Raw genomic sequence first — 67,319 nt, forward strand, 5'->3', positions numbered from 1 at the left:
AAGAGACGTCCCGACGTTGAGACCAACAGACATCCCAACGTAGAGCAGAAAGCGAGCTCAAGCCAGACGTAGAGACCAAGTGACATCCCGACGTAGAGCCCAACACACGTCCCGACGTAGAGCCGAAGACGCGTCCCGACGTAGAGTCGAAATTAACCTCAAGCCAGACATAGAAACCAACGTACGTCCTGACGTAGAGCCCAACAGACGTCCCGACGCAGAGCCCAACAGACGTCCCGACGCAGAGCCGAAAGCGAGCTCAAGCCAGATGTACAGCCCAAGAGACGTCCCAACTTAGAGCTCTAAAGACGTCCTGACTTAGAGCCGAACAGACGTCCTGACGTAGAGCCCAACAGACGTCCCGACGTAAAGCCGAAAGCGAGCTCAAGCCAGACATATCGAAATAGAGACCAACAGACGTCCCGACGTAGAGACCAACAGATGTTTCGACGCAGAGCAGAAAGTGAGCTACAGCCAGACGTAGAGCCCAACACACGTCCCGACGTATAGCCCGAGTGATGTCCTGAAGTAGAGCCCAACAGAAGTTCCGATGTAGTGCCGAAATTAACCTCAAGCCAGACGTAGACACCAACGTACGTTCCGACGTAGAGACAAACAGACGTCCCGACGTAGAGCTCAGAAGACATCCCGACGTATAGTCACAAATGATCTAAAGCCAGACGTAGAGCCCAAGAGACATCCCGACGTAGAGCCCAACACATGTCCCGTTGTAGAGCCCAACATACGTCCCAAAGTAGAGCCCAACAGACGTTCCAACGTAGAGACGAAAGTGAGCTACAGCCAGACGTAGAGCCCAAGCGACGTCTCGACGTAGAGCCCAAGCGACGTCCCGACGTAGAGCACACATCCCGACGTAGACCAAAATTAACCTCAAGCCAGACGTAGAAACCAACGTACGTCCCGACGTAGAGCCCAATAGACGTCCCGACGTAGAGCGCAATAGACGTCCTGACATAGAGCCGAAAGCGAGCTCAAGCCAGATGTACAGCCCAACAGACGTCCCAACTTAGAGCTCTAAAGACGTCCTGACTTAGAGCCGAACAGACGTCCCGACATAGAGCCCAACAGACGTCCCGACGTAGAGCCGAAAGCGAGCTCAAGCCAGACATATCGAAATAGAGACCAACAGACGTCCCGACGTAGAGACCAACAGATGTTTCGACGTAGAGCAGAAAGTGAGCTACAGCGAGACATAGAGCCCAACACACGTCCCATCGTATAGCCCGAGAGACGTTCCGACGTAGAGCTGAAATTAACCTCAAGCCAGACATAGAAACCAACGTACATTCCGACGTAGAGACCAACAGACGTCCCGACGTAGAGCTCAGTACGTCGGAACGTCTTTTGAGCTCTAAGTGGAGATGTCCTTTGTGTTCTACGTCTGGCTTGAGCTCACTTTCGGCTCTACGTCATGACGCCTGTTGCTCTTTACGTCGGGACGTCTCTTGGGCTCTGTGTTGGGAAGTCTGTTGTTCTCTACTTCGATACGTCTGGCTTTAGCTCGCTTTCCGCTCTACGTCGGGACGTCTGTTCGGCTCTAAGTCAGGACGTCTTTAGAGCTCTAAGTTGGGACGTCTCTTGGGCTCTACGTCTGGCAGTAGCTCACTTTCGGCTCTACGTCGGAACGTGTGTTGGGCTCTACGTCGGGACGTACGTTGAGTTCTACATCTGGCTTGAGCTCGCTTTCGGCTCTGTGTCGGGACGTCTGTTGGGCTCTATGTCGGGACGTCTGTTGGGGTCTACGTCGGGATGTCTCTTGTGCTGTACGTCAGGAAGTCTGTTGGGCTCTACTTCGATACATCTGGCTTGAGCTCGCTTTCCGCTCCACGTCGGGACGTCTGTTCGGCTCTAAGTCAGGACGTCTTTAGAGCTCAAAGTCGGGACGTCTCTTGGGCTATACGTATGACTTGAGCTCGCTTTCGGCTCTACGTTGGGACGTGTGTTGGGCTCTACGTCGGGACGTCTGTTGGGCTCTATGTTGGAGCGTACGTTGCTTTCTACGTCTGGCTTGAGGTTAATTTCGGGTCTACGTCGGGACGTCTTTTGGGCTCTACGTTTGGCTGTAGCTCACTTTCGGCTCTATGCCGGAACGTCTGTTGGGTTCTGCGTCGGGACGTCTGTTGGGCTCTAGGTCCGGACGTCTCTTCGGTTCTACGTTTGGCTTTTGCTCACTTTCAACTCTACGTCGGAACATCTGTTGGGTTCTGCTTCGGGATGGCTTCTGAGCTGTACGTCGGGACGTCTGTTGGTCTCTAGGTCCGAACGTACGTTGCTTTCTACGTCCGGCTTGAAGTTAATTTCGGCTTTTTCGGGACGTCTTTTGAGCTCTACAATGGGACGTGTGTTTTGCGCTCCGTCGGAACGTACATTGGTTTCTACGTTTGGCTTGAGATTAATTTCGGCTCTACGTCGGAACGTCTGTTGTGCTCTACGTCGGGACGTCTCTTGGGCTCTACGTTTGTCTTGAGCTCGCTTTCGGATCTACGTCTGGACGTCTGTTGGGCTTGAAGTGGGGACGTATGTTGGGCTCTACAATGGGACATGTGTTGGGCTCTACGTCGGGACGTCTGTTGGGCTCTAAGTCGGGACGTCTCTTGGGCTCTACGTCTGGCTTGAGCTCGCCTTCTGCTCTACGTTGGGATGTCTGTTGGTCTCAACGTCGGAACGTCTGTTGGGCTCTACGTTGGGACGTGTCTTGGGTTCTACTTTAAGAAGTCTGGCTTGAGCTCGCTTTCGGCTCTACGTCGAGACTTCTGTTGGGCTCTACTTCGGGACGTCTGTTGGGCTCTAAGTCGGGACGTGTCTTTGGCTCTAGTTTGGGAAGTGTGTCTTGAGCTCGCTTTTGGATCTACGTTGGGATGACTGTTGGGCTCTAAGTGGGAACGTCTGTTGGGCTATACGTCTGGCTTGAGCTCGCTTTCTGCTCTATGTTGGGACGTCTGTTGGTCTCAACGTCCGGACGTCTGTTGGGCTCTACTTCGATACGTCTGGCTTGAGCTCGCTTTCCACTCTACGTCGGGACGTCTGTTTGGCTCTACGTCGGGACGTGTGTTGGGCTCTACGCCCGGATGTCTCTTGGGCTCTACGTTTGGCTTTTGCTCACTTTCGGCTCTACGTCGGAACGTCTTTTGGGCTCTAAGTCGGGATGTAGTTTCGGTTCTACGTCTGTGTTGAGCTCGATTTCGGGTCTGCGTTTGGACATCTGATGGGCTCTACGTCAGGACATCTGTTGGGCTCTACGTCAGGACGTGTGTTGGGCTCTACGTCGGGAAGTCTGTTGGGCTCTACTTCGATACGTCTGGCTTGAGCTCGCTTTCCGCTCTACGTCAGGACGTATGTTCGGCTCTAAGTCAGGACGTCTTTAGAGCTCTAAGTCGCGACATCTCTTCGGCTATACGTATGGCTTGAGCTCCCTTTCAGCTCTACGTCGGGAAGTCTGTTGGGCTTTACCTCGTCACGTCTGATGGGCTCTACGTCAGAACATCTGTTGGGCTCTAATTTTGTTGTTAGCTCACTTTCAGCTCTACGTCGGAACATCTGTTGGGCTCTGCGTCAGGACGTCTGTTGGGCTTTACGTCGGGACATCTGTTGGGCTCTACTTCGAAACGTGTGTTGAGCTCTACATCTGTAGTTAGCTAACTTTCAGCTCTACATCGGAACATCTGTTAGGCTCTACGTTGGGACGTCTGTTGATCTCCACGTCGGGACATCTATTGGGCTCTAAGTCGCAATGTCTGGCTTGAGCTCGCTTTTGGCTCCACGTCGGGACGTTTGTTGGGCTTTATGTCAGGACATCTGTTGGGCTTTACGTCGGGACGTCTGTTGGACTCTGCGTTGGGATGTCTTTTGGGCTCTGTGTCGGGATGTCTGGCTTGAGCTTGCTTTCAGCTCTACGTCGAGACGTCTGTTGGGCTCTACGTCGGGACTTCTGTTCGGCTCTACGTCGGGAAGTCTGGCTTGAACTCGCTTTTGGCTCTACATCGGGACGTCTGTTCGGCTTTATGTCGGGACATCTGTTGGGCTCTTCGTCGGGACGTCTGTTGGGCTCTTCGTCGGGACGTCTGTTGGGCTCTACGTCGGAACGTCTGTTGGGCTCTACGTCGGCATGTATGTTGGGCTCAACGTCAGGACATCTGCTGGGCTCTACATTGGGACGTCAGTTGTTCTCTTAGTCAGGAAGTCTCTTGGGCTCTCAGTCGGGACGTCTGTTGGGCTCCAGGTCTGGACGTCTGTTGGGCTCTACTTCTGGCTTTCGCTCACTTTCGGCTCTACGTCGGAAAGTGTGTTGGGCTCTACGACAGAACGTCTTTTGGGCTCTACGTCGGGATGTCTGTTAGCTTCTCAGTTGGGACGCCTGTTGTGATCTAAATCGGGACGTATGCCTTAAGCTCAATTTCGGCGCTATGTTGGGACGCCTGTTGTTCTCTAAGTCAGGAAGTCTCTTGGGTTCTCTGTCGGGATGTCTTTTGGGCTCTACGTCGGGACGTCTGCCTTGAGCTCGCTTTTGGATCTATTTAGGAACGTCTGTTGGGCTCTACGTCGGAAAGTCTGTTGGGCTCTACGTCAGGACGTCTGTTGGGCTCTAGGTTGGGACGTGTGTTTTGCTCTGAGTCACAACGACTGTTGGGCTCTACTTCTGGCTTGAGCTCAATTTCGGCTCTACGTTGGGATGTCTGTTGGGCTCTACTTCTGGGTTTAGCTCACTTTCGGCTCTACGTCGGGAAGTGTGTTGGGTTCTACGTCGGAAATTCTGTTGGGCTCTACGTCAGGATGTGTGTTTTGCTCTACGTCTGGCTTTAAATCACTTTCAGCTCTACATCGGAACGTCTGTTAAGCTCAACGTCGGGACATCTGCTGGGCTCTACGTTGGGACGTCTGTTGTTCTCTAAGTTAGGACGTCTGTTGGGCTCTCAGTCGGGACGTCTGTTGGGCTCTACGTCGGGACGTTTGCCTTGAGCTCGCTTTCGGCTCTATGTCAGGACGTCTTTTGGGCTCTAAGTCGGGACGTCTGTTGGGCTCTACTTCTGGCTTTAGCTCACTTTCGACTCTACGTCAGAAAGTGTGTTGGGCTCTACGTTGGGACGTCTGTTGAGCTCTAAGTCACGACGTCTGTTGGGCTCTACGTCTGGCTTGAGCTCAATTTCGGCTCTATGTCGGAAAGTGCGTTGGTCTCTACGTCGGAAAATCTGTTGGGCTCTACGTCAGGATGTCTGTTGGGCTCTACGTTGGGACGTGTGTTTTGCTCTACGTCTGGCTTTAAATCACTTTCGGCTCTATGTCGGAACGTCTGTTGGGCTCAACATCGGGACATCTGCTGGCCTCTACGTTGGGACATCAGTTGTTCTCTAAGTCAGGAAGTCTCTTGGGCTCTCAGTCGGGACGTCTGTTGGGCTCTACGTTGGGCCGTCTGTTGGGCTCTACTTCTGGCTTTAGCTCACTTTCGGCTCTGCGTCGGAAAGTGTGTTGGGCTCTACTCTGGGACGTCTGTTGGGCTCTACGAGAGAACGTCTTTTGGGCTCTACGTCGGGACGTCTGTTGAGCTCTAAGTCACGACGACTGTTGGGCTCTACGTCTGGCTTGAGCTCACTTTTGGCGCTATGTCGGAAAGTCTGTTGGGCTCTACGTCAGGACGTCTGTTGGGCTCTACGTCGGGACGTGTGTTGTTCTCTAAGTCAGGAAGTCTCTTGGGCTCAGTCGGGATGTCTGTTGGGCTCTCAGTCGGGACGTCTGCCTTGAGCTTGCTTTCGGCTCTACATCAGGACGTCTTTTGGGCTCTAAGACGGGACGTGTGTTGGGCTCCACGTCTGGACGTCTGTTGGGCTCTACTTCTGGCTTTATCTCACTTTCGGCTCTACATCGGAAAGTGTGTTGGGCTCTAAGTTGGGACGTATGTTGGGCTCTACGACAGAACGTGTTTTGGGCTCTACGTCGGGACGTCTGTTGAGCTCTAAGTCGCGACGTCTCTTGCGCTCTACGTCTGGCTTGAGCTCAATTTCGGCTCTATGTCGGAAAGTGCGTTGGGCTCTACGTTGGGATGTCTGTTGGGCTCTAAGTTACGACGACTGTTAGGCTCTACGTCTGGCTTGAGCTCACTTTCGGCTCAACGTCGGGACATTTGCTGGGGTCTATGTCGGGACGTCTGTTGGGCTCTCATTCGGGACGTCTGATTTTCTGTACGTCAGGACATCTGCCTTGAGCTCGCTTTCGGCTCTACGTCGGGACATCTGTTGGGCTCCCATTCGGGATGTCTGTTGGTCTCTCAGTCGGGACGTCTGCCTTGAGCTTACTTTCGGCTCTACGTCAGAACGTCTGTTGGGCTCTACGTCGAGACGTATTTTGGGCTCTAAGTCAGGACATCTGTTGGGCTCCACTTAGGGACGTCAGTTGGGCTCTACTTCTGGCTTGAGCTCACTTTCGGCTCTACGTCGGAACATGTGTTGGGCTCAACGTTGGGACATCTGCTGAGCTCTAACTCGGGACATCTGTTGGGCTCTACGTCAGGATGTCTGTTGGGCTCTATGTCTGCCTTTAATTCACTTTCGGCTCTTCGTCAGAATGTCTGTTGGGCTCAACATCGGGACATCTGCTGGTCTTTACGTTGGGACGTCTGTTGTTCCATAAGTCAGGAAGTGTCTTGGGCTCTCAGTCGGGACGTCTGTTGGGCTCTACGTCGGGACGTCTGTTGGGCTCTACGTCGGGACGTCTTTTGGGCTCTACTTCTGGCTTTATCTCACTTTTGGCTCTACGTCGGAAAGTGTGTTGGGCTCTACGTCGGGACGTCTGTTGAGCTCTAAGTCACGACGACTGTTGGGCTCTACGTCTGGCTTGATCTCAATTTCAGCTCTACGTCAGGACATCTGTTGGGCTCTACTTCGGGACGTCTTTTGGGCTCTAAGTTGGGCCGTCTGTTGGGCTCCAGGTCGAAACGTCTGTTGGGTTAGAGTTGAAAGCGAGCTCAAGGCAAACGTCCCGATGTAGAGCCCAACAGACGTCCCAATGTAGAGCCCAGCAAATGTCCCGACGTTGAGCCCAATAGACATACCGAGGTAGAGCCGAAAGTGAGCTAATGGCAGACGTAGAGCCCAACACATGTCCCAACTTAGAGCCCAACACACTTTCCGACGTAGAGCCGAAAGTGAGCTCAAGCTAGACGTAGAGCCCAACAGTCGTCGTGACGTAGAGCACAACAGACGTTCCGACATAGAGCCGAACTGAGCTCAAGCCAGACGTAGAGCACAACAGACGTTCCGACATAGAGCCGAACTGAGCTCAAGCCAGACGTAGAGCACAACAGACGTTCCGACATAGAGCCGAACTGAGCTCAAGCCAGACGTAGAGCACAACAGTCGTCGTTACTTAGAGAAGAACAGACATCCCGAGGTAGGGCCCAACACACTTTCCGACGTAGAGCCGAAAGTGAGCTAAAGCCAGAAGTAGAGCCCAACAGACGTCTCGACTTAGAGCTCAACAGACGTCCCGAAGTAGAGCCCAAAAGACGTTCTGTCGTAGAGCCCAACAAATGTCCCAACGTAGAGCCCAACACACTTTGAGAGGTAGAGCCGGAAGTGATCTAAAGCCAGAAGTAGAGCCCAACAGACGTCCCTAACATGGAGCCCAACACACTTTCCGACGTAGAGCCGAAAGTGAGGTAAAGCCTGAAGTACAGCCCAGCAGACGTCCTGACCTTGAGCCCAACAGACGTCCCGACTTAGAGCCCAACAGACGTCCCGACTGAGAGCCCAAGAGACTTCCTGACTTAGAGAACAGCAGACGTCCCAACGTAGAGCCCAGCAAATGTCCCGACGTTGAGCCCAACAGATGATCCAACGTAGAGAACAGCAGACGTCCCATCGTAGAGCCCAGCAGATGTCCAGACATTGAGCACAACACACGTTCCGACGTAAAGATGAAAGTGAACTAAAGCCAGAAGTAGAGCCCAACAGACATCTCGACATGGATCCCAACAGACGTCCCGACTTAGAGCCCAAAATACGTCCCGACGTAGAGCCCAACAGATGTCCTGACATAGAGCCCAACAGACATTCCGACGTAGAGCGGAAAGTGAGCTAAAGGCAGACGTCCCGACTTAGAGCCCAACAGACGTCCCGACTTAGAGACCAACAGACATACCAACGTAGATCCCAACAGATGTCCCGACGTTGAGCCCAACAGATGTTCCGACGTAGAGCCAAAAATGATTTAAAGCCAGACATAGAGCCCAACACACGTCCTGATGTAGAGTCCAAAAGACGTTCCGACGTAGAGCCGAAAGTGAGCTCAAGCAAGACGTAGAGCCCAGCAGACGTCCCGACGTAGAGCCCAACGCACTTTCTGACGTAGAGTCGAAAATGAGCTAAAGCCCGAAGCAGAGCCAAACAGACGTCCCGACATGGAGCCCAACAGACATCCCGAGTTATATACCAACAGACTTCCAAACGTACAGCCCAGCAAATGTCCCGATGTTGAGCCCAACAGATGATCCAACGTGGAGCTCAACAATCGTCCCGAATTAGGGCCCAAAATACATCCCGATGTAGAGCCCAACAGATGTACCAAGGTAGAGCCTAACGCAATTTTCAACGTAGAGCCGAAATTGAGCTCAAGCCAGACGTAGAGCCCTACACTCGTCGTGACTTAGAGCTCAACAGACGTCCCGACATAGAGCCCAAAAGATGTTGTGTCGTAGAGCCCAACAGACATTCCGATGTAGAGCGGAAAGTGAGATAAAGGCAGACGTCCCGATGTAGAGCTGAACAGATATCCCGACGCGGAGCCCAACAGACGTCCCGACTTAGAGCCCAAAAGATGTCCCAAGGTAGAGCCCAACAAACTTTTTAACTTAGAGCCGAAATTGAGATCAAGCCAGACGTAGAGCCCAACAGTCTTCGTGACTTAGAGCTCAACAGACGTCCCGACGTAGAGCCCAAAAAACGTTCTGTCGTAGAGCCCAACAGACGTCCCAATGTAGAGCCCAACACATTTTCCGACATAGAGCCGAAAGTGAGATAAAGCCAGAAGTAGAGCCCAACAGAAGTCCCGATGTGGAGCCCTACAGACGTCCCGACTTAGACCCCAACAGACGTCCCAACGTAGAGCCCAGTAGATTTCCTGATGTTGAGCCCAACAGATGTTCCGAAGTAGAGCCGAAAGTGATTTAAGCCAGACGTAAAGCCCAACACACGTCCCGAAGCAGAGCCCAACGAACTTCCCGACGTGGAGCCCAACAGACGTCCTGACTTAGAGCCCAAAAGACGTCCCGACGTAGAGCCCAAAAGATGTCCCAACATAGAGCCCAAGAGACGTTCCGACGTAGAGCCGAAAGCGAGCTCAAGGCAGACGTCCCGACTGAGAGCCCAAAAGACATCCCGACCTGGAGCCCAACAGACGTTCCGGCTTAGAGACCAACAGACATCCCAACGTAGAGCCCAGCAGATGTCCTGACGTTGAGCCCAACAGATGTTCCGACGTAGAGCTGAAAGTAATTTAAAGCCAGACATAGAGCCCAACACACGTCCTGATGTAGAGCCCAAAACACGTTCCGACGTAGAGCCGAAAGTGAGCTCAAGCAAGACGTAGAGCCCAACACACGTCCCGACGTACAGCCCAACAGACGTTCCGACGTAGAGTCGAAAGTGAGATCAAGCCAGATGTAGAGCCCAACACATGTCCCGACGTAGAGCCCAACAGATGTCCCGAAATAGAGCCCACCAGACATTCCGACGTAGAGCCGAATGTGAGCTAAAGGCAGAAGTCCCGACTTAAAGCCCAACAGACGTCTCGACTGAGAGACCAACAGACGTCTCAACATAGAGCCCAGCAGATGTCCCGACGTTGAGCCCAGCAGATGTCCCGACGTTGAGCCCAGCACATGTCCCGACGTTGAGCCCAGCACATGTCCCGACGTTGAGCCCAGCACATGTCCCGATTTTGAGCCCAGCAGATGTCCCGACGTTGAGCCCAGCACATGTCCCGATTTTGAGCCCAGCAGATGTCCCGACGTTGAGCCCAGCACATGTCCCGACGTTGAGCCCAGCACATGTCCCGATTTTGAGCCCAGCACATGTCCCGATTTTGAGCCCAGCAGATGTCCCGACGTTGAGCCCAGCAGATGTCCCGACTTTGAGCCCAACAAACGTTCCTAAGTAGAGCCGAAAGTGAACTCAAGCCAGACGTAGAGCCCAACAGTCGTCGTGACTTAAAGCTCAACAGACATCCCGACGTAGAGCCCAACAGTCGTCGTGACTTAGAGCTCAACAGACGTCCCGACGTAGAGCCCAAAAGATGTTCTGTCGTAGAGCCCAACAGATGTCCCGACGTAGAGCCCAACAGACGTTCCAAATTAGAGCCGAAAGCGAGCTCAAGCCAGACGTCCCGCCGTAGAACCCAACAGACATTCTGACATATAGCCGAAAGCGAGCTCAAGCCAGATGTCCTGATGTAGAGCCCAACAGTCTTCCCGACAGAGAGCCCAACAGACATCCCGACATAGAGCCGAAAGCGAGCTCAAGCCAGACGTCCCGATGTACAGTCCAACCAGATGACCCGATGTAGAGCCCAAGAGACATCCTGACGTAGAGAGATGTTTGGCTTTACCTCTAGATGTTGGGCTTTACCTCTAGATGTTGGGCTTTACCTCTATATGTTGGGCCTTACCTCTAGATGTTGGGCTTTACATCTAGATTTTGGGTTTATCTCTAGGTATTGGGCTTTACCTCTAGATGTTGGGCTTTACATCTAGATTTTGGGTTTATCTCTAGGTATTGGGCTTTACCTCTAGATGTTGGGCTTTACCTCTAGATTTTCAGCTTTACCTTTACATGTTGGGCTTTAGCTCTAGATATTGAGCCTTACTTTTAGATGTTTGGATTTAACTCTAGATGTTGGGTTTTGTCCCTAGATGTTGGACTTTACATCTAGATGTTGGATTTTACATCTAGATATTGGCTTTACCTCTAATTGTTGGGTTTTACATCGCTTGGGCTTTACCTCTGTATGTTGGGCTTTATCAATACATGTCGCGATTTACCTCTAGATGTTGGGGCTTTACCTCTGGATGCTGGGCTTTATCTCTACATTTTAGGCTTTACATCGCTTGGGCTTTACCTCTATATTTTGCGATTTACGTCTCGATGTTGGGTTTTACATCTAGACGTTTTGGCTTTACCTCTAGATGATGGGTTTACCTCTAGATGTTGAGATTTACCTCTAGATGTTGGGCTTTACATCTAGATGTTTGGATTTACATTTAAATGTTGGGATTTACGTCTCGATGTATGGTTTTACATCTAGATGTTTTGGTTTTTCCTGTAGATGTTGGGCTTTACCTTGAGATGTTGAGATTTACCTCCCGATGTTGGGCTTCACATAACTTGCGCTTTACTTCTAGATGTCAAGCTTTACTTCTAGGTGTTGGTTTTTACATCTAGGCATTTGACTTTAACTCTAAATGTTGGGCTTTACCTCTAGATGTTGGGCTTCGGCTCTAGATTTTGAGCCTTACTTTTCGATGTTTGGATTTACTTCTAGATGTTGGGCTTTGCCTCTAGATGTTGGGATTTACCTCTATATGTTGGGTTTCACATCTAGATGTTGGACTTTACCTCTAGATTTTGGAGTTTACCTCCAGATGTTGGTTTTTACATCTAGATGTTTGGCTTTACTTCTAGATGTTGGGCTTTACCTCCAGATTTTGGGGTTTACCTCCAGATGTTGGTTTTTACATCTAGATGTTTGGCTTTATTCTAGATGTTGGGCTTTACCTATATATTTTGGGCTTTACCTCTATATGTTGTGCTTTACCTCTAGATGTTGGGCTTTAAATCTAGATATTGGTCTTTACCTCTTCATATTGCGCTTCACATATAGATGTTGAGTTTTACCTCTAGATGTTTGGCTTTATTTCTAGATGTTGGGCTTTACCTCTACATATTGGCTTTACCTCTAGACGTTGGCATGTACACCGCTTGGGATTCACCTGTATATGTTGGGCTTTATCTCTACATATCGGGCGTTACCTCTGGATGTTGGGCTTTACCTCTAGATATTGGGCTTTACCTCTAGATGTTGGGTTTTACAGCTACATGTTTGGCTTTAATCTAGATGTTGGGTTTACCTCTAGATGTTGGGCTTTACCTCCAGATGATGGGCTTTACATCTAGATCTTTGGCTTTACCTCTAGATGTTTGGCTTTACCTCTAGATGTTGCGGTTTACCTCTAGATGTCGGGCTTTACCTCTAGGTGTTGGATTTTACATCTAGATGTTTAGTTTAACTCTATATGTTAGGCTTTACCTCTAGATATCGAGCTTTACCTCTAGATGTTGGGCTTTTCATCTAGATGTTGCGCTTTATCTACAGATTTTGGGCTTTAACTCTATATGTTGGGCTTCACCTCTAGATGTTGGGTTTTACAGCTAGATGATTTGGTTTACCTTTAGATGTTGGGCTTTACCTCCAGATATAGGGCGTTACATCTGGATGTTTGGCTTTACATCTAGATATTGGGCTTTACATCTGGATGTTTGGCTTTACATCTAGATATTGGGCTTTACATCTAGATGTTGGACATCTCGTCTAGATGTTGGGTTTTACAGCTAGATGATTTGGTTTACCTTTAGATGTTGGGCTTTACCTCCAGATATAGGGCGTTACATCTGGATGTTTGGCTTTACATCTAGATATTGGGCTTTACATCTAGATGTTGGACATCTCGTCTAGATGTTGGGTTTTACAGCTAGATGATTGCCTTTAGTCTATATGTTGGGCTGTAACTCAAGATATTTGCTTTACTTCTACAAGTTGGGCTTTACATCACTTGGGCATTACCTCTATATGTTGGGCTTTATCAATACATGTCGGGCTTTACCTCTAGATGTTGCACTTTACCTCTGGATGTTGGGCCTTCCCACTATATGATGGATTTCACTTCTAGATTTTGGGCTTTACATCGCTTGGGCTTTACCTCTATGTGTCGGACTTTACCTCTCGATGGTGGGCTTTACCTCTAGATTTTGGGCTTTACCTTTAGATATTGGGCTTTACCTCTGGATTTTAGGTTGTACATCTAGACCTTTGGCTTTTCCTCTAGATGTTGATCTTTACATCTAGATGTTGGACTTCACCTCTAGATGTTGGGTTTTACAGCTACATGTTTGGCTTTAATCTAGAAGTTGGGTTTACCTCTAGATGTTGGGCTTTACCTCCGGATGATGGGCTTTACATCTAGATCTTTGGCTTTACCTCTAGATGTTTGGCTTTACCTCTAGATGTTGTGGTTTTCCTCTAGATGTCGGGCTTTACCTCTAGGTGTCGGGCTTTACATCTAGATGTTTAGCTTTAACTCTATATGTTAGGCTTTACCTCTAGATATTGAGCTTTACCTCTAGATGTTGGGTTTTACCTCTAGATGTTGGGGTTTACCTCTAGATGTTGGGGTTTACCTCTAGATGTTGGGGTTTACCTCTAGATGTTTATCTTTACCTCTAGATGTTGGGCTTTACCTCTAGATGTTGGGCTTTACATCTCGATGATGAACTTTACCTCTAGATGTTGGTCTTTGCCTCTAGATTTTGGGTTTTACATCTAGATGTTTGGCTTTACCTCTAGATATTGGGCTTTAACCCTAGGTGATGGGCTTTACCTCTACATGTTGGGATTTACATCTAGATGTTTGGCTTTACCTCTAGATGTTGGGCTTTAGATCTAGATTTTGGGCTTTACCTCCGGATGTTGGGCTTTACATCTAGATTTTTTGCTTTACCTCTAGATGTTGGGCTTTACCTCTAGTTTTTGGGTTTTATCTCTTTACGTTGTCATTTACGTCAAGATGTTGGGTTTTACCTCTATATGTTGGGCTTTTCCTCTCGATGTTGGGCTTTACCTCTAGATTTTGCGTTTTACATCGCTTCGGCTGTACCTCTAGATGTTCGTTTTTACCTCCAGATTTTGGTTTTTATATCTAGATGTTTGACTTTACCTTTAGATGTTGGACTTTAAATCTAGATTTTGGGCTTTACCTCTAGATGTTGGGCTTTACCTCTAGATATTTACTATACCACTAGCTGTTGGGCTTTACATCGCTTGGGCTTTACCTCTATATGTTGGGCTTTACCTCTCAATATTGGGCTTTACCTCTAAATGTTGGGCTTTTCCTCTAGATTTTGGGCTTTAACTCTAGATGTTGGGCTTTACATCTAGATTTTGGACTTTACATCTAGATGTTGGGCTTTACATTGCTTGGGCTTTACCTCTAGATGGTGGCCTTTATTTCTAGATTGTGGGCATTTCATCTCTTGGGCTTTACCTCTAGATGTTGGGCTTTACCTCTAGATCTTAGGCTTTACCTCTAGATATTAGTCTTTACATCTAGATGTTTGCCTTTACCTTCTGATGTTGGGCTTTACATGTAGACGTTGGGCTTTACCTCTAGATGTTGGGCTTTGCCTCTAGATATTGGGCTTTACCTCCAGATGTTGGGCTTTACATCACTTGGTCTTTACCAGTAGATATTGGACTTTACCTCTAGATGTTGGGCTTTACATTGATTGGGCTTTACCTCTAGATGGTGGGCTTTATTTCTAGATGTAGGGCTTTAGCTCTAGATGTTTGGCTTTACATCACTTGGAATTTACTTCTAGATGTTGGGCTTTACATAGCTTGGGCTTTACATCTATATTTTGGGCTTTACCTCTAGATGTTTGCTTTTTCATCGCTTGGGCTTTAACTCTAGATGTTGTACTTTACCGCTAGATGTTGGGCTTTACCTCTAGATGTTCACCTTTACATCGCTACGGCTTTACCTCTACATGTTGGGCTTTTCCTCTACGTTTTGGACTTTACCTCTAGATGTTGAGTTTTACATCGCTTGGGCTTTACCTCTATATGTTGGGCTTTACCTCTCGATGTAGGGTTTTACATCTAGATGTTTGGCTTTACCTCTAGATTTTGGGCTTTACATCTAGACATTGGGCTTTACCTCTAAATGTTGGGCTTTACAATAAGATGTTGTACTTTACCTCTAGGTGTTGGGTTGTACAGCTAGATTTTTGGCTTTACCTCTAGATGTTGGGCTTTACCTCTACATTTTCGACTTTACATGTTGGGTTTTATATCTAGATGTTCGGCTTTACCTATACATTTTGGACTTTACCTCTAGATGTTGGGTTTTACCTCTAGATGTTGGGCTTTACATCTAGATTTTGTTTTTTATATCTAGATGTTTGGCTTTACCTCTAGATGTTGGGCTTTACCTCTACATGTTGAGCTTTACCTCTGTATGTTGGGCTTTATGTCTAGATTTTGGAATTTACATTTCTTGGGCTTTACCTCTATATATTGGCCTTTACCTCTCGATGTTGGGCTTTAACCTTTAAATGTTGGGCTTTAGCTCTAGATTTTGTGCTTTACATCACTTGGACTTTACCTCTAGATGTTGGGCTTTAACCCTAGGTGTTGGGTTTTACATCCAGATGTCTGGCTTTACCTCTAGATGTTGGGATTCACATCGCTTCGGCTTTAAGTGTGTATGTTGGGCTTTACCTTTAGATGTTGGGCTTTACCTCTAGATGTCGAGCTTTACCTCCAGATGTTGGGCTTTACATCTAGATGTTTGGCTTTACCTCTACATGTTGGGCTTTACATCTAGATATTGGGCTTTACCTGTTGATGTTGGGCTGTACTTCTAGATATTTGGTTTTACATCTAGATGTTTGGCTTTACCTCTAGATGCTGGGCTTTACCTCTAGATTTTGGGTTTTACATCTAGATGTTTGACATTACCTCTAGATGTAGGGCTTTACCTCTGTATGTTGGGCTTTAAATCTAGATGTTGGGATTTACCTCTAGATTTGGGCTTTACCTCTAGATATTGGGTCTTATATCTAGGTGCTTGACTTTACAACTAGGTGTTGGTCTTTACTTCTAGATGTTGGGCTTTACCTCTAGATGTCGTGTGTGAGGATATTTATGAAATAAGGGACATGTGAACAATCCAGCCTTTCCAGAGAATCTCAGCTGTGACTTACTGGAACTGCTGAAAACATAAACAACTTACGGTGCAGGGGGCATGAACATCTTACAGATGCAGGAGTAGATATAGCTGCCATTAATGACGCAGTTTTAATTTCTTGAAGAAGATGGGTGTGAACATTTGTGAACGTGACTTGAACATGACTCACAATGTGGCCTGTCAGCTTGGACTATGTGCTGTTATTTGCGATGAAGCCAATCAGTATTTATTGCGTGTGTTCGAGGGTTATAAATTGCACTGGAAACACAGAAATTAAGGTTCACTTGTTAGATCACATTGATCGTGTAAGTGTCCTCACGCAGCTCCCACAAGTGGCGCCCGAACAGGGACCCTCAGATTCCTCAGAACAAAGTTGCAAGACTTGGAGAGGAAGAGGCTGGATGGCCGACCAAAAGAGATCCGCTGCCCTGGCACAGTAATAAAAAAAAAAAAAAAGAAAAAATAGAGTAGCAGCTATCCGCCAAGTTGATAAGCGGTGACTCACATAGTTACCAGGAAAGAGGAGAGAAAAGGAAGGTGCGCACCTCGTTGTGAAACGACTACAGAATCTCACCCTGATCAGGTGAGCATTCGGGGAGACAGATGGGTTTGGACAAGCAACAGGAGGCTGTCCTAAATCTGCTCCAACACATACTCTCATTGAGAGGACTTAAGTATGAATCCTCGGCTCTTAAAGGGCTGTTATTATGGGCATGGAATAGAAGTTTAATCCCTTCTGTGGGAATTGCTTTTGAACTTGCTACGTGGGAGGCCATAGGTAAAGAGTTATGGGAAGATATAAGCTTGGGGGGAGCGAGCGCAAAAGAAGCAGGGAAGTACGCCATGTTATGGAAATTGCTTATGGAGATGTTGCATAGTATGAAAGCTGAAAGAGCTGCTGCAGCTTCTGCCTTTGCTGCCTTTACCCCCTCCTCAGGCGATTCTTCGCCAACAACTACTACTTCTATTTTTTCTACACGAATTTCTGTTCCTGTTCCACCTCCCTTGACCCCTGCTAATCAGACACAGACCGCGAGTTCGGGGGCTAGAGGGGCCTCCGCGGGGACTGCACCCTCGGAGGAGGAGGTGGCCATAATGGCGCCGGCCTGATCGCAGTAAGCAGGGACTCAGAAGAGAACACGGAAAAACTACAAGGGGGCGTGGGCAAAGAAAAGGGGGAAGTACGTGAACCAGCAGACCCACCCAAATCCCACCCCTATCCTGACAACACAGCGACCCGCCCAGAATCCCACCCTTATCACACCGTCACAACAGCCCGCCTACAGGAAGACTCTCTTTCTCTGGGGATCATGCCGAAACAAAAGCAGAAAAAGGAACTGCTTGATGAAGTCCTACAGCAACTCATAAACAAACTATCGGAACTCACTACCCCAGCAGACAGCAACAAGAAAAATCCAGAAAACGCTGCGACTCATAATTCTTTTGCTGTACCATCATCACTACCAGTGCCTTTGTCGCAAATGCCTGTGCCAACTACTTCATTGTCAAATACGCTATTAAGTGAACAAGAAGCAGGATGAAGATGGAAAGGAGTTATTCGTGATGTCCTAATTGAAGGAAATTTTCTTCCTTCTGCCTTCCCTATCGTTACAGATCCAGCAGGAGATAGAAAATGGGAACCGTTTGATTGGAAAATCCTTGAAAAAGCACGTTCAGCAGTATCACAATATGGGCTTCAATCTAGTTATACTCAGCAATTATTACAATCTATTTTTACAGCAGATGTTCTGTTATCATATGATTCACAACAGGTTGCTAACTTTCTTTTGCCCCCTTCTCAACGGCTTATGTTTACCAAGGCATGGCAGCAACTCTGCGACCGCGAAGCTGCACGACCTCGGCAGCAGGGAGATCCATTGTATGGTATACAAGCCCAAATGTTAATGGGCCAAGGTCCTTTCGCAAATACGGGATTACAACACGGTTTTATAGGAGAGGTATTACAATCGTCACAGCAGTTATCTTACCAAGCAATAATTTCAATCAGGGAACCAGGAAAGGTATATTCCTTTGCCAATATTAAGCAGGGTCCACAAGAAAGTTTTCCTTCTTTTATTGATTGTTTAGATCAGGTTATTAAAAGTCATCCAGACTTGGATGAGGGAATGAAGGAAAAGGTTTTCAAAATGTTTGCCTTTGAGAATGCTAATGATACAACAAAAAGAGCTTTAAGTACCCTACCCAGAGATGCACAAGTAGCTGATATGCTTGAAGTTATAGAATGCACCAATGGTACCGCTTCCTTACTTGCTGCTGCTGCATACAGTGCTGTTCGACCCCTCATAGATAGAAAGGAGGGAGGCAAGCAAAAGAGATGCTTCAATTGCGGGACAATGGGTCACCTTATGAGCCAATGTAAACTCATTTCAGTCCCTCTGTAAATCAAACTTTTGCAGTTACACGGTGTACCAAATTCTAATCACACTGTAGGTTTGTGCTTGCCAGGCAGGTTTAAAAAGTGCTTAATTTTTCAGTCATTGCAATAGAGTCAAAGCAGGTCCTTGTTTTAAAACTATTTTTTTTTTTTTTTTAAAAATAACTGTCTTATGATCTGTATGTGTCTGGTCAAATATAAAGCTTCAAAATGCTATTTTTATTCATGATGTTAACTGGCTGTAAAATATGACACATTTTATCTAAAGCAGGCAAAGAAATTCAGGATTCATTTAGAAGTTGCCTATAAAGTTGTGTAATTTGAAAAGCAGTGTTCATTATGAAAGAGCTGAAGTTGCTTGTAAAGATAATCTAATTTAAAAAGATGATGGAAAAGGGGGAATCTGCATAAAAGATATAAAAGCCTTTGACAGATTTCTTGAAGTGCAATGGAGAATGGAAAATACCTGCTTGATAACATGTAGTTGTTATTGAGTTTTCTCAGATTCAGTTGACAACCCAGATGCGACAATCTCTGTCCGGCTGCAGGAGCCAATGAAGACAGGGACTCCCTAGGCGCGCCCTGGGACCCTTTCTCGGAGGGGCTCCCTGACTCATCTGGCTCTCTGCAGGGGCAGACATGGTCCATCTATGGAAAAAGGTATTCTTTCTGGTCTGTTTCTGTAATTTGCTAAATGTTCACACTGTGCACCGATCGGCATTGATGTCAACGTGTATTTTCACCACTCGCACTGATATTTAACTACGTGAATGGGGTTAGTCTGCTTAATGCTATAGTTGCTATTGTAGTAATCATATTTGCAAACGTCTTCTTATGTCTTTTGTGTGAATGATGTAAAGGAGCTCCTTGTGTGATAGTGTAAAAACTGGTTATCAATATTTGAATGCGTGAGTGAGTGAGACGGAGTGTTATTGTTATCATTATATAGAAGATATTTTGTTAACCGCACTTTGCTGCTTTTCAAAGAAAGAAGAAAAAAAAAAAAAAAAAGACAGGTGGGACAGCTACCGCACAGACTGACGAAACTACCGACATGTTGAGCGACATCTTTATGCATGCTTTGCTGTTTTAGGCATTCCACTTGAAATGAAAACAAACAACACACCTGCTTATGCTTTGCTTCCCTTTGCATGTTTTGCAATTTTTGGAGTATTAACCATCGTACAGGTATACCTCACTCTCTTACCGGTCAGGCAATTGTTCAGCGCTCTCACCAGACACTAAAAGCAATGTTGTTAAAACAAAAAGGGTGAACCCAGGGTTGGTTGTCTAATGATCAATTGATGAATACATTGTATGTTTTGAATTTTTTAAGTCTAGCAGGTAACAGTGAGGGGCCACCTGTGTTAACACAGAGAAAAGAAATGGGTTCATTCTGGGAAGGGCTTCTAGAATTGCTTTATCATTATTTTTGCCAGGAGCTGCTGGATGCAATGCCTTGCGAGAACTATCGCATTTAGCATGCTGGACTGCTAAGCAAATTAATCTGACCTCAAGCATACTAACAGAATTGCTGGAAGATGTAGATAGTGTTAGACATGCAGTATTACAGAATAGAGCTGCTATAGATTTTTTGTTATTGGCATTAGGTCATGGGTGTGAAGATTTTGAGGGATTGTGTTGCATTAATCTTTCTGATCATTTCACAAGCATATACAAAATCTGCAAAAGAATATTAAAAAGATTGGCTGTGGGAGCGTACCTCACTGAAAACAGGCATGGAATGCTAGAGGGCCTGCACAGGGAAAACTCTGTTGAACAGTTTGTCTAAACTAATACAGCAGGCCTCAAGGACGCTTCAACCTTGAGGGTCAGAATAGAAGAATTAGAAGCTAACATCCGTATGAGGCGGAACGCATTAGTGTTAATAGTAAAGTGATAGGTAGAAGCAGATGACTGATGTATGTATAGCACAACTGGAGTTTATGAAAAACTGCAAGTCATGATGACTTTGGAAAATTATGCTATATAAGAAAGTGCATCTGCACAATAAAATGAGTTTCCTGATATAACTTATATCGAGTCTTTTTGTGGATTTTCCAAACTCCTGTCTCTGCAATTGGCATTGATCGTTCTCTGCTGGACACGTGGTTGAGTTCCTGGGGTATAAGTGGATGGTTACTACACTGGGTAAAGTATGGTATCCTTATTGTTATCATGATATTAATTGCACTGATGCTAACTTGTATCTTATGGTACATAAGCTCAGTGATCGAGCGGGCTGTAAAACAAGTCTGGATTGTTCAAAAAAAAGAAGGAGGATGTGTGGGAGGACATTTATGAAATAAGGAACATGTGAACAATCCAGCCTTTCCAGAGAATATGAGCTGGGACGTACCGGAACTGCTGAAAGCATAAACAACTTCCGGTGCAGGGGGCATGAACACCTTACAGGTGCAGGAGAAGAAACAGCCGCCATTAATGAGGCAGTTTTAATTTCTTGAAGAAGATGGGTGTGAACATTTGTGACTTGAACATGACTCACAATGTGGCCAATCAGGTTGGACTATGGGCCGTTATTTGTGATGAAGCAAATCAGTATTTATTGGGTGTGGTCAAGGTTTATAAATAGCACTGAAAACACGGACATAAAGGTTCACTTGTTAGATCACATTGATCGTGTCAGTGTCCTCACGTAGCTCCCGCAATGTAAAGCCCAAAATCTAGAGGTAAAGCCCAACATCCAGAGCCAAATCCCACCATCTAGAGGTAAAGCCCAACATGTAGAGATAAAGCCCAACAGATAGAGGTAAAGTCGAAAAGATGTGAAGCCCAACATGTAGAGATAAAGCCAATATCTAGAGGTAAAGTCCAAAATCTAGAGGCAAAGCCCAACATCTACAGTTACATCCATACATCTATACGTAAGGCTCAAAATCTAGATGTAAAATCCAACACTTACAGGTAAAGCCCGACATCTAGAGGTAAAGCCAAACATCCAGAGGTAAAGCCCAAGTTCTAGAGGTAAAGCCCAACATCTAGAGGAAAATCCCAACATCTAGAGGTAAAGCCCAACATCTATAGATAAAGCTCAACATCTAGAGGAAAAGCCCAAAATGTAGAGGTAAATCCAAAACTATGTAAAGCCCAATATGAGGAGATAAAGCCCAACATGAAGAGGTAAAGACCAACATCCAGAGGTAAAGCCCAACATCTTGAGGTAAGCCAAACATCTAAATGTAAAGCCCAACATCTAGAGGTAAATCCTAACATCTAGAGGTAAAGCCCAACACCTAGGGGTAAACCAAACATCTAGATATAAAGCCCAACATCTAGAGGTAAATCCTAGAATCTAGAGGTAAAGCCCTACATCTAGAGGTAAAGCCCTACATCTAGAGGTAAAGCCCAACATCTAGACGTAAAGCCAAACATCTTGTTGTAATACACAACATCTAGAGGTAAAATCCAAAATCTAGAGGTAAAGCCCAACATCTAGAGGTAAAGACCAAGCGATGTAATGCCCAACACCTGGTGGTAAAGCCGAAAACCTAGAGGTAAAGCCCAACATCTAGAGGTAAAGACCAAGCGATGTAAAACCCAACATCTAGAGGTAAAGCCCAACATCTAGAGGTAAAGACTAAGCGATGTAAACCCCAACATCTAGAGGTAAAGTACAACATCTAGAGGCTAAGCCAAACATCTAGATGTAAAACCCAACATCTCGTGGTAAAGCCCAACATCTAGAGGTAAAGCCCAACATATAGAGGTAAAGCCCAACATCTAGAGTTAAAGCCAAACATGTAGATGTAAAACCCAACACCTAGAACTAAAGCCCGACATCTAGAGTTAAAGCCCATTTGATGTAAAGCTCAACATATAGAGGTAAAGCCCAACACCTAGGGTTAAAGCCCAACATCTAGAGCTAAAGACCAAGCGATGTAAAGCCCAACATCTAGAGGTAAAGCCAAACATCTAATGTACAACCCAAAATATAGCAGTAAAGCCCAACATCTAGAGGTAAAGCCAAACATCTAATGTACAACCCAAAATATAGCAGTAAAGCCCATTATCTAGAGGTAAATCCAAACACCTAGATGTAAAACCAAACATCTAGGGTTAAAGCACCACATCTAGCGGTAAAGCCCAAGCGATGTAAAGCCCAAAATCTAGAGGTAAAGGTCAACATTTAGAGGTAAACCCCAACATCTTGCGGTAATACACAACATCTAGAGGTAAAGCCAAGCGATGAAAAGCCAAACATCTAGAGGTAAAGCCCAGCATATAGATGTAAAGCCCAAGCAATGTAAAACCCAACATCTAGATGTAAAATCCAAGCGATGTAAATCCCAACACCTATAGGTAAAGTCCAACATCTAGAAATACAGCCCTCCAGCTAGAGGTAAAGCCCAAGCAATGTAAAGCCCAAAATATAGAGGGAAATCCCAACATCTTGAGATAATGCCAAAAATCTAGATGTAAAACACAACATCTAGAGGTAAAGCCCAACATCTATAGGTAAAGCCCAAGTGATGTAAAGCCCAACATCAGGAGGTAACGCCCAATATCTAGAGTTAAAGCCCAATATCTAGAGGTAAAGCCCAAAATCTAGAGGAAAATCCCAACATCTACATATAAAGCCCGGCATGAAGAGGTAAAGCCCAAAATCTAAAGGTAAAGCCGAACATCTAGAGGTAAAGCCGAACGTCTAGATGTAATACCCAACATCTAGAGGTGAAGTCCAGTATCTAGAGGTAAACCCCAACATATAGAGGTAAAGCCAATTATCTAGATGTAAACCCTGACATCTAGAGGTAAAGCCCAACATCTACAGGTAAAGCCCAACATCGTGAAGTAAGCCCAAAGTCTAGAGGTAAAGCCCAACATGTAGAGGTAAAGCCAAACATCTAGATGTAAAACCAGACATCTAGAAGTAAAGCCCAATATCTAGAAGAAAAGCCCAACATATAGAGGTAAAACCCAACGTATAGATGTAAACCCCAACATCTAGAGGTAAAGCCCAACATCTAGATGTAAAGCCCAACATTTAAAGTTAAAGCCTAAAAACTAGAGGTAAAGCCCAACATCTAGAGGTAAACCCGAAGTGATGTAAACAAGATGTTGGGCTTTACCACTAGATCTTGGCTTTAACTCTAGATATTGGGCTTTACCTCCAGATGTTGGACTTTACCTCTAGATGTTGCGCTTTACCACTAGATGTTAGGTTTTACATCTAGATGTTTGGCTTTTCCTCTAGATGTTGGTCTTTACATCGCTTTAGCTTTAAGTGTAGATGTTGGGCTTTACCTCTATATTTTCGGCTTTACCTCAAGATGTTGGACTTTACCCCAAGATGTTGGGCTTTACCTTCAAATGTTGGGCTTTCATTCGCTTGGGCTTAACATCTAGATGTTGGGCTTTACCTGTAGATGTTTCTCTTTACATCGCTTGGGCTTTACTTCTAGATGTAGGTCTTCGGATTCCGGTCTTTACCTCTGGATGTTGGGCTTTACATCGTTTGGGGTTTACCTCTAGATGTTGGGATTTACCTCTAGATTTTGTGCTTTATATAGCTTGGGCTTTACCTCTAGATGTTGAGCTTAAGATCTTTGGCTTTACCTCTAGATGTTAGTCTTTACCTACAGTTTTTCTGATTTACCTCTAGATGTTGGCCTTTGCATCGCTTGGACTTTACCTCTAGATGTTGGGCTTTACCTCTAGATGTCGTGCTTTACATTGCTCAGGCTTTACCTCTGGATGTTGGGCTTTATATTGCTTGGGCTTTACCTCTAGATGTTTGACTTCATATCGCTTGAACTTTACCTCTAGATGTTGGGCTTTACATCGCTTGGGCTTTACCTTTATGTGTTGGGCTTTACCTCTTGATGTTCTGTTTTACCTCTAGATGTTGGCTTTTACATCGTTTGTGATTTCTCTCTAGATGTTGGGCTTTACCTCTACATGTGGTCTTTACATCGATGAGCTTTACCTCTAGATGTTGGGCTTTGCCTCTAGATGTTAGCCTTTACATCGTTTAGGCTTTCCCTCTAGATGTTGGGCTTTGAATTCCGGGCTTTACCTCTAGATGTTGGGCTTTAAGTCAAGATGTTGGCCTTTACCTCCAGATGTTGGGCTTTCATTCGCTTGGGCTTAATCTCAATTTCTTGGGTTTTACCTCTAGATGTTTGGATTTACCTCCAGATCTTTTGCTTTACATAGCTTGGTCTTTACCTCGAGATGTTGCGATTTGGATTCTGGGCTTTACCTGTAGATGTTGGGCTTTACCTCTGTATGTTGGGCTTTACATCGCTTCGGCTTTACATCCAGATGTTTGGTTTACCTCTCTATCTTGGGCTTTACATCGCTTGGGATTTAGCTCTAGATGTTGGGCTTTATATTCTTGGTCTTTACCTCTAGATGTTGGTTTTTACCTCTAGATGTTGGGCTTTACCTTTACATGTTTGGCAGTACATCTCTTGGGCTTTACCCCTAGATGTTGGGCTTTGGATTTTGGGCTTTACCTCTAGATTTTGGGTTTTATATCACTCGGGCCTTACCACTGGATGTTGGGCTTTATATCGCTTGGGCTTAAGTTCTAGATGTTGGGATTTACCTCTAGATGTTGGGCTTTACATCGCTTGGGATCTATCTCTAGATGTTGGGCTTTAGATGGTTGGCTTTACCTTTAGATGTTGGGCTTTACATCGCTTGAACTTTACTTCCAGATGATGGACTTTACCTCCAGACGTTGGGCTATACCTCTAGATTTTGGGCCTTACATCACTTGGGTTTACCTCTATGTGTTGGGCCTCACATCACTTGGGCTTTACCTCTAGATGTTGGCCTTTAGATGTTGGGCTTTACCTCTAGATGTTGGGCTTGACTGACAAATGTTGGACTTTCATTCACTTGGGCTTAATATCTGGATGTTGGGGTTTAAATTTCGATGTTGGGCTTTACCTCTAGATGTTGGGCTTTACCTCCAAATGTTGGGATTTACATCAAATGGGCTTTAACTCTAGATGTTGGGCTTTACCTTAGATGTTGGGCTTTATCTCTACTTGTTGGGCAGTACATCGTTTGGTATTTACCTCTACATGTTCGGCTTTGGATTTTGGGCTTTACCTCTAGATGTTTCGCTGAACATGGCTTGGGCTTTAAATCTAGATATTGGGCTTTACATCGCTTGGGCTTTAAATCTAGATATTGGGCTTTACATCTAGTTTTTTGGCTTTACCTCTAGATGTTGGGCTTTACCTCTAGATGCTGGAATTTACCTATAGATTGTCGGCTTTACCTCCAGATTTTGGGCTTTACATCAATTGGGCTTTACCTCTAGGTGTTGGGCTTTACCTCTAGATGTTGAGCTTTACCTCTAGATGATGGGCTTTACCTTTAGATTTTGGGTTTTTTATCTAGGCATTTGGCTTTACTTCTAGATGTTGGGTTTTACACCTAGATGTTTGAATTTAACTCTAGAGGTCAGGCTTTACTTCTAGATGATGGGCTTTACCTCCAGATGTTGGGCTTTACATCTAGATGTTTGGCTTTACCTCTAGATGTTGGGATTTACCTCTAGATGTTGGGTTTTAAATTTAGATGTTTAGTTTTACATCTAGATGTTGGGCTTTACCTCTAGATGGTGGGCTTTACCTCTAGATGTTCGGCTTTATATCTAGATATTGGGCTTTACCTCCAGACGTTGCGCTTTACATCTAGATGTTTGGCTTTACCTCTAGATGTTTGGCTTTACCTCTATATGTTGGGCTTTACCTCTAGATGTTGGTCTTTACCTCTAGATGTTGGGTTTTACATCTAGATGTTTTACTTTGCCTCTAGATGTTGGACTTTACACCTAGATGTTGGGTTTTACATTGGTTGGGCTTTACCTCTGGTTGTTGGGCTTTACATTGCTTCGGCTTTAAGTGTAGGTGTTGTGCTTTACCTCTAGATGTTGGACTTTACCTCTAGATGTTTGGCTTTACCTCTAGATGTTGGGCTTTAGATCTAGATGTTGGGCTTTACCTCTAGATGTTGGGCTTTACTTCTAGATGCTGGGTTTAACATCTAGATGTTTGGCTTTAACACTATATGTTGGGCTTTACTTCTAGATGTTGGGGTTTATCTCTAGATGTTGGGCTTTACATCGCTTGGGCTTCACCTCTAGATGTTGGGATTTCCATCTCTTGGGCTTTATCTCTAGATGTTGGACTTTACCTCTAGGTGTTGGTCTTTAGCTCTTGACGGTGGGCTTTACATCGCTTCGGATTTACCTCTAGATGGTGGGCTTTCCATCGCTTGGGCTTTACCTCTAGATGTTGGGCTTTACCACTGGAGGTTGGCTTTATATCTCTTGTGCTTTACCTCTAGATGTTTTGCTTTACCTCTAGATGTTGGGCTTAACCTCTAGATTTTGGGATTTACATAGCTTGGCTTTACCTCTAGATGCTGGGCTTCTCCTCTAGATGTTGGGCTTTACCTCTAGATGTTGGGCATTACATCGCTTGGGCTTTACCTCTAGATGTTGGGCTTAACCTCTAGATTTTGGGATTTACATAGCTTGGCTTTACCTCTAGATGTTGGGCTTTACCTCTAGATCTTGGGCTTTACATCGCTTCGGCTTTACCTCTAGATGCTGGGCTTCTCCTCTAGATGTTGGGCTTTACCTCTAGATGTTGGGCATTACATCGCTTGGGCTTTACCTCTAGATGTTGGGCTTTACCTCTACATGTTGGGCTTTACTTCAACATCTTGGTCTTTACATCGCTTGGGTTTACTTCTAGATGTTGGGCTTTACCTTTAGATTTTGGGCTTTATACCGCTTGGGCTTTGCGAGTAGGTGTCTGACTTTACAACACTTGGGCTTTACCTCTAGATGTTCGGCTTTACATCGCTTCGGTTTAACCTCTAGATATCAGGCTTTACAACCCTTTGGCTTTCCATCTAGATGTTCGACTTTAACACTAGACGTTGGGCTTTACGTTGATTGGGCTTTCCCTCTAGATATAAGGCTTTACAATCCTCTGGCTTTACCTCTAGATATTAGGCTTTACCTCTAGATGTTGCGCTTTACCTCAAGATGTTGGGATTTACATCTAGTTGTTGGGCTTTACCTCTAGATGTTGGGTTTACCTCTAGATGTTGGGCTTTACCTCTAGATGTTGGGCTTTACCTCTAGGTGTCGGGCTTTGCATTCCTTCCGCTTTACCTCTAGATGTTGGGCTTTACGTCCAGATGTTGAGCTTTAACTCTAGATGTTGGGCTTTACATTGCTTGGGCTTTACCTCTAAACGTTGGGCTTTAATCACTTGGACTTTACCTCTAGATGTTGGGCTTTACGCCGCTTGGGCTTTACCTCTAGATCTTGGGCTTTACATCGCTTCGGCTTTACCTCTAGATGCTGGCTTAACCTCTAGATGTTGGGCTTTACCTCTAGATATTGGGCTTTACATCACTTGGGTTTACCTCTAGATGTTGGGCTTTACCTCTAGATGTTGCGCTTTACCTCAAGATGTTGGGATTTGCCTCTAGATGTTGAGATGTACCTCTAGACATTGGGCTTTACCTCTACATGTTGTGCTTTACATCGCTTGGGCTTTACATCTAGATGTTGGGCTTTACATCACTTCGGCTTTACCAATAGGTGTCTGGCTTTACATCGCTTGGGCTTTACCTCTAGATGTTGGGCTTTACATCGCTTGGATTTTACATCTAGATGTTGGGCTTTACCTCTAGATGTTGCTCTTTACCTCTAAATGCTCGGCTTTACCTCTAGATGTTCGGATTTCCATCACTTGTGCTGTATCTCTAGATGTTGGGCTTTACACCACTTGGCCTTTACCTCTAGATGTTGCGCTTTACCTGTAGAAGTTGTCTTTACCCCTAGATATTGGGCTTTATATCGCTTGAGCTTTACCTCTAGATGTTGGGCTTTGCATCGCTTGGGCTTTACCTCTAGATGTTGGGCTTTACCTCATGATGTTGCGCTTTACCTCAAGATGTTGGGATTTGCCTCTAGACGTTGGGATTTACCGCCAGACATTGTGCTTTACCGGTAAATGTTAGGCTTTACATCACTTGGGCTTTACAAATAGGTGTCTGGCTTTACAACGCTTGAGCTTTACCTCTAGACGTTGGGCTTTACATCGCTTGGGCTTTCGCTCCATCTGTTGGGCTTTACCTCTAGATTTTGGGCTTTACATCGCTTGGGTTTTACCTCTAGATGTTGGGCTTTATTTCTAGATGTTGGGCTTTACCTCTAGATGCTTTGCTTTACGTCGTTTGGGCTTTACTTCTAGATGTTTGTCTTGGTTTGAAAGACAGGTGTCTTCTGAGGAAGGCAGGAGTCTCCCTTGAAATAGAAAATGCAACCCCCTTCCCTCCAAATTATTATAATTTTGAAATTAAGGGACCTTCAGGCAAAGATATGGGGAATTGGAATAGCAGTTCTTTACTAATATATATATATATATATATATATATATATATATATAACACAAGGCAGTAAAAAAACGAACCCATTGTTTTACACTGACAGAGTCAGAAATACAACCTGACACCCTGTTAGGGTGGCAGTAGCAGTCCGATAAGATGGTGACTGCAGTCCTCCTGAAGTGATGGATGTAGTTCTTCTGAAGCAGCGATCTTGTAAAAGGGTCTGGTCTTCTTCGGAAGGTCCGGTGGTAGGTAGGTAGCTCTTGTCCTCTAGAACTCCAGTGGAGGGAAAAAACCTCCTCTGGGAATCCAGTGGAAGAAGGCTGCTAGGGTGTTCGAGATCTCAGTTTTTATTTAGCATGGAATGCTTGGCTCCTTCCCCTCGGGCGGAGCATCTCACAATGGGATGGGGTGTCGTGAGGCAGTTCCTTGATGGGCCAACAACAGGAGATCATCCAGGAGGAGTTATCTATGGGTCATGTGATAAGGCACTGTTGTGCCCATTAACAGAAGATAGTCCAGAGGGGGGAGGCAGGGAGCACCCCTCCCACCTGGTCTCAACAGCTCCTGAAGATGGTAATAGAATACTTTTTTGGGGGGCACATTTTTCACTGTAACCTAGGACATAATCCACCCCTTATTCTATTACCATTTACACCATACCTAACTCAATGCTCCCTTACAGATACATATATACATATATACATATATACGCAATGAAATCTTACACATAGGTCTCACTTAAAATTAGGTCTCCTTGTGGTACACAATGAGTTTCCCCATTTTTCTGCATTACCCACCAAGTGTAACCAGGTCCTTGAGCAAAAACAACCCCACGGAGGGGTGTGCCTTTGCCTGACGTGGGATTAATCCAAACAGTCTTTCCTAACATACCTCTCGTGTGTACCACAGGGACTTTATCTTCGTCCACTGTGTGCAAGGGTCCAGACTGGGCAGGACCAGCTCGATTGATGGACCCTCGGGTATTGACCATCCAGGTGGCCTTTGCTATGTTCAGTTCCCAAATTTTGAAAGTAACCCCTCCAAGTGCTTTTAGGGTCGTCTTAAGTAGTCCGTTGCACCATTCAACTTTCCCGGCAGCTGGTGCATGATAAGGGATATGATATATCCATTCGATTCCATGTTCTCTGGCCCAAGTGCTGATGAGGCTGTTCTTGAAATATGTCCCATTGTCTGACTCGATTCAGGGGTGCCATGTCTCCAAAGAACTTGCTTTTCCAGGCCCAAGATGGTGTTCTGGGCAGTAGCATGAGGCACAGGGTAGGTCTCCAGCCACACAGTGGTTGCTTCCACCATGGTCAGCACATAGCGCTTGCCTTGGCGCGTTTGGGGAAGAGTGATGTTGTCAATTTGCCAGGCTCCCCCATACCTATACTTCGACCATCGTCCACCATACCACAGAGGCTTCACCCGCTTGGCCTGCTTGATCGCAGCGCAGGTCTCACAGTCATGGATAACCTGGGAGATACTGTTCATGGTTAGATCCACCCCTCGGTCCCGTGCCCATTTATAAGTGGCCTCTCTGCCTTGATGGCCTGAGGCATCATGGGCCCATCGAGCTAAGAACAACTCTCCTTTATGTTGCCAATCTAAGTCTATCTGGGACATCTCTATTTTCGCAGCCTGATCTACCTGTTCGTTGTTACGATGTTCTTCATTAGCCCGACTCCTGGGGACATGAGCATCTACATGACGGACCCTCACAGGTAGCTTCTTTACCCGAGTGGCAATATCTTTCCACTCATCAGCAGCCCAGATTGGTTTTCCCCTACGCTGCCAGTTGGCCTTTTTAGCTAGCTCCACAGAGCATTGGCTACCATCCACGAATCAGTATAAAGGTAGAGCTTTGGCCACTTCTCTCTTTCAGCAATGTCCAGGGCCAGTTGAACAGCTCTGAGTTCAGCAAGTTGACTTGATCCACCTTCTCCTTCAGTAGCTTGTGCGACCTGTCGTGTGGGGCTCCATACGGCTGCTTTCCACCTCCAGTTCATCCCTATGATGCAACAGGAACCGTCAGTGAAAAGAGCATATCGTGTTTCCTCTGCTGGTAGTTGGTTGTACGGTGGAGCTTCTTCAGCCCGCGTCACTTGTTCCTGCTCCTCTTCGTCAGTGAGGCCAAAGTCTTCACCTTCCGGCCAGTTCATAATTATCTCCAAAATCCCAGGGTGATTTGGATTTCCAATACGGGTGCACTGTGTGATGAGGGCAATCCATTTGCTCCATGTGGCATCGGTGGTGTGGTGGGTAGAGGGAACCTTTCCTTTAAACATCCACCCCAGCACCGGTAGTCAGGGTGCCAGGAGGAGTTGTGCTTCGGTGCCAATCACTTCCGAGGCGGCTTGGACTCCTTCATAGGCTGCTAGGATTTCCTTCTCTGTGGGAGTGTAGTTGGCCTCAGACCCTCTATAACTTCAACTCCAGAATCTCAGTGGTCGGCCACGAGTCTCCCCAGGCACCTTCTGCCAAAGGCTCCAGGACAAACCATTGTTCCTGGCTGCAGAGTAGAGCACATTCCTCAACTCTGGTCCCATCCTGACTGGGCCAAGGGCTAGCACATGAGCGATCTCCTGCTTGATTTGGGCAAAGGCTTGTTGCTGTTCAGGGCCCCAGTGGAAATCGTTCTTCTTGCAGGTAACCAGGTACAGAGGGCTCACAATCTGGCTGTACTCAGGAATGTGCATTCTCCAAAAACCTATGGCGCCTAGGAAAGCCTGTGTTTCCTTCTTGCTGGTTGGTGGAGACATGGCGGTGATCTTATTGATAACCTCGGTGGGGATCTGACGCCGTCCATCTTGCTACTTTACCCCCAGGAACTGGATCTCTCGGGCAGGTCCCTTGACTTTGCTCTTCTTGATAGCAAAACCAGCTTCCAGGAGAATCTGGATGATCTTCTCTCCTTTCCCAAATACTTCCATTGCCGTGTTCCCCCACACAATGATGTCATCGATTGTGGGAGCATAGCTCGCTGAAAACAGGCATGGAATGCTAGAGGGCCTGCACAGGGAAAACTCTGTTGAATAGTTTGTCTAAACTAATACAGCAGGCCTCAAGGACGCTTCGGCCTTGAGGGTCAGAATAGAAGAATTAGAAGCTAACATCCGTATGAGGCGGAACGCATTAGTATTAATAGTAAAGTGATAGGTAGAAGCAGATGACTGATGTATGTATAGCACAATTAGAGTTTATGAAAAACTGCAAGTCATGATGACTTTGGAAAATTATGCTATATAAGAAAGTGCATCTGCACAATAAAACGAGTTTCCTGATATAACTCATATTGAGTCTTTTGTGGATTCTCCAACTCCCGTCTCCGCAATCGATGTACTGCAGATGTTCCGGAGCTTCACCCTTTTCCAGTGCAGCCTGGATCAGTCCATGGCAGATGGTGGGACTGTGCTTCCACCCCTGGGGCAGTCGGTTCCAGGTGTACTGTACGCCCCTCCAGGTGAAGGCAAACTGAGGCCTGCATTCTGCTGCCAGAGGAATGGAGAAAAAAGCATGGGCAATGTCAATAGTGGCATACCACTTTGCTGCCTTGGACTCCAGCTCGTACTGGAGTTCCAGCATGTCCGGCACGGCAGCGCTCAACGGTGGAGTCACTTCATTCAAGCCACGATAGTCCACAGTCAATCTCCATTCTCTGTCAGACTTGCGCACAGGCCAAATGGGGCTGTTGAAGGGTGAGTGGGTCTTGCTGACCACCCCTTGACTCTCCAGCTCGCGGATCATTTTGTGGATGGGGATCACGGCATCTCGATTCGTCCAATACTGCCGGTGATGCACTGTCGAGGTGGCAATTGGCACTTGTTGCTCTTCCACCTTCAGGAGTCCTACTGCAGATGGGTTTTCTGATAGTCCAGGCAAGGTGTTCAATTGCCTAATGCCCCCTGCCTCCACAGCAGCTATCCCAAATGCCCACCTGAGACCTTTTGAGTCCTTGTAATAGCCGTTCCAGAGGAAGTCTATGCCCAGAATACACGGGGCCTCTGGGCCAGTCACAATCGGATGTTTCTGCCACTCCTTCCCAGTAAGGCTCACCTCGGCTTCCAACAGAGTCAATTGCTGCGATCCCCCCGTTATCCCGGCAATGGAAACAGGTTCTGCCCCCACATGTCCCGATGGCATTAGGGTACACTGCGCACCAGTATCAACTAACGCTTTGTATTTTTGTGGCTCTGACGTGCCAGGCCATCGGATCCACACCGTCCAAAATATCTGGTTTTCCCGTGCCTCTCCCTGGCTAGAGGCAGGGCCCCTATAGCACTGGTTATCATTTCCTTCCTGGACATACATACTAGAGGTTCCTTCAAGGGGATCTGTCGGATCATCCTCCCTTCTGTAATATCTGGCAGCTCAGTTCTGGGAGGTTGAGGCTACCTTCAGTTTACTGTTACTCCCCCGGTTAGTGTTTCCCTCCTTGAGTTGACGCACCCGTGCTGCCAGGACAGAAGTGGGTTTCCCATCCCACCTTCCCATGTCTTCCCCATGGTTGCGCAGGAAGTACCATAGCTCAGCTCGTGGGGTGTACCCTCTCCCTCTAGCTGGGGGACGTTGGGCTCCGACTCTGGGGCCTGTGACTCGTACTGGTGCCAAGTGGGAACTGCTCCTCCTCACCTCCTCCTTTATTTCCCTCATCTCCTCTTGTAGGCTCTTAATCACAGCAGAGACGTTAGCCTGCATTGGACCATTGATCATGCTTTCAAAATTTCTAAGCTTGTTGGTGACAGAACCCACTGTCTCTCGGTCGTTATCCGCATTAATCATTGCAATGAAGGTGGCATATTGAGATGGCCCTAGATTTGCCAGATTCCACAACATTTGCCCTGTGCACCTGACTTTGTCAGGGTCATTACCATGCTGTCCATCCCTCCCAAAGAGTACCTCCAATACTGCCACTTCTCTCAGCTGTTGGATCCCTTCCTCAAGGGTCTTCCAGCGCATTCTGTGATGGTGCTCCTGCATTCTCTCTCTGTGGACAAACCTCTCTCTCACACTCTTTAAAAGCTGCTCCCAGAGGGAAAGGGTCCCTGGCTCCCTTACAAATACCTGATTGACACCTGAGTCCTGAGTCAAGGGTCCCAAATTCCTTGCCTCACTGCCATCCAGTTGCACACCTGTACCCATAAGGTCCCAGACCCGAAGTAACCAGGTTGTAAATGCCTCACGCCCCCACCGTACGATGTCTTTGTGCAGATTATGGAGACTGTCGTACGTCAGGGATTCGGTGTACCTAGGACAGGTACACATGGGAGGTATGTTAGGAAAGACTGTTTGGATTAATCCCACGTCAGGCAAAGGCACACCCCTCCGTGGGGTTGTTTTGGCTCAAGGACCTGGTTACACTTGGTGGGTAATGCAGAAAAATGGGGAAACCCATTGTGTACCACAAGGAGACCTAATTTTAAGTGAGAACTATGTGTAAGGTTTCAGTGTGTATATATATATGTATGTATGTATATATGTATCTGTAAGGGGGCATTGAGTTGCGTATTGTGTAGATGGTAATAGAATAAGGGGTGGAGTATGTCCTAGGTTACAGTGTAAGATGTGCCAAAAAAAGTATTCTATTACCATCTTCAGGAGCTGTTGAGACCAGGTGGGAGGGGTGCTCCCTGCCTCCTCCCTCTGGACTATCTTCTGTTAATGGGCACAACAATGCCTTATCGCATGACCCATAGATAACTCCTCCTGGACTATCTCCTGTTGTTGGCCCATCAATGAATTGCCTCATGACTTCCCATCCCATTGTGAGATGCTCCACCCAGGGGGAAGGAGCCAAGCATTCCATGCTAAATATAAACTGAGATCTCGAACACCCTATCAGTCTTCTTCCACTGGATTCCCAGAGGAGGTTTTTTTCCCCCACTGGAGTTCCAGAGGACAAGAGCTACCTACCTACCACTGGACCTTCCGAAGAAGACCAGACCCTTTTACAAGATCGCTGCTTCAACAGAACTACATCCATCACTTTTCAGGAGGACTGTAGCCACCATCTTATTGGTCTGCTACTGCCACCCTAACAGGGTGTCAGGTTGTATTTCTGACTCTGTCAGTTTAAACCAGTGGGCTGGTTTTTTTCCTGCTTTGTGTTATATATACATATATATATATATTAGTAAAGAACTGTTATTCCTATTCCCCATATCTTTGCCTGAAGGCCCCTCAATTTCAAAATTATAATAATTTGGAGGGAAGGGGGTTGCATTTTCCATTTCAAGGGAGGCTCCTGCCTTCCTCAGAAGACACCTGTCTTTCAAACCAAGACAGCAGGTCACACAGAAACGTGTCCAGGAGGGTTTTGAATGTCTCCAGAGAAGGAGACTCCACAACCTCTCTGGGCAGCCTGTTCCAGGGCTCTGCCACCCTCACAGAGAAAAAGTTTTTCCTTATGTTAATGTGGAACCTCCTGTGCTCCAGCTTGCACCCATTGCCCCTTGTCCTGTCATTGGCCATCACCGAGAAGAGCCCGGCTCCATCCTCCTGACACTCGCCCTTTACATATTCATAAGCATTGATGAGGTCACCCCTCAGTCTCCTCTTCTCCAAGCTCAAGGGTCCCAGCTCCCTCAGCCTTTCATCGTAAGGGAGATGTTCCAACCCCTTAATCATCTTAATCCCTTCTCTGGACAGCTGCCTGTGGAGCCTCCTCTCTTGCCTCAATGCCTCATTGCATCCACCTGCAGTCAGCCTTCTTTCCCCATGACTCGTGGAGCTAAACAAAGGAACTGAAGATGCCTCAAACTACCCCCGTGGGGTATTAGGGAACACAAACACACTACTAACATAAGGAGGCTACATCAGTAGGTACATTAAATTTACACTCATCTACAAATTCTCTCAATTTGAAAGATGATGGAATATCACTGGCATCCATAGTAGAAAAAGGCAAATGTAAGATTTCTGCTGTTTTCATTCATAATCACCAACCCAAAGTGCTTGGAGTTGGACTAGTCAGTCAGCTCAACCGCCCAGACAGATGTCACTAAACCAGTTAATCAGTTTTTCTTTCTTTCTAAGCATCAGGTTGAGCAGAGCATCTCCCTCAATTGGCTCCTCAATCACCTGTGCTAGGAAGCTGTCGTGAGTGTACTCCAGAAATGTCCTGGATTGTTTGTTCTTCACTGTATTGTCCCTCTATAAGATACCAGGGTGGTTAAAGCACCCCATGAGGACTAGAGCCTACAGAAGTGATGTTTCTTCCAGCTGTTTGAGGAAGACCCCATCTACTTCTTCCTGATCAGGCAGTCTGTACAGATACTGCCCCCCCCCCCCCCCCCCCCATCACTCATGCTGGTCTGCCAGCTAATCCTGAGCCATAAACTTTCAACCAGCTCATTATTCACCCCAAGGCAGAGCTCCATGGATTCCAGATGCTCTCACATAAATGGTAACTCCTACTCATAACCTTCCCAGTCTGTCCTTCCTAAAGAGTTTGTATCCATCCATTGCAACACTCCTGTCATGTGAGATTTACCATTACATCTTTGTGACCTTAATGAGATTGTAACCCTTTAATGGCATGCAAATTCCTTATTCTTTCTGTTTGCTCCTCATATTGAGTGCATTAGTGTACAGGCACCTCAGCAAAGCGCAATACAGTCATGCCAGTTGTCTAAGAAAAGATGAGAGCTTCCATCATGATGTTGTCTCAACACTTTCTTATCTGTAGGTGGGCCCCATTCCGCCCCTTTCTGTTGATTTTGAGGAGACTTAACCACATTACTCTGCACCTTTGCTTGTCAGACCACTCTACCAGTTCCTCACTTGAATGTGTGTCATCATCTCCCTTCCATTTTATTCCTAGTCTCCTCAGGTTGGCCAGCCTGTTAGCAAAGATGGGGTTTTAGCCCACTTTTTCAGGTGGATTCTACGCCTCCCTACCAGTCTTTGATCCCTAAAGAGGGTCCTGTGGTTTTAAAGTCAAACCATTGTCATTGACACAGCTGCACAACAAGGTGCTGAACCTCAAGTTCCATCCACTCCTCCTTAATCCCTTCCACTTTGGCAGTAGGATCCAGGAAAACACCATCTGAGTCCCCCGACATTAACCCTCACCCCCAGAGCCATGTAATCACTCTTGATACACTCAGAGACTCTCCTGGCATGTGGAGAGTGGGCTAACATCAAGCAGTAATAGTCTAAGGGCTGAACAGTCCTCAGCAACCTCTCCCCAAGATCCTAGATCTAAGCCCCCCATGAAGCAACAAACCTACCTAGAGAGCAAGTCCAGTTGCAAATGGGCCCCACAGGAGGGAATACTTGTAATGAAGTTTAAAACTGGCCAATATTGTTTTTTTAAATACATATAGATAGCATTAGACCATTAAAACCAATCTGGAGTTCACTGTATTTCTAATTTCAAGCATTTATTTAAATATGTGACTTGTATATACCCACACAGTTTTCAATGGCATTATCATCGCTGAGCTCATACATGGTATCTTAGAAAGATGTTTGGGCTTTAGTTTCTCAAAATATGTCAAATTAGACCACGTTTAACCTTAGTAGAAGCAGAGTACACGGCAGAAAGTACAATGGTGTTAAAACGTGTCCACGCAATAGTAGGAGTGACTTGAAACATGTCATTCATTCTTCCAGTGATGCTCTCTTCCACCAATCCTGACTTCACTCTTTCTTCCACCTCTTCTTTCACCTTTTCCTTCTCTTCCATTTTCCCTCTTTTTGCCAATGACATTCTTTTTGCATCCTGCACTGCTTGCATCCGGAGCTACTTGATCTGTACTCTTCTCTGGAAAAAGAAAAAAAAGAAAAAAAAAAGGGAAAAGAAAGCAACTCATATGTCTTTCGATGACTTTCATTTTCTCTGGAATAATAAACTGGAAGTAGGTACAAGACTTGAGGAAGTTCCTGTTTTGTCATAGTTTATCAAATGTGATGTTAACAGACACTTCTCTCATTATATCATCTAATTAAAATAGCATAATTTCTACCATGCTGGACTTGTACTGCTATGTAGGATGTGGTGTGCGTAATGTGGCCTCATTTTTATCAGCACAGGTGTGGTTTCCAAGAACCACAGTAGTGTGGTATCAACAATTCCATGCATAAAAGTCAGAAATCTCATTGATTTCTAATATATAGATAGAGGTGATTAAGAGGTAGAGTTTGAATGGAAAGTTCCACTCTGCCTAGCTTATTAGATCTATTGTGGTCCTTCACCTGGAAAGTTGTCTGTTGATGTCCACAGTAGCTAACCTTAGTCAGAGAGAGTATTTCCTTTGCTCTGCGCTCACAGATTCTTCTCTCTTAAAACTGAGAGTAATGACATGGTAGCAGCCCTCTTAAAACTGGTGGGTTTACAAAAAAACCACTGATATTCAAGTGAAGGAAATGAACCTTCTTATTTAAATTCCTTCATAAAACATATTTCACCGGTCCAATACAAGGAAGACTTACCCAGGTCAGTACACATGCACAAACTACTGTCTATGTCTACTACATAGAGTAATGCCAGTCAGACTTACCCAGCAATCCCAAGTACTCCTGCCTGTGCCACTTGTTCCAGGATTTCCTTCTGCAAGTGAAGACCTCATGACAACGTATGCAAGGTGATAGCTGAACACCAACTGAACAGCCACACTGATAGCAGTATTTAAAGAATGGTACTCTAGAACAAAGGTAGTTGTGAAATGAAAGCACATTATTGTTTGGGGTTTTCGTCAAGCTGACAGCATGTTTGCAGATCACAGTAAAACTAAATCAAAATGACCTCAATATAGAAATAACATTGAACAAACAGGAGACTGTAGCTTATGACGGGAGTCTGTAGGGAACAGATTGCATACCAGCTGCAAAGCCAGCCCTCAGAAACAGACCCCAGAAAAGCCAAGTGGTCAAGTGAGAAACATGCCCAAGCCTTTACCACATCCAGCCATACACTAGCACACTGAGTGCTTTACTGTACTCATGACACTGGGTCTGAAGATGTCCATTTTCAAACTGGCAGGCAGAGCAGCCTATATATGGCCAGAGATAACAAAGCCAAGCTGTCAAACTTAAGAAAACCCTCAAGAACCCACTGGAATACTGCAGAGACAAACAGGGACATTCACAGGCAGTTACTCCTAAGCTGGAACACAGAACAGAGTGCTTTGGCTAAGACTTTCAGTGGGACTGGGAAGCAGAATGCTAGACCTAAGTGCAAGCTGGGCTACATATTTACATCCTTTTTAAAGCATTTAAGAATCCTTTCCCAATAGCTAGCAAGTTTCACGGAGGTTTCACCTGAGTCTGCAAGTCATCGCTATTTGTAAAATCTTTGTGTGCTATTTTAACCTTCTGGATTCTATTTTAGTTCACTTTATGTTCTTCTGACAATTTTTGCATCTTCTGCTATTATTGATCTATCTTGGTTCAACAAAAATGCTACCTCAAAATTTCTGTCTTCAAAAGTACCCCAGTTCCTGACACCTATGTTACTTCCTCTTGATTCAAAGACTTGGACAAAGTTCAGAAACCTGTGGATTCCCTGCACTAGGATAAACTGATGACAGAATTCAGTACCTGTGAGGCAAGTATTTCTGTTACTATTAAAACTTTTGTTAATACACAATTTCAAGAATAACATTCAAATTGTACAAGCCGTTCCTGCAATTTCTGGAGAAATGTAAGCTACAAAATTTGTATGGGCCTATTTCTTAGCATTTGCATGAACACGAGGACACACTGCTTCCCACAAGAAGACTAAGTATTAGACAGACTCTCATGGCAAATTCTGAAGCTGAAAAGGATTGACAGAGCAGAGAAGGAAGCTAACTGCAGCAGGTAGGTCTGGATAGACTAGAGAGGAAAAATAAAAAAGAGAAAAATGGCAGGGTAATGTTAGTTTTGGTGAGGGAAAAAAAGAGGGCATAGTATTTTTGACTAAGAATAGTCAGTACTTGAGTGCAGTATCTCTGCCGTACCTCACTTGTTCCCCAAGATGGCTCCTTCCTTTCTTCTTTGAAACACATGTGTGAACGACTGAATCCACTACAGCAACAAAAGGGGGCATGGGGGAAAACAAAATCAGTATTCTGATGAGAATTAGAGTACTAGTCACAAGATCCACCTTCATTAAAAGTCTTCTTGGCTCTGTTTACTGTATGAAATTTGAAGATACATAATAAAATGCATCTTCCATCAACAAGCTTCAGAAGCCAAGAAAAAAGGAGCCAAGTTGCTATATCACAGCCAAGAGGAAGAAAGCATATAGCTAATTTACTCTTCCTGCTTGTGACAAGCGACGGAGTCACAAGCTACGCTAGACTGCAAAGGTAACAATCTTAGAGTTCACTTCCCAAGTGTGGTACCTCTTCTGCCCCAAAGACTGGTATTTGGAAGCCTAGATTCTAAGCCTGATTTCACCATGTTTGAGCACTACTGAGGATGTAACTCAAAACATCTTAATTTATATATTCATTGCTGCTACTCTAATAGCAGAAGAGCGTTGATACAATAGGAGTCTTGGGAAAAGACCTGAGAGTAAGTTGTTGTAAGGAATGAAAATACGCTAGATGTCCACAGTCACCATTGTCTGCATCATGTTCCCTGCACTAAATGCAAAGCAACTGCAAGGTTCTCCCCTGACAGAGGAGCAAGCTCCCTCAATCACTCCTTAACACATGGTAACAGATCTTGCACAGGGATTTACCAGGAAGCAGCTGACAGGCACTAATATTCAGATTTTCTTCACAATGCCTTGTTCATTCTCTTTAATGTTTGTAAACCCCTACATCTCCTTACCAAATATGTAGAAGAAGTTTTTATTAGGAGTTACCTTTTCAGACAGCCACACTGGAATTATAACAACAAATTGCCCTTCATACCAGGGGAATTACCCTTAATCTTGAACTACTCTGAGTCTTGAACTAACATTTCTTGGATCTTCTCAGCTTTTCTTGATCCCACTCTTTCTCTTTCAGGATGACACGCTCATGGAGCTTCACTGTAATGTGTTCCAGCAGTGACTGACATGTCTGAAAAAATTCCTGCTCAGATGCTGACAGTATATGGTATGGCGTGTGAGCAATTCTCCTATCCTGCAACATACCATGATTTAATCCACTAATGTATGGGTACACCAACACAGAGTGTTTCAAAGTTAAAGCCAACATATTCCAAAAGCACAGCATCATCCCTGCTGGATCCTGTCTCAGACCTCAATCTGTGATACGGGTGGGGCATAGGACATGTCCAGGTTAGACATTCTAATTGCTCCAATTACCAGTTTGGTGAGTGCTCAACCAGTCAACTAAAACAATTTTCAAATGTTTCTTCAAGGGGGAAATCATACAGCGGTTTGGGTGGAAAGGGACCTTTAGAGGTCATCTGCTCCAACCCCCTGCAGTGAGCAGAGACACCTTTAGCTGGATCAGGTTGCTCAGAGCCCCATGCAACCTGACCTTGAATCTTTCCAGGAATAGGGCTTCTGCCACCTCTCTGAGCAACCTCTTCCAGTGTTTCACCACTCTCATAATAAAAAATTTCTCCCTTATATCTAGTCTCAATATACCCTCTTTCAGTTTAAAAACCATTATGCCTTGTCCTGTCGCAACAGGCCCTGCTAAAAAGTCTGTCCCCATCGTTCTTATAGGCCCCCTTTCAGCACTGGAAGGCCGCTAGAAGTCTCCCCGGAGCCTTCTCTTCTCCAGGCTGAACAACCCCAACTCCCTCAGTCTGTCCTCACAGAGGAGCTCCTCCAGTCCCCGGACCGTCTTTGTGGCCTCCTCGGGCCTCACTCCAACAGGTCCATGTCTTCCCTGTGCTGAGGGCCCCACAGCTGGGTAGAGTAAAGGGGGAGAACCCCCTCCCTCGCCCTGCTGGCCATGCTGCTTTGGATGCAGCCCAGGATACAGCTGGCCTTCTGGGCTGCGAGCGCACAGTGCCGGCTCATGTCCAGCTTTTTGTCCACCAGCACCCCCAAGTCCTTCTTGGCAGGGCTGCTCTCAACTCCCTCATCCCCCAGCCTGTATTCACACTGGGGGTTGCCCTGACCCAGGTGCAGGACCTTGCACTTGGAAGCTGCCCTCATCTTGCAGAGCTCCTCTCCCAGCACCTTCTGGAAGCACCAAAAAGTTTCTTGGAAATGAAAAGATAGCTAGAGGGCACTGCTTGTCCACTATTATGTCCGTCAAGACTCCATACTGCTTCCCTGTCGTGAGTGCTAGCAAGGAGAGTACAGACTAAAGTCCAGAGCAAGGCAGGAAAGTAAGTAAGGTACCTGGAGTACAGTGATCAAGTTTGACCTGTGATTACAGCGATAAATTACTTAATTTATTTTCCTGTTTGAGGACCAGCTGCAATTGCAAGCAAAGAAATCACAACTTAATGTCTACATAGAACATTGGTGTGAGATGCAAAAGCCCTCGTTAGCTCTAAGCAGGCTGCTCTGTGAATTAGGTGCACCATTACTTGTGTTCTCTACAGAACAACGGCTGTTTATATTCCAGAGGTAAGCAACCTGCTTAACACATACATTTTCTTGTTAATAAGAAAGCTATAATTTCTGATTAGAACTGTCACAGAATCCTAGGCCTTTTAAAAGTTTTTTTTAAGCAAATATATCCAGAAAAACAGCATCAGGCAGAAACTTATTAGCTATACTTCACAGTAAGATTCTTTTTATAAGGGATTAATTAATTGATTAAGGACAACTTTAGTAAATTCATCTATTTATTTAGTAAATACATTTTAGTTATTTTATATACAATATATAATACATATTTCAACATATATTTTATTTAAATACGTTTTTTATTTAGGAAATCCATTATTTTAAATTTTTATCAATAAAGTCATATCATAGCTTACAACACATCTAAAGTTACCATAATATATTACCCATAATAACTTCTCTTGATTTGATTGTAGCCTCAAGGAAACACATATTACTTTGGATTTTAATGCTTGGGTTTAAGATTACGATTAGCTCTTTCCAATCCAATTATGAAAGGAATCTTACTATAATATGTGGCAACAAGGATTGCTTTCACAGACAAAACTATTAGAGGTATTCAGATTAAGAGATTAATGTTTCATTTGGTGCTGAACTCCCATCAGTCTCAAAACAAATGAGGGGAAAAAGCAAATTTCCATGAAAGTTTCTGAAGAAGGCCCTAGAAAATTCATAAGGACACAAGAGGTCATGTATTTGAATGGTTGCAAATGCACAGTACTTTCAGCTATGGGAACTGAAGTCATACCCGGTAATATTTATAATAGGCATAGTCAACAGCCGTTCCCACAGCTTTTCTCTGTCCTTCCCTAAGAGTAACTGGTGCAAGAATATCTGCACCAGCTTCAAGCAGTTCATCAACCTGAAGAAAGCAAATCATTACACACCCAAGCAAAAAAGAAAACCTTCCCAAAAAATTGTGTTCACACCACAGCTAAAGAGACAGAACTGAGCATCAGAGCTTAACCTCTATTTGTGAGACTATTTTGTGCACCAAACCATGCATTTTCTCTGCCCCTTTAGAGCTGATGACAAATTGTCAAACCTCAACGTGTTTTATAAGTAGAAACCTCTTGCAGGCAGTTGCTATTTGTTTCTAGATATCTCACAATCTTGCAGCAACAAACAAAGTAGGGACAACTAGTGAGGGAGAGAGCAGAACCCACCTGGGGAAATTGCCTCCGCTCCCAGACCCCTCAGTCGCAGCTTTCCTCACCTCCATTCTGAATGAGATCAGCCCTGTGCTCCCTGGGACAAGGATAAAAACTCCAATTTTCACAAGGCCAAACGCTGCCACTGACCTCATCATAGATGAGAAAGTGCACTCATCACAAGTGGTATTGACCACTTTGCAAAAACAACCAAACACAATGCATCTCTGTGTGAATGCTGGTTGTGTTTATAGACAAGGTAACAGTCAGATTTGACAAGGCAGTGGGCACTACAACCATCACATTTGACTTCAATGCACTTTTTCCTCTTCTACACAAGGAGGCCATCATCCTCTTTAGTCAAACATGAAAATGAATTTCCATACAAAATCTCTGTTTCTCAGGACAGAAACAAACAGCATTAGGAATAGACACAAACTAATTGTTCTGGGGGAAAAAAATCACCTTACCCATTAAAGAGAAAGGGGACTCAATGCACCTGACAAAAATCATTGATTTTCTGAAGTTTAAAAAAAAAAAAAAAAAAAAAAAAAATCACCCAGATGTTATCTTACCAAGGCAATCCTCTGTGCTGTCATTCTCTGCTGTTCATAGGCTGTAGTGACAACTGCATAGAAGGCACTTCTTACTGCTCCACTTAATGGCAGATTTGGGTTAGCCCCATGTTTGAGGAGTTCAACCACTGCCTGCAAACATGCATACACAAATGTGACAAATTAGCGATGGAGAAGCCGTTATTGAGAGTTCTGCAGCAGGAAAGTGAGAGCCTAGCAGATCAGGTAAGATCCTAAAGCTTTACAGTATTTACCACAGCACACTTGGAGTATCTGCTAGTATTTGTCATAGCTTCAGTAGCACACAACAATTTAGTCCACTGGACAGTAGTTTTTACTTCTTTTAGCATGAATCATGATGTCATCATCAAGTACTTTACCACACAACAGTATCAAACACATGAGAAGATAACTTTAAAAATCAGCTGGTCTGATTCATAAAGTGTATTTAAAAAAAAAAAAAAGCTTTACCACAAAGATAAGGATTAGATAGGTTGATCACTCACAGCCTATTAGATCATTCCTTCATCAGATATTAGCCTCTGAGAGGCGAGGAGAAGCAGTAGAAGTGGGATATGGGACTTTCTGTCTCATTCAAAATCATGAAATTTAAACTTTTGTGTTGCAAGAAAACACTTTTGCCCAGAAAAATACCAAAACTGTCTTAAAAATGATGACAACAGTGTAAGGAAACAGGTTGAGGTTCAAACACTTGATACAGAACCTATTTCATGTTGTATGCAGTAGTAGCCACTATTACAACCCCTTCCATGGTCCAAACTGTAGCTCCATATTATATTGCATCCAGTTTTATTTTTATAGATATTTGATACCCTTCCAGTGAAAGGAATATAGTTAAAGAATAATAACACACAACAGAGATTTTCTATTATGTGCTACCATTTATCCTATGTAAAGTATAAATTTTGTAGTGACAGAACAAAAGGTTGAATGTCGATTTCATCAAAAATACAGAAAAGGGTTTCCCCCTGGCTTTGCTCATGCAAGCAAGAGAATGCTTCTTTCGATTATTTGTGTGCTTCTGTACTGGAGAAAAGTAAACAGGGAAGCAGAAATCACACTCCAACCCTGCCCCTTTCAGCTTATCTGAACCACTGGGCTACAGTCAGTCGCACTTGCTGTGGCCTTGTGTGGCTGCACAAAAGCTGAGTTCTGTGGGGAGCCAGGGTGCCACTCTCACCCCATCATTCTCATGCCTTGCTTTCCAGAAAGAAGACGAGCCAGGAGCCTGGACACACGGAGCTCTATTCGAAGAGAGGTAGAGCACTGCAGACACATCTGCTTCATCACCTGCTCTGGCTGTGTGTCTCCTCTTGCACCGTGCTGGCTGCTGTGGACCTGCTCTTCCCGTCCTAGTGTGGGCAGAAGGGACTCCATTCCCTGCTGATCATTAATCTTTCCATAGAACAGCATATTTCTTATCATCAATGGGTACACTTCTGTCTTACACCTAGAAGCAAGTATTTTGGTGTTTGGTTGGATTGCTCTGGGCAGGGAAGCAGCCTGTAAGAGAACTGAATGTTCTCCAAATGCTAGTCCCTTCTGAGTTCTGCTCAAGTATTTCTGGCTACCTCATACTACAGTCCTCTAGAACTCCTCTAGTTCAGCTCATGAAACATCCACAGGTTTGAAAGAAAAGTAAAAACGTCATTATTTTCCCTGAAAATGTATGATTGCAAGCACCACTCATAATGTAGATTGGCTGTCAACAGAGGAGGCAGACATGAATGGAGAAGTACACCCAAAGAAATGAAGGAACTTAAAGATGCTCACCAAGTCATTCCCACTGGCAATTACTAAGGAAAGTGGTGAATGGCCACTCCACAATGTGTCTGGATTTGCCTGATGCATTAAAAGTGGGCGGATAACATCTCTGGCATGCTTTGTAGGCAAATGCAGTGGGAAAAGGTATAATTAGATCATAATAAAGTTAACTTTTTACTATTAAATTTAATGATAGTTTAATTAATAGCATAAAACAGTCAAACCTTTCATCTAAACTATGATGTTACAGTAAAAATATACATCTGCTTTCTCATGACTGAGAATCCAAGCACAGTGGTGTTATACGTGTAACCTCCTCACTACCAGTTACCAAATCTCATTAATCCTGTCACAAGAAGGAACATGTAGGTTTGCTTCTGAAGTAGGTCTCCTCTCTCAAACACCTTTCTCCAACTGTACGAATCCCAAATCTGCTAGAATAATGTTACTACAGTAAAAAATCAAATGCACAGAGGTTAGTGCATGCCAAAACTAAAACCGTATAACTTCAAATTGGCCTTGCAGATGATTAAGTTAATGGCCAATTAACCAATGGAAACTCAACTAAAGAAGTTTCTAAACAGAACTCCAAAGATTTAAGAAATGTTTTTTCCTCAAGGGCTAATAGATTTTTATTTAGCACAATGCTAATAATTCAGTAGAGAATGAGTTTGTTCCTGATATTCAATCAGCTCCTTACAAAGAGATGAAATGTCCTCACTGCCACGTTATGTCACTTGGGATTAGCTTAGAACTACTCCCTATGAGCAGAGTCTCAGATACAATGATCTCACCTCAGAGTTATCCTTTCTTTCACATGCAATATGCAATGCACTCCTTCCACCTTCTTCAGGGACAGGACCACTATAGGAGGAAAAGTACTCTTGTGGTGGTCCTGCTTCATTTTTCAGTTGCAAAGTGAGACCACTTGTCAAGTTGGCTTCTCTGGCTTGAGGCTGAGAAATATAAGTGAAATGATTTATAACACAGCTTAAAGACAGGTTAACACAAAATAACCTGCCTGGTCACCCGTTGGTCTGGATCTCAATCATAGACAAGACTTGTTCAGCCCCACAAAAAGAACAGCCACCCTTTTTGTACTTTCTTCTCTACACTCAGGTCTCATCTGCTAGACTGCTTTCGCACTGCACGTTAAGAAGTTTAATAACACTGGAGAAGTCTAGGGAAGGCAAATTTGAGAAACAGATGTTAATAACTTTTACTGGGCCAAACGATACAGTGTAGAGTGTGAGGGAAGCAGCAAGCTTTCAGGCCCAAAGGGCCTGCCTTGGGTCAAGCTCATTCACATGTCTTTCATTTAAGGTCTATGAATACAGGGTCACCAGATCAATATAAAAAACAAAAGTGATATTTGAGAAAGTAAATCTTACACTGTGTCTGGCCATTCTGTAACTAAGTACTGTTAATAAATAGGTATTAAGTTCTCCTGTTTACTACTGAAGGACAAAGTACTAAAATACAAACTGACAAAGCTATATCTAAATCTCCCTGTCCTGCAGACATTCACCTTAGTCCTTGCCATGACAAGATAAATTTTGTCAGTCTAGTTACATCAGCCAACTCCTTTTTTAAGTGGTTGGGACCTGAGGGAGCTGCCCAATGTCATTGCAAGGCTACTCTGGTTACCTCTGAATGGTCACAGCAAGCAGGGGAGGTTTCTGAGGAATTTCTTTGCATTTCTGGCAAAATGGAAGGAAGAACCAGGGAACTACAAGCTGCTCAGCCTCGCCTCACCTCAGCCTGTGGGAAACTGACGGAAAATCTTCTGAGGAGCTATCTCCAGACACACAACAGATAAGAAGGTGACTGGAAGCAGTCAGCATGTGTTTGAAAACAAGGAATCATGCCTGACAAACATGATAGTGTTCTACAATAAGATGATTGGCTTCGTGACAGATGGGAAAGAAGTAAATGTTGTTTACCTTGACTTTAGCAAGGCTTTCAACACTGTCTCCCATAACATCCTCATAGAAAAGCTATGAAGTGTGGACTAGACAACTGGACAGTGAGGTGGGTCACGGGCTGTGATCAGCAGCACTGAATCCAGTTGTGCTATACCCCAGGGGCAGATACTGGGGCCAATACTATCTCATGTCTTCATTAATGAGCTCAGTGCTGGGACAGATTATACTCTCAGCAAGTACACAGCTGATACAAAACTGGGAAGAGGGGTTTAACACACCACACAGTTGTGCTGCTTTTCAGAGGGATCTGGACAGGCTGGAGAATTGGATAGAGAGAAATTTTATTAAATTCAACAAAAAGAAATTGATGTATTCCTCCCCTGCACCTGGGGAGGAATAACTCCAGGCACCAGTACATGCTCGGGGCTGAGCAGGTGGAAAAAAACCTTCTAGAACAGGATCTGGAGGTCTTGGTGGACAAGCTGAACGTGAGCCAGCAGTGCAACCCTGCAGCAAAGAAGGTCAACGGCACCCTGGGCTGCATTAGGAAAAGTGTGGCCACTGGAACAGGTTGCCCAGAGAATTTGTGGAGTCTCCACCCTTGGAGATACTCAAAAACCAACTGGACTAGATCCTGAGCAACTTGCTATAACTGATCCTGCTTTAAGCAGGGGAATTGTACTACACAATCTTCAGTAGTCTCTTCCAATCTTTCTATTGTTCTGTGACTACATGATTTTGTTACTAAAAGTAATTTCTCAGGTAACAAATACCAGAAAAGGCACATATAGCTGGTATAGCTCCATCAGCAGTAGAGAATTATCATTAAAAATGGCAACTCTAACTAAAAAGTGCTATACTACTAAAAAGGTCTACTGCTAGGCTGACCTTCTGCAACCTGGAGGCACAGCAAATGCTGCAGGTATCTAGCAGAGACAGCCTGGGTTCAAGGAAAAGAGAAATAAGGAAAGAACAGAAGTATTAGGCCAGCTCCATGGAGATGAAATGAGCAAGTCCCATCACAGACATACCTGTTTCTGCAGTCATATCTTCAGGCATTTCTACTGGACTACACACAAGAGACTTCTAAACTCTGCCTTACATAAGGCAAGGTTGCAAAATGTCCTGGGGCACCAAAACCAGAAAGATATGTTTATGGCAACCCAAAACTATAGACCTCAAATGGCGCTTCTTTTTCTTTTTCTTTTCCTTTTCCTTTTTCTTTTCTTCTTATTTTTATTTTTAAGGTTCTTTCAGTGGAATGAAAAGATTTCACTGTGAAATCAAGTAGGCAGGAATCTCAACTCCCTGCTTAGGTCCTGTGCAATCTGAATTTCAACAAGTGAAAGAAGATGAGCTCAAAAAGCAACATACCTTGTCTGGACCATATATCTCATTTCCATCTTCTGCTCTTGCATTAAGATCTGGAGCAGAATGCAGGAGGTATTGTGTTATCCGGACCCCTTCCTCCCCAGGAATGGAGGCAGCTATGTGGAGAGGAGTTAACCCCCCTAACTGAAAACACAAACATAGCATTAAGACTCCTGTTTATCAGAAGCAGCACTTAAACAGCGCTAAATATTTTTTCAAAGAATAATCCAAGCTCACTCTTCCCACATGCTATGTGTCTCTGTCACGGTTTGAGGCTGGGCCAGACACTAACAAATGACAGATTTATTGGCGCCCAACATGGGGCCACGACCAGAGCGGCGATAAATTGCCTGAATAGCACAAACTCCCGCACGCTTTTTAGGAGTGGATTTTTTCTTTTGAGATTCTCGTATGGTTGGAAATTAAAACAAACAGCTCACAAGATGATGGGGTTCTTAAGTTTAATACCATGGGGTTCTGTACTAGCGTTTTGTTTAAAATTAAGTGCCGTGATATTGCCTTACCTGCCGTATGCGTTGGATTATTGTTTACTCGTTGTTAGCCTTATCTTGTGGGTTATCCAGTCTGAACACTGGGTGAAAAGCAAAGCCATCAGATAGGGAGGAGTCAGAGAGAGAGGAAAGCAAACTCTTCTCTAGGAAAGAGCTGCGTAATGTGAGATAGGAGTTTAGTCGTCATGAAGGAGAGCCTATTACCAGCTGGTTGCTCCAATGCTGGGATAATGGGGCCAACATCATAGAGCTGGACAGTAGGGAAGCGAGGCAGTTGAGATCTCTGGCTAAGAATGGAGGCATTGACAAGGCACTTGCAAGAAAGAAAAGCAATGTCAGCCTCTGGAAACGACTCTTAGCAGCTGTAAAGAACAGGTATCCCTTTAAGGAAGATATTGAATGCCACCCAAACAAATGGAACACTATGGAAAAAGGTATTAAGTACCTGAGAGAATGAGCTGTGCAAGAGGTGATCTATAGTGACCAGCAAGCAATTATAGATCCCGATGAAATGCCATGTCAGCGACCCATATTGAGGAAGTTTGTACAGAGTGCCCCATCAGTGTATTCTCACACATTGTCAACAATGGTCTGGGGAGGAGATGCCCAGAGTGAATGAGGTGGCTAACAAAGTATGAGGACAGCCTCTCTGGTCCCATGAAGGCCTGTGTTTCAGCTGTAGCTAAGGAAGTGGCTAAGGAAACATCTAAGCAGATTGAAAAAGTGTATGAGAAACTGCCTAAGAAAAAAGATAAATCCTACTCTTCCCCTGAATGGACTCGTGTTGAAGCCATTAGGAGCAGACGGTATCCTACAACGCCAGCCCAAGAGGAACAGTACATGTTCCGAGGTATCGTGTAGCCTTTCCTGCGTGAGCATGGAGAGGACAGGAGTAAATGGGATGGTAAACCTACTTTTGCCTTGCGGGCTCAAGTACGTAGGTTACAAGGTAGAACAAATAAAAGAGAAAGTTCTTCTACCAGAGCAATTGCTCCAGTGAATACAAACCCATTTGTTGATGGGTACTGTGCTAAAAATTAGAGGGGCCCTGCCTCCAGCCAGGTTATAGGACAGTGGAACACTAAAGGTCCCAGACACTAAAACTACTAAATATCACAACAGCTATTACCAACTTAAGGAGCAGCTTCACAAGTATTCCCCAAACACTCATAAGCTTAGCAATCAGGAAACAATGAGAAAAAACATACTTGGAGAGTAAGGAGCTTTGAGTTCTTTCTATTTAAAAAAAAAATCTTTGAACACAATAATCACTTTAAACAGCCTTCTGGCCGTTCTAAAGCTGATTCTGACATGCAGGATATTTTACAGTAGGGCACTGAAGCTGCAGTACACATCTAGAATCCCATATTATGAATTATAATCCAGTAAAACCTTGGATGGAAGCCGCACATCAGTCCTGGCTCCCCTTTCTAAGAGGAGTTTCACTGCTTCTGCATCGGCAGCTTTAACAGCAAAGAACAGAAGGTGTGGTGTGACCCAGGATGCATTGGGATCTGCACCTCGGTGAAGCAACAGTTGGATTGTTTCCCATCTCTTCTGTTGTCTAGAATTGACATGGAAAAAACAGATTAATGTATTAGCACCTTCCAAGAAAACTCTAAAAGCTAGTGGACTTCCAGGTAACAGATGTGAAAACTGTCACTTGGAAGAGGGAAGACATGGCAGTCTTCAGGGCCGCACCACAACTGCTCTACACCCCTGGCAACAACATCATGACCTGAAGAGGGGACAGAATAGCCAGTGCACCTCAGCCCCTTAAGCTAAAGGAGTGGCATGAAAAAGCAGTCCCCGTGGTCATGAAAAGCCCTTGTGTGGGAACAGACAGGTAAAGCTAGGCAAGGTTCTCTGCATCCCTGCCAGTCGCTCATGTGTGACTTGTAAACATATCTTAGACTTGTTTAATGAAAGAAACAGACTCCTCCTTCCTGCCATCAAAGACTCTTTGGAAGGTTCTTTCCTCAGACATGCCTCATTCATCCACCCCAAGAAAACAAAATACAGTATTTCCCTTAAACAAAAACTGGAACAGGAACTATGCTAGACTAGGACAGTACATTCCAGGTGCGATCTGCATTTCCATGGAAGCAAACTACCCACACACACCCCCCAAAAACAATCTGACACCAACAAAAAAAAGGGCAAACAGCACGTGGAAATCAACCAGAAACTCAATCACAAACTCATCTCAGGGAAGACTCATCTTTTCAGGCATGGTATTAGCTCAGCTTTACCCACAAACCCTCCACTCAATGGATCTTTATACGCCAATAAACAACATGCAATATTCACAATATTCCAGACAACGGGAATCATGGGAGGTGGAAGGATGTGCCACAAAAGTAAAATGTAAGGGATGAAGGCCAGAAGGCTAACCAGGAATTTACAGTTTGGGAATTTTAAGATATCAAAATGACCTACACTGCCATAAAGCCCAACACAAAAATGTTGTCGTCTTTGGTGACTGCTTTGCAAGCAAAGCAAAAAGCAAAATGTGGCCCTTTCAAAGATCCACAAAGACAAAACAGTTGGACCACATCTCAGTTAGCACTGCTGAACAGACACATGCAGAAAACAACTAGTGAGTTCATATGTAGTCAAAGGCTTCAAGAAACAAAGTGAATATTTTCTCCTTCCTCACACCTACACTACATCGCAAGTAGTGCATACTTAGCAGCTTTTCACACTCCACTAACGAGAAGTCTTGTGTTGTTCTAGCATGATGTCCTTTGCCTGAACTACACTTTTCAACTGCAATCTTTGCCCATTGCTGACATGAGTTACATTACAGTGTATAAACAATGAGACTCTACTGGCTTGAAAACAAGATTTGTCCAGTTAAACAAACAAAAAGTATCTTCTCCTGCAATGGATGCGCACTTCTGAGAAATATGTGAAATACTGCTAACCTTCTTTACACAAAAGGGTTAATGAGAGTTGGTCTCCCATTTGTAGTGTATGAGACTTACTCTGAGATTATGCCTTCAGCCACATTGACTGTTTCTGAGGATTTTGATTGTTCATTCCACTTAAAGATTTAAAAAAGAAAGAGGTTACAAAAAAAGAAAAGAAAAAAAAAATCTCCTTCCAATGCATGACTCAGCATATTAACACATCAGAGCTGTAACACAGTACAGCATATAATGATAACGGAATTTTGTTAACAACCGCTACAGATATCATTTAGAATTTGTAGCTAATTAAAAAAAAAAAAACCACAAAACTTAAAATAACGTAATATTTTTCTTGTTCAGTTTCCATGGTGTTTATAACATGGTTAGAAGAGTTAAAAGTTTCTTCCAGTATGTATCACCAAGCTTAAAAGAAAAAAAAATGCTGAAATAAAAGACACTTAAGAGATTTTCAACCTGCATTAGCTTACATAAGAATCTGGAGCTAGGATCTACATGGCTGATGTTTCCAAATCTGGATGCATATTCAACTTAGAGGAAAAGTGAAAGCAATGTGCATTTATCTTGCAGAATCTCAGAGAATGAGACAGACACAAACCAACACAGAAAGATCCCCTCTCTATTCCCAATTACCTCATATTACCTCCAAAATGAGAGGTTATAGCTCCACACTGATTTTCTGTGCAGTTTTGAGCAGCTCCTATCTCTCAGTCCCTTTCTCCCTTTCTCATAAAAGTCTTGCAGCTTTAGCAACAGGCCACCACTTGAACATACTCTTGGAACTGGAACAGCGACTTCAGAGGAACCAAAGATTATTCGGTATTTAATTTCCAACAAGTTTCCTCAAGGCACAGGTGACTACCTGTCTAGCCTCATGTGGAAGTCTCAGCAGCACCCTTCCATTTCTAGACTTCACTGAAACATTTCAAAGAACACACAGTTCCTGCCCAGACCCCTTTTCTATCTGTTTTCTCATCCTGGCTGGCAATTCCTGACACCTGCTTTTCTTTTCTTTCCCATTTCCAGGTTTGCACTCTTACAAAATGTATATCATGTTCCTACATAGGAAGTCCAGAGCAGGTGTTTCTCTTCATGGCAGGAGGAAGGCCAGGGATATGACTTTCCATGTGCAAGTGCTCCCCAAGGATCAGCAGACTTCTGACAGCACAACTGCTTTTACTAGCCACCTCCATGATGGCAGGAGTATTACACAGTGGCAGGAGAATCACCTACATCCTATTGCTCTACTTACACTTTTGTAATTCCCATCAACTGCCCCACTGTATCATCATTGTGTTAAACACAGTGTCTCATCTCTGCTGTTGATAAAGCGCCTTATTTCAATTTCAGAGTGAGCTTATAACTGCACTGGAGCTTGGTCTTTTGAGGTAGGAGTTAGCAGTGAGAGTAGAGATTATTCTGCAACCTCAGAGTGCAAAATGCATAGAAGTTCTGACTTTTTCCTAAGGAGTATGCAGTAAATTTAAAAAGCAAGTTTATAGCTTGAGGAAATAATACATTATGATTCTGTTATTTTAGATTAGAAGTAAACGAACCTTGTAACTGTGCAAGCTCCTCTCAGCAATATTACCCTTAAAAGATTCTTCTGGATAAAATAGAATAAAGCACACGGAGAGAGCAGATAATCCTTCATCACTACACTTATTCACATCAGCTCCACTATCAAGAAGATTGACAACATCATTGTGGGAATGAACCTGTAGAGGGGAAACATCCATACCTGCACTGCTTTTGACATAGAAAGGATTAACAATGCAGTTTTAAAGTAGTGATGCTCTACACTGTTTCGCTAATTCAAATTTGTATTTCCCACAAAACAGAAACACAATACTGAACCGTATCTTAAAGGGTTCAGAATATGCATTTTTCAGCTAATTTTTAATTATTGGATTTCACAGGAATTCAGTAAGTATTCATGCACAGAAAGAGACCAAAAGTGACTGAGATGGCTAGAGGAGAAATACAGTGTTCTAAATTACTATCTAGAAAAATCTGGCCATTTACAATGAATGCCAAGTATTAAGGTAGCTGAAAAGGCCATGAAGAAAAAGGCAGGGTGGGACAGGATTTCATTCCCCTTCTACAGAAACTGAAGTTGTACATGCATGGTTTCTAGCCACCACTTCTCAGCAAAACCAAAACAACTCTGAATCTGATTTCAACTAGGAGGAAAAAATAAGGGTCCAGTCACATCCAAGAACATATATCTAATCCACTGCATAATCATAACCTGAACTCAAACCAGACATTTGAAATCATCTCTAATATTTACTGAAGGGCTTCTTTTAGTTTATTGATTTACCAGGGCATTTGGCATGATGCCAGTCATTACAGACACTACACATGCCACACCACTTCTCTGGTTTCCCTGTTTACTGAATGTTCATTTCATTCTACGTAAAGAAACAAGAGAAAAATTTAATCCAGCCTACTATACCAGGAATTTTCTCATCACGTGGTAAAGAGTCATGATTAGAGTCTTACACCAGCAGCAGCAAGTGCTGTGTATCCATGCTTGTCAGCTATGTCTGGATGAGCAAGTCCATTCCTCAGAATCGCATAGACCCCATCATAGTCTCCTCTTGCTGCCTTCTGAATTAGCTGCTCTGAGGCAAGTTCCCTGGGGCCTGGAGGCCCATAAGTTGTGCGGGACCCCCGAGAATGAGGTTGACATCTGCAGTGAACTCCACTTGACAGTGCCTAGAAAAGGAGAAAAAAGTACAGCACAATTAAGCAGCTAGGTACTCTGAGACCACTACAGCAATTAAAGAAAAAACACATCAAGAACAAAATATGTTGGTGAGCAAGATAGGAAAATAAGGCCAGCTATCATTTTAAGAACTATTTCAGATAGTGTAAGCTTGCTTACATTAATAGCAGAAAGGCAAACCAAACCAGTGTACAGAGTGCTGGCAGCAGCACACAGACTTTAGCTACAGAGCAGTTAAAAAATATCCAGTCATTAAACAGCTACTAAAGTAAGAAAATAATATGTAGTACAACATGTTTCTATAAACTAATTTATCATACACACTCATAACATCTGTTTATGATTTAATTTCCATCACCTGCTTTAACTATGACCATAAATATACACATACAGCTTGTATTCCTATCAAAAAAAAAGAAACAAGGCAATACTCTGTGGGCCAAAGAGCCTCCCCACATACAAGTGCCAAGCTACCTAAAAGCTGACATGCAGTTGGCAGATCTACTAGCTGTAGACTTGCTGCAGCATGTTTTGTGTAGCCTTGAAGGAGAACAAGACAACCACAAAATCTGTTTGGACAGACTTTCAGTGCTTTTGAAAATCTGGCACTATGCTCCTCCATATTTCTACCTCTATGCAAGACACTACAATCTCAGAACACTGAAAGTCAGAACAGGTCTTTAAGCCCTTCTCTAATTCCTTTCAAAACCGGACTTCCAGAAACTCTGACGTGCTAATGAGTAATGAGACTATTTTTATAGGTGTAACCAGGATAAAACTCATGTTTAACACACAGGAATAAAATTTGTGAATTAAGAGATGAATATGTTGTTTGTTTCTTTTTTTAAAAAAATCCTCATTGGCAACTTGTAGTCTCAAGGCCATAAAAACACATCTGGAGCACAGCTTTTACCCTGCAATGTAAATTTGAAAATAGTGAACACCCGTGGACAATAACTTCTAAAAATCCATAAATAAGCAAATCATCAACAGTTACCTGTGCTTATAAACATGCTTCTGCATTCTAACCAGTAGAGGAGTTACATTTGCTATAGGCCAAGGGTCTTCCTCAGGCAGGTTTGGGGTGTTCTAAAAATACCAAGCATCACACTCGTCCAGGAAGGAGCGAGTCAAAGTAAGATGATCTGTGTTACAAGAAAATGCAAAGACTCCTTCAGGCAAAATATCCTTATCATCAAAAGGGCGATGCTTATAGCTACGGAGAAATGGGTCTTCCTCAACTGAAATATACTTCCTTTGAAAATTGTCATCAATGTATCTGTAGTGTGCTGGATAATCCAAGAGAGAAAAATAACCAGGTACTTCGGTACATAGTTAAATTAGATGATCCCTGAGCCACAAACCAATGTCCTGACAGCCGTCTGGATAGCTCTCAATCCCTGGTCCAAATCGCTCATCACATTTGTACAGCCCCTTAAGAAACAAGTAAACTCATTAGTATCAGTCAGAGATCAAACAAGTTGTGCAATTAAAGTCTGATTTCTATTTAAATTAAGGCTGGTTCTGGCCTTACTGGTCCACTTCCTATTGACAGAGCAACAACTGCTGAAGCCAATCTGAACAGCAAAGCCTTCACGTTCACTTTGGTCCATTTAATAGCCGACACATATATCCCAGGACAAGAACAATGGAAGGCCCTAGATTTAACTACAGTGGGATGTAATGTTTAGATTAAACTTCCTGATGGTTTTAGGGCCTGACCTAGATTTTCTTTTAATTTTATTCTGTGACCAATTTTAGCTTAATAAGCCATGCTGCTACCTTTCAGGCCAGGACAGATTTTTAGTTAAATTTTCCTACCTAATCAAACAAACACTTCTGATGCCCACCTTCACAGACACACATCTGCACAGAATCTGGAAAGGATAGTTAATTCTTTTCTTACAACGGTAACTAAATTTAGGATATCTATAGCCTTGCAAACATGACAAGAAGACATGCCAACAGAAGAGTCTCAGTAGCAAACAAAGCACTATATGACAGGAGTTCTAGTCTTCCTATAAGGGTATCCTAGTTTGGCCATGACACTATGGTAGGTAAGGCATTAGCATTACAAATTTAAGCAGACTCATGCATATCTGGATCACACATATGGTTAAAGACAGGCTCACACTAATTTATCACAAGCTCAAAACAGTTATTTGGAGCAAAAATTAGCAAATTCACATTAAGCTGTTTAGCTACATAGATAAAGAAGCAGGAGAAAAGCACTACCACTGGCCAGAATAAAATTCTGAGTATGGTTATGATCTGAAGCTTCTCTGTTTTTCCCCTAGATTTAGACAAATACATCATACACTCAAATTAAAGAGCTCCTAAATCTGTAATTAGTGCCATATTATCAACTTCAGCAAGGATTCTATGTTCTTGTTGATCAGCTCCTCAATGCAAAGACTGTCCATGTTGTTCCTCCATAGGTTTAAGATTATTTGACGAATTGCAGAGTTACCCAGGGATCAGTAGGAATGGGTGGGCAGTGTTCCCCTATACTTTTCAAATATACCTTGTAAAAGAAAGAAGGGCTGCAAGCTCTTAGAAAACAAGATTTCCAGCTTCTACTAGCAACATCAGGTCTGACAAAGAATTAACTATGCACATTAAAAATGCACAGCTACCTGGACACTTCAGATTGCTGTCCATCTCCACAGTTTCTTAAATGCAGTATTTTCCCAGTTTCATATTGATGGCATCCTAATAGGCCTTTTGAGAGTACTGTCTAACTAATCAAAGAAGGAGAATAAATACTGAAATCTTATATGTAAGATACTAGAAACTTTCCAGGGCATCATCACAGGACCAGGAGGATCTGGGGAACTACAGGCCTGTCAGCCTGACCTCGGTGCCGGGGAAGGTTATGGAGCAGATCATCTTGAACAAGGTGCAGGAAACTGACACATGAAGAGGGTGAATCTGTTACACAGTTAAGAAAGACTGGGCACAGTCTCAACTCCACTCATGTCACGGGCTTCAAAGCTCAGCCAGGATTTTACCTATTTCCAGAGAAGCTCTTCCATCATGTAGCAACTAGTAGTACACACTACTTCAGCTGCTGTATCAGCATTCATACCCTTGGATATCTTGCCAAATGATGCAGGCTAAACTATTCAATCGCCCAACACTTCCATAAAGACCTGTACGCCAATACATATTTAGCTTTCTGCATTCAAAACAAAAGGCAAATCAGCAGAGCCATAAAGTCCTCAATTGTCAGATGCAGGTGAAGTGACTGGATTATTAAACCTTTACACACCACTTGCTTAAAAAAGAAATATGACTGCTATTCCAAAACTGGCACTTTTACACTTCAGTAGAAAACATGGATCAAATTCCATATCATAGGTCAACGTAGTGGCTGGATTGTACAAAAGTTGCAGATGCCAAGTCAAAAGGTTGTTCATAACCTGCTCTCTCTTCAGTGAACACAACCTTAGCTACCAACCAGCTCATCTGCCTGTTCTTGACTGAAGTTTGATGGATTGTCATCGATTTCAGTCGCAATCACTTTAAGGCGTTCACTATTTTGAAGCAAAACCAGACATTTGGAAGGTATTTTATATAAACTAATCAAAACTTGATGATTCAGAAAAACCCCACTTGAATAAAAATTTCAATTCCTTACTCCTTCTGGTGCATTAAAAATTATAACAAAATTTGCAGCCTTACCACAGTCCTGGTGTTTTGGGGTATAAAAGGAGTGACTACCCTTAGCTTAAAAAACCCTACAACATTATGGTGGCAATAGCAACAGCACTCACAGCAATCATTTACCATTTTCTCTGAGACCAAGGACAAAGTTGTCCAAGCGGAAGAGCAAAGGGTATTATCAGAAAACTCGTATCCCCGTTTGCATTTTAGTAGTGCATGCGTTACCAACCCAGACACGGACAGAAACACTCGGAAGAGCAGTAAGGGCTGATTCACCTGGTGAACGTGCTCTCGGGCATTACGCAGAAGGAAAGCGCTTGCCTTACTCAGAAATAAGCTGAAACAAACTAGTTTGGCCCCAATACAGGTGAGCAGGGAGAGGCAGGCCCAGGAAAACCTGCATGCTGAGACCCCTCTCCTTACAGCGAGCGGCTACAGTGAAGACGCTGCCTCCAGAGCCCACTTCCCCTGCCCCACGGACGGACGGGGCTCTCCAGCGAAGCACGCAAAGCAAAACCAGCCGGCGGGGCGGGCGGGCAAACGCCTCACCAACAGCCGGCCCAGCCGGGCCCGCGGGACGATCGCCCTCGGGCCGGAGAAAAGGAGGCGTCTCTCCACGGCGAGCTCAGGCCCGCAGCCCAGCCCCCCGCGGCAGCGTTACTTCGCCGGGCCCCAGCCCGCGGAGCAGGCCCTGCCCGGGGCACGGGCCGCAGCCGGCCGCCCCCGCCGCCCCTCTGCCCTCAGCGGCCGCCTGACTGGAAACTCGCCCGGCGCCGAGCGCCATGGCAGCGCACCGGCAGCGCTGCTGGCTGTGGCCGGCGGGACGCAAGGCCCCGGCGCCGAGCGGCGCGTCGCCGTGGATACCCCGGCGGGCCCGCCCGCAGCGGGGAGGGAGGGGAGAACCCAGGCCGTTGCGGGGCGGGAGAGGGCCGCCCCGCGCCGCCCCAGCCGGGCCCGGCTGAACGCGCCCTCGGGGCACTGCGGCCTGCTCACGGCCGTGGGGGGCTGAGGCCGCTCCCCGCGGGCGGGACCACCACGCTGGCGAGGGCTGGGCGTACGTGGCCGCCCGGGAGGAACAGCAGGTCGACCACTGAGCCCGGCCCCGCTCACCCCCTTCCTGCCAGCCCACGCCGGCCCCCGCCCCAGCACCTGCCCCAGCCCGAGCCGGCGCCCGCCTCTCTCCGCCTCAGGCCCCCGCAGCGCTCCTGGACAACTCACGCAGCCCTGGCCGCGTATCGAACCCACACCATTTTTCCAATGGATTGACGAATTCCAAGCCTCCGGGGCTGACCATTATTTTAGCAGGACTGATCGTTATTTTAGCACAAACAGCTGCCACAGAATCGCTGTCAGCCCCGGTCACCGGGCGGCTGGAGCAGCTGCCTCCTCTGAGGCAGGACTTGGCCCTGGCCCACCCTTTGGTTATCATGGGCTGGCTTTGGCTTTGTCAAAAAAATCGTACTTAATGAGAACCTTCGAAAGTGCCAGCTTTTCCAGCAGTATTAGGGAAGCCAGCTGGTCAGTTTAAGCCTCCCTTTTCTATGAAAACACCGTCAGTCTGAAGCTAAGTCAATTCATGGTAAAACAAATGTGAGGTTTTTCCTTAATCTCCACTGAGCACTAAACACATGAAATGTGTTTAAACAAGTCGCTTGGCTTTTAAAACTTCAGATCTGCTTCTGTAATTCCTTTTTTCAATTGTTTATTAAAAACTTACACTCCACTTTTTAATTTCCAGAATTTCACCTGTCAGAATCACATCGTAGTCTGAAAGCAACAGACTGCAGGTGTAGTGCCAGGGTGTGGAAGATGCCAAACAGTAACTGTCTGTTTCAGATGTTTACAAGCAGAAATGCACTCACTCATCATCTCCTGCCTTCTGCTGAGCTTAACATCTGGTATGAATTTTAGATCACACAGCTCTCAAACATACCTTCAAGAAATATGGAGAAGTTACTATTGTAAATTGTAATGTTGTGGTTTATTATTGTAATGTTACAGATTATTAGAATGAAGTTGGGGATAATTTAGTGTTGACAGGATAGTGCAAGACTGGAAGAGACCCACTGGAATTTCATAATGATTTTTTTTTCTTTTTTTACTACATTGTTCACATTGCATTGTAAAAGCAGTTAGATCTTTTGCACTATTTTTCTTTTTAAAAAAGCAATAATCTCACTGTCTAGCCAGAATTATAAACGGCTTTCATATCCGTTTTCTCTTGTATTAACATCTCTTCCCCTTTGAGTTCCTCTTGCCTGACAAAAATATCACACACAGTTCTGGGTGAGGTCCTCTTCTAGTGACAAGACCAGAAATTCAAATGTTAGTCAAAATCAGTCCCTCACTTGATCCTCAAGTGAGTTCACTAATCACCTGCAGTCAGCTATGCAGAACCTCTTTGAACACTGATATTTGTTACTTTAATTTATTCAGTTCCTCACCCACTCCCCATATCCATCACTTACAGCATAGGTAAAAATGTTCACTTTAACTGAAGAACTATTTTTTTTCCATTGCCCTCCACCAAATCTTTTACTGAATTTCAGAGAGGTTAGAGATACTGCATCTTCCTTTTCCAAGGAATCATTTACCCTGCCAAAAAGAGATACTGGCTTGTCACAAGGTACCATGATAAACTGAAGTCACATTTATCACATTTTCAAAGTGCTCCCCATACAGACGGAGAAGATCAGGATCCTTATGAAATGCAGCCAGGATCTGTTCTTTCAAAATCAGGTCAGTAGATGAGCAATGACTGCTAAATGTGACGTCCGGAAGGATCCCGTGAGGAAAAACAAGAATCCCTGTGCCTGTTGAGGGTCCCACTGCAGATAACCCTACCCAGTGGCTGACAGTCATGCTCTTTCTAGCAGCTGAGGTGACAGCAAGTACAACCAGTAGAAGTAACCTGCTAGTCTGGTGACAACTGCATTAGCCTGAGAGGTGGGAGAGGTGAGATTGAACCTTGTCCCTCTAAGGTAAGCTTTAGGTAAGCTTTAGGTAAGGTTAGCTTACCCCTGGCACTTCTAAGATCAACACCTTGTACAAATATAACAATTCATTCCTGTAATAGCTTTTGCCTTCATAAATTCTATGACCAAAAAAAAAAAAAGCCAAACCAAAAGTAGTTGAGGGTTTCTTCACAAAATACCTCAGAGATTTCAAAGGAATGTATCAAGCCAAATGAGTAGTTTGCACTTTGATTAATAGCAGCATTTTAGAAAACCTCTTGGGCCCTCAAAAACCTCAGTTGTTCTAGGCAAGGTGCAACATGCTCCTATTTCTCTTTTACTTCATTCTAATAATCAGCAATGTCAGTGTTTACTGTAACAGTAGTTTTCCAGTGAACGACAGCCTGAATTAGGTGGTTGGTTTACTTTAAATTTTTTTGTAACAAGATGTCATCAGCATGGGGGCTGAACCAATTCAGTCTGGTTTACAGTTGATCCATAGACTCTGAAACAGCTTTCATTTGTTAAATGTTTCTTTCACTCTTTCAGGCAGCAGAATCCTTCTCAATCCTTGAAGAATGATACTGGGTGGATGCAACAAATAGAGCACAGCACAGATGTCTAAGGAAAAGGATCACAGACTCATAGAATCATAGAACAGTTTGGGTTGGAAGAGACCTTCAAGATCATCGAGTCCAACCTTTGTCCTTGCTCTACCAACACCACTAAACCATGTCCCTAAGTACAACATCTACCTGTCTCTTAAACACCTCCAGGGATGGTGACTCCACCACCTCCCTGGGCAGGCTGTTCCAATGCCTGACAACCCTTTCAGTAAAGAAATTCTTCCTAATCTCCAGCCTGACCCTCCCCTGGTGCAGCTTGAGGCCATTTCCCCTTGCTCTATCGCTTGTTACTAAGGAGAATAGACCAACCCCCGCCTCGCTACAACCTCCTTTCAGGTAGTTGTAGAGAGAGATACGGTCTGCCCTCAGCCTTCTCCAGGCTAAACAGCCCCAGATCCCTCAGCCGCTCCTCATACGAGACATGCTCCAAATCCTTTCCTAGCTTGGTAGCTCACCTCTGTACCTTCTCCAGCACCTCAATGTCCTTGTAGAGGGGGGCCCAAAACTGCACACAGGCTTCGAGGTACAACCTCACCAAAGCCAAGTACAAGGGCACGATCACCTCCCTGCTCCTGCTGGCAACACCATTGCTGATGCAGGCCAGGATGCTGTTGGCCTTCTTGCCCACCTGGGCACACTGCTGGCTCCTGTTCAGCCAGCTGTCAGCCAGCACCCCCAGGTCCCTCTCTGCTGGGCAGCTCTCCAGCCACTCCTTCCCAAGCCTGGAGCGCTGCTGGGGGTTGTTTTGGCTGAAGTGCAGGACCTGGCACTTGGCCTTATTGAAACTCATAGAATTGGCCTTGGCCCTGCGATCCAGCCTGTCCTGATCCCTCTGTAGAGCTTCCCTGTCCTCAAGCAGACCGACACTTCCACCCAGCTTGGTATCATCTGCAAACTTACTAAGGGTGCACTCCATCCCTTTGTCCAAATCATTGATAAAAATGTTAAACAGGAGTGCCCCCAGTACTGAGCCCTGGGGAACACCGCTTGTGACTGGCCACCAACTGGATTTAACTGCATTGAACATGAAGGATATCAAAGTTCAAAATGCTGCTGGGGGAAAAGAGCACTTTTGACGAATTGGAATTAAAATATCACTTGTGCTCCTTTGTTGTTCTTAATCGTCCTCAGGTCAAGCAACCTCTGTTGACACTGCACCCTCTGTTTTCAGTGCTTCAGCTTTGTAAGGTCTATTTCTTTGCTTATCAGCAGTTCTAGGTCTGCATTCATTAAAGAACACTTTCCTCAAGAGGAATAGAATTTCTCTGTCGATGTCTCCAGCCAACAACCATTCCCTAGCCACCTACAGGTCAGAAGTTATGTTGGAACACAGCCAGGGTGCCAGGACCCTGCAGAGCTGCCTATGATGAGCAAAGGGAACTAAGCAGCAGCAGTTCACAGCACTGTGCCACCCAGGTTTGCTAGGATGTCTCTAGTTTCAATTTCCTGAAGCTTCTGTCTAGATCGCCTTGTATTCATGCCATTATTTCCCAGTCTCTTTCATCTGAGGAGCTCCCTGCCTCTGAAGGACCAGCTAATGCGTGCACTCTTGGGTGTGTATGAAGCACAGCAGTTCCGAGTGCACAGCAAACACGTGGTTTTCAGAGGATAAATCAAGATCTTTGCTCGTATTTCTGGCTGTGGAAGAAGATGTCAGGTACAGAACGTAAGCAAGCTGGAAGAGGAGGATGACCCTCTCCTTACTTGCAGTGCACCAGCTGATTTCTGGAACGCCATGTGTTTGAGACCAGTGCTGGTTTTAGGACAGGCTGGGACATTCCATGATGCTCTATGCAGTTCTGCAGGCCTCCTTTGCTTCCTTCTGTTGAACGATCAGGTTTTGTTTGCAGGGCAAAGTGGCTATCGAGGGTGTGGGAAAGGGAGAGCAAATAAACTGTGCCTCTGTCACCTTTCCTGTACAATACCAGTCAGAGGATGGCTGCTTGCACAAATGAAGTAGCTCCAATGTCACAGACACAGAGGAGGCTCTGGGGGAAATGCAGCTGGTTTTCAGCGAAAGATCCTTTGGGAAATACAGAGACCTTGGGAAGATGGGCAGAAGGCCTCAGAGAGGACTTTTACCTCAGATTTGCTGAACTCACTTGCCAGACGCATCAGAAAAACTGCAACTGCAAGGAAATTTCCCCTTCTCCCCACTGTTTTGTTAATAAAGTGGTGCCTGGCTGGCAAGATCTCATACCCTTCCCTCCCCACATCTGTAGGAAGTGTCCCATCTTCCAGTCTAGATGGCTTCTGTCTGTCAGGCCATATATCACACCCTCACCTCCCTCTATGCACGTTTAAGCAGGCAGATGGAACCAAAAGAAGTTTTATAGCTTCCCATCTTCCTCATCTGTCATCACCACTGTCAAGTCTCAGTGTGGGGCTGTTTCTAGCAGATGTGTCTCCATGTTCCCTTCTGAAGGAGAAGGAACAAAAGCAAGATGGTGTTTGATGTGATGCTTGCCATGTTCCCCAGATTGGAGTCAGTTCATTAGCATTTGAATAGATACTCTAAACGAAACTAAATTACCTTCCTGGCAGTCTTGGCAGAACAGATTCAGTAGCAAGGTGTGATTTAAGAGCAGGCAATGACACAGTGCTGGCAGCTGAGAAAAACTGAAGCATTTAAAAGCAGCTGAAGGGTATATAATTCCTTTGATAAAATTTGCTGCATGCCGCGCTGCATACTTGGGATGGGTTCACCCAGGCTGTGTGTATGGGACAGGTTTGCCCAGAGAGATCAGAGGCTGCATCCTAGAAGCAGGTGATGCTAAGGCCAGTTCAACAGGAAGGGCTGTGCAAGCTGTGACTGATCCTCTCCATTTGAAATGGATCAGATACAGAGATCTTTTTCTCACTGAAAATAGCTAATTATAAAAATGCACTGACTTTTACTAGCAGTGACTGAAACTAGGAATGGCTTTGCAGCAAATTTGATGACTAATTTTGTTCCTTAACCCACTCCACCCTCAAAAGGAAAAGGTTTTTAAAAGCCCATTTGTTCAGGGCTATGAATTGCCATCTGTAATGGAGTTTTTTCCTGTTAGTTTTGAAATGACACCTGGATTTAGCAATTGCTCAGAATTAACCTTGAAAAGAAAAGATCTATCAGAAAGGTGAAAGCTGTTCAGGTAAGGCAGTAGGAAAAGAGGCAGGATGGAGATTAATAGAGATTTCTGTCATGATTTAACCCCACCCAGCAGCTAAGCACCAAGCAGCGCTATCTCACTCCTCCACCCTCTCTTTCAAGTCTATCTATGACAATTTTCTTCTTATTCTGCCAGGCAACCTAATGTTCCATTCTTTCTGCGTTGCAGTGCTCAATCATCTATCCAGATTTTCTACATTGGCCTATTAGTGGATGCACCTCATTGTGTAGATGACCTTCCTGGCAGCCTGACAAGTGATCTGTGGAACTCATGTGTGCTCAGAGCTGCGTGCTAGCAAAGGCTGCACATAAAATATTCTCATTTGCTGAAACTAGATCAAGTAACTCCAAATAAGGCATTCAGAAGTAGTGAGTACTTTTGACTGGTGTAATCTCCCTGAGCCTCAGATTGTAACACAGCCTGCTGATCTCACAGTGGTTTTAGGAAGTTTAATTATCTAATGTGTCTGAAGCTTACAGAGTCTGTAATTAAGTCTTTCATTGAAAAGAAAGTGAAGAAATCAATAATGCTGGATTTGAGGAGTAATTTCCAACACAAATGGTCTAGTACCCCACATTAAGCGTAGAGGGTGAGACAAAATACCAAAATCTGAGCACTATTCACTTTGTGCCCTGAGAGAAGCAAGATAAAATAGCAGATGTTCATGGAATTAAAAGTAGCATGACGTATAACCACCTGAGGGGCAAGCTAAGGCACTCCTGGTGTAGTTACTCACATGACATATACACTTCTATCAGTCTATCTTATATGACTCTGATTCTAACATCTTCCTTTTCTCTGGTATCTTCACAATATTTTAACCTTCTAGTCACAAAGCTAAGGCAGATAGCCTGCGTGCAGTATCAGTTTGGATAAATATTTAAAACGGCACTGGTACAGTCCTAGTTTTGCAGATGCCTGTTATACCAGCAGATAATTTGATCTTTTTTCCCTTCCCTCCAACAGCATTCTGCCGTACAAAATGAATGTTATGATCACATCTCTGTTGTGTTCAAGATTTGCTATTTCAGTCTCTTAAAGGAAACAAAGCTAACATCAACTTGCCATCTGTGTGTCTGCCTGACCTCTTGTCAGCTTTTCTGTTTCCCCATCCCTCAAAAATTAAGTCTGGTTTCTGAAAATAGAAGATAGTCCGAACAACTGCTGCTTGCAGGGCGACCATAGAACTGTGTCCTTATGTGTTCTGAAGGCCAGTGAGTCTATCAGCACGTGCTCTAAATAACAAATTATCTTACCAAAGCTGTAAGCCTGATAACCAGGAAAGCAGGTAGAAGTCTTGGGAAGGTTGCTGTATGAACTGTAAAGGGGTTTGGGTAGGAGGAGAATTAGCAACATTGCAAGAAGGATTTGGAGGCAGGGGGTGCTGCTGTTAAGGAGAAGATTTTGGTAGCTGCGGAAAGTATTCTGAGGAGGAATTGGAGTGATTCCAGTAAAAATTACAAGCTGCTGCTTGGACGTTTCCGTTCAGGTGCTGCAGGGAGGTACTAGATGTTCCCTCCACATTTCATAACACTAGGAAACCCTATAAAGCCAAGACAAGCAAAGAGCATCGTTCCTGTAAAACCATAGTCCCTGTCTTGCAGCCAAATGCTGACACAGTATTCATTCATCCTGAATCCTTACTCAAGT

The 67,319-nt window shown here is 44.7% G+C and overlaps 1 protein-coding gene across 1 annotated transcript; it reads right to left on the reverse strand.

The window, feature by feature from the left end:
• Window positions 1-38,863: 38,863 nt before the first annotated feature.
• Window positions 38,864-56,689, reverse strand: LOC104350510 (ankyrin repeat and MYND domain-containing protein 1). Its single transcript, XM_086475909.1, has 14 exons — window positions 56,636-56,689; window positions 55,046-55,261; window positions 54,097-54,258; window positions 52,598-52,656; window positions 51,003-51,174; window positions 49,098-49,242; window positions 46,597-46,742; window positions 45,812-45,919; window positions 44,018-44,149; window positions 43,040-43,153; window positions 40,711-40,876; window positions 40,581-40,631; window positions 39,761-39,827; window positions 38,864-38,882 (listed from the first exon to the last, which is right to left on the reverse strand). The coding sequence occupies exons 1-14, from the start codon at window positions 56,687-56,689 to the stop codon at window positions 38,864-38,866; spliced, it is 1,611 nt and encodes a 536-aa protein (XP_086332035.1).
• Window positions 56,690-67,319: the final 10,630 nt, after the last annotated feature.

This window comes from Leptosomus discolor, chromosome 19 (assembly GCF_034619465.1).
Source record: "Leptosomus discolor isolate bLepDis1 chromosome 19, bLepDis1.hap2, whole genome shotgun sequence".
NCBI classification, from domain to species: domain Eukaryota; kingdom Metazoa; phylum Chordata; class Aves; order Leptosomiformes; family Leptosomidae; genus Leptosomus; species Leptosomus discolor.

What these genes read in the sequence shown, in the direction of transcription:
- LOC104350510 (XM_086475909.1), bottom strand. Translation starts at nt 56,689, where the DNA reads ATGAGCGATTTGGACCAGGGATTGAGAGCTATCCAGACGGCTGTCAGG. An exon ending in TTGCCAGTGGGAATGACTTG is followed by an intron (nt 44,150 to 45,811) that starts GTGAGCATCTTT and finishes GCATGTTTGCAG; the next exon opens with GCAGTGGTTGAACTCCTCAA. An exon ending in AAACTTCTTCTACATATTTG is followed by an intron (nt 39,828 to 40,580) that starts GTAAGGAGATGT and finishes TTGTTGCTGTAG; the next exon opens with TGGATTCAGTCGTTCACACA.